Raw genomic sequence first — 69,111 nt, 5'->3', positions numbered from 1 at the left:
TTAGCTCCAGGGACAACATGCTCCCATATGGCGCTTCCTCCAGCCATCCCTGCTCAGGGAAACTTGCTTTGCACTCTCCCCTTGCTGTTTCTCATTATGGTGCTTAATGCTGCTGATTTGAGACACCACTGAGAAATGCCCAGGACACTGAACTGAGAGAGAGAGAGAGAGAGAGAGAGAGAGAGAGTGATTGATTGAAGTATTATGGGGGTGGCCACAGGCTCTTCTCAGAGATCAGGGTCCCACTGGGCTAGGTGCTGAGCAAACACTTCTTAAAAAGCTGGTTTCTCTGTGAGGTCTCTCCCTGGCGATGCTCACGTTTGCATCTTCTGAAATTGGCGCCACTCTCCCAATTTTTATGAGCACGCAAGGCAATTAAAGCCTTTGTTTTCCCCGCCTGCTGGTCTGTCAGGAGATACTGTTGTATTGACAGCAGTGTCATTGGACGCTGCGATAGCGGCATGCTGAGAAGATGCCAGTGGTGTGGCATTTGCTGCCACATCACAATGTGATCCTATTGTGTAACGGGGCCAGCTGCCACCCAAGTGCCCCTTCGGGCTAAGGGCACCTCTGTTGTGCCCTGCCCTGTTTTCCCCCTTCACCAGGGCTCCTTCAACAAACTCCACAGTCTCTTTCAGTCACAGCCCTTCCAAGGGTCTGGGTTTTTATTAAATTAACAGACTTGTCAAACACAATCGTCCACCCAGGCTTAAGCTGGGCTCAGCCCCTCCTTCCTGAGGACATGTCCTGTCCTGGGGGACCATTGCAGGAGACCACCTTTCCCTGCAGCTTCACTCTGCAGCTCTCCCCCTATAGGAGCCCCGACCTTCCTCCTTCTCCTCGATGCAAACTCACTTGCTTTGCTGCCGACTTCCCATGTGATCTTGGGCAAGTTGCTTAGTTTCTCTGTGCCTCAGTGTCCCATCTGTACGATGGGGATAACAGCACTTCCCTGCCTCCCAGGGTGGTTGAGGATAAATCCATAAAACACTGCGAGGCTCCAGGAACAGTGCCATAGAAGTACCTAAGATAGACAATCTTCCCTTGGGGAATAGAGAGCCTTCAGCATCTCTCTACTAAGCACAGCCCTGGTGCCCTTGCTGTTAATTTCAGTGGGGGTTTTGCCTGAGTCACGGTTTCAGGTTTAGGATGCTGGCATCCATTTCAAAATGACTCGGGTGTCCTGGCTCATATGTCCTCACCCACATGGCTACTATTCCACTGTCACATGGCTTGGACCCGCTGCTTCATCCCTCCATTCTCATTGGCTGAGACGTGTCTGGGATATAGTTAGAATTGTCCCTACCCATGGTTATGTAATAAACCTCTCCCTTCCCCCCCCCCCCCCCTCCACCAGCTTGGGAGAAACAATGGCTAAGAATTTGAGCAGTAGCAGAATGGCGGCCAGGCCCTGATCCTCTGTTTGTTTTGTTGCTTGTAGGGGGTACTCTGCCGTTTGTGTCTACACCATCGGTGACATTGACACTGTGTTCCGGACATCGAAACTCAAAGGCTACACTAAGGACATGCCCCACATCCGTCCTGGACAGGTGAGTGACAGCTGGCCTTCTGGGTGGGTGGTCTGATGCTTAAAGCACCGGGAGGCGGAAGATCTGATTTGTATTCCCAGCTCTTCCTCTAACCTCCTGAGTGACCTTAGGCAAGTCCCCTCATCTCTCTGTACTGCTTCTGCTTCTCCCCCTGTAAAATGGGGGATACTGATTAGTTCTAGTCGCATGGTGCCTGGGGGACCAGTGCGGGACCAGGAGCCCATCATGCTAGGTGCTGTACCAGGGGTGCTGGGAACAGGGAGGGCCAGGGGGCCATGCCCCGCCCCCCCCCCACTTTTAAAAGTAGGAGGGCTATGCACTCCCACTTCTGACGTAAGGGCGAGCAACAGGAGGAGGGGGCAGAGAGGAGTGAGCGGGAGTTGGGACCTCGTGGGGGGGATGGACAGTGAAGGGGCAGGGCCTCAGGGGGGCACTTGGGTACCTGTAGGGCCCCTCACACAGTTTTAGGGCGCTTCCGCCAAGATGATCCCTGCCCCAACGAGTTTACAATCTAAGTTCCTGGCCAGGTGACAGTGGCACATTTCAGTCCTTAGTGTATATAATGGGGCTCTGAGCTCCTCAGATGGGATGAGCTAGAGAAGGGGGAACTTATTGGGGGCTGATCCCTTGATGTCAATGCTGTTAGACAGTGGGGACCTTGAAGACACAAGGCAAGTGATTGATGAGAGGGAGAAGGGTTTCTGTGGCCCAGATCCTCAGAGGCACTTAAGGACCCAACTCCCATTTACCTTTGAGGATCTGGGCTTTAAACCTGTTTTCTGAGGGCAAAGCGTCACTCTGCCTCAGTGACTCAGATCAATTACCCATGTGGGGCCAAGGGCACAGGCTGGGTGATAACGGGGCCAACGGCTGAGAAGCACCAGTCTGCTGCCCAGCGCAAGGGGAAGCTGCACCTGTCACTGCTGCAGAGGTTCCTTGTGCGTTGGGGCCAGATCTATAACAGGGCTCGATAAGACTATGACCACTGCATGAGAAGATAGGGGTGATTGGCTCTCTTGTGCCTCAGGCTGTGAGCGTGTCCCCATGTGGGTCAGGGGGGACATTGGGGGTGTGTGACACACCTCTGGAGCATTTGGGATTGCAGCTGCTGCAGAAACCACATTCCCTCTCCCCAGCTAGCTAAGCCTCCCTGGTAGGAACCAGGGACGGCCTCTGAAATATGGGCTGCTTGTGCCTCTTGGAGACCAAGCTTCCAGCCCAGGGGGTGGCATGGTGGTTTAAGCCCCTTCTGCACCCTCCTGTGTCTGGGCTGTGCCAGGGGCCAAAATGGCACAATTTAGGTAGCCCACCCTGAGCGGGCTGCGGTGCTGCCTAGAATTGCCTTAGCGCTTTGTGCTATGGCCCCACTTCCTCTAGAGCCTGCCCCCCAGGCATGCCCCCAGCACCAGGCATCGAGGGTGGCCTGTGGCTGCTTTACACCACAGCTGTGCTGGGGGAATTCTCCCTGGGGCTTTTCTGCTGACACAGCAGAGCAAAGGTGCCTGAGCACACCCCTGGTAGCTAGCTTCCTTGTCCCAGGGTTCCCTTGGGGAATTAGCAGGGGAGATGGCTCACCCATGTCTTTGTCTCCCTGTGGATCTGGATGGCCCTGATAATGTGGTGGTGTTTTTTTTCTCTTGGCTCAGTGCCCTTGGGGCAGAAATCATACCCCTCCCGAGACTTTCAAAATAGCTGACCTCCACCCGGCAGTGGAGGAAAGGGTGCAGCCTGTTGCCCCAAGGAATAGTCCCCTATTCCACAACAAGAATCGCTACCAGAAAATCGCGGTGCATCGCGTCCAGGCGAGGGATGGACACACCTACAACGTCCTCTATTTGGTGACAGGTACGGACTGTTTTTCTCCACCTTTTACCCTCAGGACCCAGGCAGGGCAGCCCCTTCCGGAGCACTGGACTGGAACTAATCCATGGCCACCTAGGGACTCTGTGTTTGCCCCTATACTACACCCCATGGCCACTGGGAAATTTCCAGTGACTGCAGGGATAGAACGCATAGCAGTCTGCTCCTAAAGCATTAAGGGAGAATCTCTATGAGCTGTTAGCAGTGTAGGGCTTATGACACACAGGTAAACAGTTCCAATTCCATCCTGTAGATGGAAGTGGTATGGGAGTACACACACACACACATCCCTACCTCTAGCCAGTTCATTACTGCACACCCTGAGATAGAAGGCCCTGTGCTGGAAGCATCTGTATTTTATAGTCTGTCGTGACTAAGTGCAGTGCCTTGGGTTTTACTTGTTGAAATGGGGCCCTTTACTAAATAGCAATCACGTGCCACACGCTCAGCGTGTGTAAATGGATGTAGCGCCGTTTGACTCCTTCCATCATTTGGCTTCAGTGGAACTAGACTCACTTTATACGACCTGAAGCTCTGGCCCCAGTGGAGGCTCGCTTAGTGCAGGCTGGAAAAGTGGGGTGTGCATGAGAGTGAGTGACATTTGAGAGCTGTGCCATATATTTAATACCCACTGCTCTGCGGCTCTGGTAGCTGTGACATTGCTTTGTGGTAGATGCTGATTTGTCAAAGGGCAGCCAGGGCTGAGCCCCGGTGCCCCTCGACTTGGCAGTTCATAGCCCCGGCACCTCTTTCATTACAAATGAAGCACTGCAAATCCCCATGTTCGGTTCTGGGGAAGCTGGTATTGGCTAGCAGGCATATAACCTTCCTGCTTGTCTGGGGCTTTCAATACAGAGCTAGGGTTAGGCAGACAGGCTGAAGGTGACATAAGAACCTTTTCCCCAAGCAAAAGCCCAGATCCAAACACCCTCCCATCCCCCCCGCTTTGCACACTGGGGCTGTGCAAAACCAAACTCAGCACATGCCCTGAGCCTTTTCAATGGGTTTGGAAGCAGCGGGGCCAAAATCCTTTGTTGGAGGCTCGTACTCCTGTGCAGGAAGGACTGGAGACCTCTCAAGAGGTCTGCTGCAAATCCACCAGGTTCAGCCAACAATGCAAACTTTCTGCTGAGGTACAGCAGCTCAGAATACCCATTTTGTGTGTGTGTGTGTGTGTGTGTGTGTGTGTGTGTGTGTGTCCAAGTGCTGACCTGCCTTCCCCACACTGAGCCACTTCTGGGCTCCTGCCCTCTAGTTGCTGTCACAATCTGGTCTGCTTCCTCCCTGGGCAGGGCATGGCAGAGGGGAGAGGTGGGCCCTTCTCAGAAGCCAGCAGAGGTTCCCAGCATGGAGCAGGGAAGGTGCCCTGATCAGATCTACGTTGGCAGACGTGGTTGGATCTTTGCCCGCCACAGACCGGACTTTCTGACCTGGCCGACGCCCCGAGCTGAATGCAGAGAACAATGTCAGACTCCCAATTCCCTGTTAGAGGGGTTTCCTGCAAACTGTTGTACTTGATAGATCAGCGCCCAGCATGGGAGGAAGGATGGTGCCTAGCTACTTTGGAAATCTGGGCCTTAGTCTCTCTGTGCCTTGGTTCCACAACTGTACAATGAGGATAATAGCAGAGCCCTGCCTCGTGGGGTGCAGTGAGGATAAATACCTAAAGGATTGTGAGGCGCTCAGATACTTGTGCAGCCCCCAATATCACAGTACCTAAGCTAGGTGAATAGATAGAATGGCCGTGTGATTCTGCCTCATCGCGCGCTCAGGACTGAGCTATCCCCTCCCCATGCTTCTAGCATCACGGCCTCTCCTGAGCCCTCTGCAGCAACACCCGCTCTTTCTAGTCTCAATGCTCGAGGTTTTCTTTAAAGCCCCAGCTCCTGGAGTCAGGTGATCGTTCTTTTAAAAAGAAAAGCTGAAATTTGCATGTAAAGTTTCTAGCCCTCCTGGTTGCAGAGAAGAGCTCGAAAGTGGGACCCAGCAACAGGAGGCCCATTGAAGAACCCACAGTTTTGTCTGTTTATTTTCAGGGCTCCCCTGATGCCTAATTTTATTTTATTTTATTTTTTTAAATGGCGGTGTTGGCAATGGTCTTGTGCTCTCCTCCCCACCCCCAACCCCTCTGTCCCTGCCTAGGAGCATCCATGGGCTTGGGGATGAGGACAAGAGACAGAACCAGGGCCGGAAGATCATTAGCTTTGGAGGTGGTGCTCCCTTCCCAGCACACCCTCCCCCGCCCCCCCCCCCCCCCCCCCCCCCCCCAGTGGCACAGCGACCCCATAGATCCTGGGATTCCTCCCTCTGGCAACAGAGCCCTCCCAGGCGGGCTGGTTGCTGGAAACGTTTGGGAGCGCTGCCCGGCCCCACTGTGCCCTGGGATGGCCCAGTGCAGCACTGTCAGTTTCAGTGGGCTGTACTCTCCAGGGTCAACCAGGCGCTGTAGGGGCAGGATCAGAGGGCGTGCAACCCTCTGGCCACCTGTGACATAGGACAAGGAGGTCTGCATCCAAACAGAACAGGACAGGAGAATATGTACTCCTCCTTTTCCCCCAACCTGATGTGATTCATGAGCAGGAGGAAGAGAGGCCAGACTTGTGGTCTAGTCAAATGCCCCAAGATGGGGAAAGATCTTGAGTTTATTTTCCCTTCTGTGGTGTTAAAGGGACAGTCACACCTTCCTGCTCTTCGCAGCAGGGCCTCCTCTCCCAGTCTGTGAGAGGTGGCAATAGGGAACCAGCTCTTGGGGGCTGCAGGGTATGGAGCTGAGAGCACTCGGTGACAGGCCCAGCCTTTGTTGGCCGTTTCCCATGGTGCTTATTGCTCTGCCGAGCCCTTTCCAAAAAGGCCCCCATTGTTTTGCCATCCGTAGCAGCAGCGGTCAGGGCCCTGGAATCAGCCTCTTGCTGGAAGCTTCAATGGGCTGCTGGTTCCTGTGACTAATTCATGCCAAGTTTCGCAAAGAGGGCATTGTCTTCCCATGCAGCTTGAGATGCTGCAGAAAAGGCAGGTTCTGCTTTTAGACCCAGGGCCGTTGATCTTGACCCTGCTTTTTCTCTCCCCCGTTCTCTGCGTAGCCCTGGCACCATCCTCCTATGCTTCCAAGTCTCCCTGCTTTGTGGGCTGACCTTTGCTGTCCTGTCTCTTGCAGACAAAGGGTATATCCACAAAATAGTGGAGATGCCGCACGGCGTCCTGAACATCCTGGAGATCCAGCCCTTTCAACAGCCAGCTCCCATCCTGGCCATGACCCTGGATCACAGAAGGGTGAGTTCCTTCCTCCGTCGCTCTGCGTGGCCTCATCCCGGCCCCCCCGCAGCGGAGAGGAGATGTCTGGAAGGCTGCAGCCCACCTGCAGTGACACAAGCAGCAGAATCTGGGCACCAGACTTAGAAAGAGTCTGCTTTTCCTATCAGGGCTCAGGATGTCTGTATCTTGGAGCTGCCTCCAGCTTGCCATAGGATTGAAGGACATTTCTCTAAGTCAGGGGTTCTCAAACTTTTTTTTGCTGGAACACCCCCTCCCCCCCCCCCCCCAAAAAAAAAAAAAAAAAAAAGTGACGAGGCACTCCCAGACCATGCCACCTTTCCTTCTATGCTGCTGCTGGTGGCGGCGCTGCCTTCAGAGCTGGGTGCCTGGCCAGCAGCCACCGCTCTCTGGCCGCCCAGCTCCAAAGGCAGTGCAGAAGTAAGAGTGGCACTACTGTGACCCCCTTTTGGGTCGAGACCCCCGTCTGAGAAACGCTGCCCCAAGTCCTACCTAGAGTCCTGATGCCACCTGCTAATTGTGGGCAAATCACTCACACTACCAAGGGTCAGGTGCTAGCCGTAAAGGAAGGGAGAGAGACTCTTTAAAATACCTGATCTCCAGATGTAACGTTCGCTGGAATTGCTCCTCGTTGGGCAAAGACTGCCTCCCAGTGTCACGGAGTCCCCGGGCGATGCTCTGGAACTGCTCCCTACGAAGTCAGTCAGGACTCTGGGGAAGTCTCCTCTCTGTGAGCAGACTGTCTGCAGGGCAAAAAGCTCACACGGCTTCCCCCTTCCTGACCTCGGAGCATTCAGCATCCTGTGCCTCTCTGTGTGCTTCTCACAGCCAATCCGCCCAGGCGGGGTCTTGGGGAAGCTAGAGGGTCCTGCCCCCCAACTTCGCAGTCAGACGTGACTCTCAGCCAGCCAGTAAAACAGAAGGTTTATTAGATGACAGGAACATGGTCTAAAACAGGGCTTGTAGGTGCAGAGAACAGGACCCCTCAGCTGTGTCCATTTTGGGGGGGATAGTGAGCCAGACAACCATGTCTGCACTTCACTCCATGTCCCCAGCCAGCCCCAAACTGAAACTCTCTCCAGCCCCTCCTCTTCTGGGCTTTGTCCCTTTCCCGGGCCAGGAGGTCACCTGATTCCTTTGTTCTCCAACCCTTTAGCTCTCACCTTGCAGGGGGGAAAGGCCAGGCCATCAGTTGCCAGGAAACAGGGTGTCGGCCATTCTCTGTGTCCAGACCCCTGCACACACCTGCCCTCTAGGGCTCTGCAATGATCATACACCCTTATCCCACCACCTAGATACTTAAAAACTGCATAGGGGAAACTGAGGCACCCCCACAATATTCAGAGGAAACATTAAGAACAGTCCCGCTTCGTCACACCCAGACACCAGATCAAGCCCCTGAGCACTGGGGATCCCAAGCCACTTTCTGGAAGAACAGGGATGTTAATCCCAGGGCCCAGTTTCCAAATCCCAACCTGGGTAACTTCAATTTCAGCTTCCTCTTGCAGTTCTGGTGGGATGCTACGTTCTTCTTCACTTCCCTGCTTGTTGTATAGCATCGCCGTACTGTCTGCTGTTACACAGCTGCGGCGTTCCACCCCAGAGATGGCTGCATTGCAATGGTAGTGATCCTTGGTTGTGCGCGTATTAGCCCACCGAGAGGTTTGGGAGCCCTTGGAATGAAGAGCACTCCGTAAATAGAGGGGGTTCGGGAAGGCGCCTGGTGTGAGGAACTGCTGCCGGAGTGATAGCTCTGCTTTGTTTTCCCCATGCAGGCAAAGCTCTATGTGAGCTCACCAAGCGAGGTGGTCCAGTTGCCCATGGACATGTGCGAGGTATATCACAGGAGCTGCGAGAGCTGCGTCATGGCAAAGGATCCCTACTGCGGCTGGGCAGACGGGAAATGCGTCTCCGTTAAAGCTAACCTGTACGTCTCCCTTTGATGCTCCCTGTTTTATTGCTTGTTCCTGGTGTCAGTGCGGGTGACAATAAACACCCCCCGACCTTTAACACCCCCTTGCTTTCCCCATCGCAGGCGTAAAGCCTATCCAGACGGCAATTGCCTGGTGGAACTGCCGCTCAAGCTGCCGACCTCGAGTTACAATCTAGCTAGCTTGGGTCCCAGAACAGCAAAGCTGCAGCAGTGCAAGCTTGAGCACTGGCTTGCCCCACAAGGAGCTCCCCAGGGTACTGGGTGGGTTTGGCAGCCTGGGTGGGTTTGGACAGGGGAAGCTCGCCCTGCTGCAGCTTCACTGCTCCAGGATTAACGCTAGCTTGGGTGTGTCCACTTGACCTGCAATCACATCCTGTGACTGCAGCATGGAAGCTGACCTAACTATGCTAGCTTTCCTCTGGAAAGCTCTGTATCCATTGGCCACTATCCTGGCTCATCCTGAGCCTAGATGGAGCTTTCATGCCCTGCTTTAAATGCACCCACTTCTGGGGTGGAACGTGGCAGTGCCCAGCAACGAGAAGGGGATGATACCTACCCACCTCTGCGTCAGCCTGTGAGACCCTTATTCACATGTGGCCAGACCGTCCGCGGGCATGAAACAATATAGCGATATCCGAGTTAATGGAGCTGCACCAGTTGACCCCAGCTCATGCTCTGGCCCATTGCTCCACAAGCAGTTGAGGTCCTTGTGTACACGGAGAACACTTACCTGCCCAGGTGTAGTTTCTCCCATGGAAGACTGCGAGGGGAGGGGAGGGGAGAAGTATCATAGTCTGAGCTGTTGAGATCTACCCATGCAAACAGCACTAACTATTACTAATGGCTTTACCCAGGCTGGCACCTGGCTCTCCAACATGGTTATAACCTGCTTTACCTGTCCTCCCAGACAAGAAGGTGATTTGGTCACAGTCCTGGGTACACAGAGGGGTCAGCGTGGCCTAGCAGCCACAGCACTGGACTGGGACTCTGGAAACAAGGGTTCTAGTCCTGGCTATTCCTCTGGCCTGCGGGGTGACCTAGAGCAAGTCGCTTCCCCTCTCTACCTCAGTTTCCCCATCTGCAAAATGAGGATAATGGTCGTGATCTCTGCTGATAAAGCATTTTGAGTTCTACTGATCAAATGTGCTAGATAAGAGCAAGGGATTAGTGTTGTTTTTGTAATGTAGACAGGCCCTAAAAGACTAGTGTAGAGTGAATGTGTGTGGAGGAGATTATTGGGCATGGTACAACGTCTCTCTCTCCCTTCACCCAGTCATAGGAAGGAGGAGGGCCAACACTGATCCCTAGGAGATAAATCTTCAAAGGCCAGGAAAGAAATCCAATATAAACAACTAGGTGACTTTTGTTTCTCTGTTAATGGTTGTTCCCACTTCCCTTCTATTCAGGACAATGCTACAGAACTTGACCTTGGAGTCCTCACCGGAAATATGTCCCCATTCCAGCTTCAAAGAGCAGGAAGGTATTTATAATCAGCACTGCTCTTTGATTTCTAGAGCCACTTGTTCTTGGGAAAAGTTGGGCAGGTAGGGCATGGGTAGGGTAGGTAATTAATGTCTTAGGGAGAGGTTTTCTAATACACCCTTTTACCTTCCTTGGGAAGACTGTACCTTGTAGGATCTGCCTTCACTGCAGAGTTGACTCGGGCTCTTTCCTGGGTGTTGCCCCAACCCCCCTTCCATCCACATGCACCCTCTCTCCGGATTTAGCAGTGCTTTGCACCCGGGCTAGCCGGCTCAGCAGGGGGTGCAGGCTAGCGCTTGGGTGCTGCTTTCGCTGGCACTGGTAACCTGCCCACTTTGCAGCAAGGATGCACCTGCGAGATGGTTGTCCTTCACTGCCTTCCCCAAATCCACCTTGTGCCTAGCAGGACAGACTCCCACAACTCCCTGGGAAGAATCATAGAGTGGCTTAGCTCACTGCAATGCTAGGAGTCATGGAGTGGGCCCCCAGAAGTCCTAGCAACCCATGAGGGAGCACAGCACCAGTGAGGACACATTAACAGGGCAAGGCTTTGCAGTGGCTGCTCGCTCCTGGCATTAGGTTAACCCAGGAGTACTGATCTCCCGGCTAACACTGGAGTGAAGACAGACCCTTAGTGGCCAAGAGTAAGCACTGTTCTGCATAAACTGCTCTCCCCTCTGTGGGAAGGGGGACTGAAGCTACTAAGCAGCTAGTACCTGCAGTCAGGTGAGAAGGACTGAATCTCTCACCCCTGTTATGTGCAGGGTTGTGTTAATACCTGTTTGTAGTTAAATAAGGGGATGGATTCACAGCCCCTAGCATTTCATGGCACGTAGCACAGTGCCAACTGAGGCCACTCAACTTCCTCAGGACTAGAGCTCAGCTCCTCCTGTTCTGAAAGCATGGGCCCCTGCCACTTGAACTAGAGAATTGCTATTAGCAGTATAGAGTCTATGACACGCAGTTCTGATCCATTCCAGCCCAGGACAATGGGACATAGCCAAACTAACCACTGTAAAATACCTGAAGTCAAAGGAAGCAGGAGTCAGACCACGCTGTGTGCAGCCCCCACGATCCGTAGTAACCCTTCACCCTGCCGTTCTCAGCAACAGTTCCTCACAACTGCTGTAAACCCAGGTTCCGCATTCCCTTCCTGTATGCATGTCTCTTGCTCCACTGATAGCAATGGGAACTCTGCAGGCACCCAGCCGGCCCTGACTTATTTCAGGGAGCTGCTGGGGTTGAACAAAGATTTTCTCCTTTAAAATCTGCCCGGGTGTGGTCTGAGGCCTTTTAAAGAGGCAGGAGGGAACCTCCAAACACTGGCCTTGTAAAGCCCATTGAAGTCAATGGAATGTTCCCCTCCGATCAGGCTTGTGTATTCACGTTGGGTGGACATGCAGAATAGGTGGTTGAGACCTTCTCCTCCCCGCCTCCCGTGAGTAAGGGGGAAGCAGGTCCGTTTCATGCTGGACCATGTTTTGGGGACAACCATCTCGTTTCCTCTCTCTTGCCAGTGGATAGCCTGGAGAGCTACCGGAACGTCACTGTGGCACTCTTCTCCCGCTATTTCCTGTACTGCCCCACCGAATCCCATGCCGCCACCTACAAGTGGCACCACAATGGCAGCTGCATCCAGAACTGCTCCACCCACTGGCCCTGCTTCCACTTCATCGAGAACGTGACCCACGACCGCTACGGGCGCTACACCTGCATCTCAGAGGAGAACGGCTTCTCCCAAACCCTCGTGAGGGAATGGCTGCTGAAGCAACCTAAGCCCTCCCAGACTTTGAGGTGGAAGAGCCAGGCTGTGGCCACCTCCCCCTCCTTCTGGCTGGGCTTCCTGCAGGTGATGGCTCTTGCCCTGCTGTTCCAGTGAAGGGGTGGGGTGGTGTCCACGCCCATGGGCCAGGACTCACCATCTGGGCTACTGTTGATCCTCTTCACCTTCTTACCAGCACCTCAGAAAGGAAGGGATAGCCCCATCCCAGTGGCTGCTCTCTGGACATTCATCTTTGTGCATCTCGGCCCCCTCTTAGCTTCGTAAGTGGCATCCCTTCCACTCCAAGCAGATGGATTCCACCCCCCACATGTCCATACCTATCGATTCCATCATGGCAGCTTCATGCCGGAAGGTGTTTTAGGGACACTGAATGGAGGGGATGAAACCAGCCCAGATCCCTGTCCTGATTCCATGCAGCACAGGAGCTGAGGCCACCAAAGAGAGTGGGCAGGACTGGACTGAAGCTAATGCCACCAAAGAGAGTAACGCAGGGGGCTGATCTGACTGTGTCTAGCGCATAGGCGCCGACTCTGTGAGTGCTCCAGGGCTGGGGCACCCACGGGGAAAAATTAGTGGGTGCTCTGCACCCACCCACAGCCAAGCTCCCTCCGCCCCTCCTCCTCCTCCAGGGGAGAGGCAGGGCCGGGGCAGGGATTTGGGGAAGGAGTTGGAATATTGGCAGGGAGGGGGTGGAGTTGGGGTGGGGACTTTGGGGAAGGGGTGGGCAGGGGTGGGGCCTTATGGAAGGGGTGCAGTGGGGGTGAGGCCAGGGGCAGTGTTGGGGTTGAGCACCCACAGGGAAGAGAGGAAGTTGGTGCCTATGGTCTAGCGAGGGAGGGATGTGCACACAAGGGAACCTAGGCTCAGGGGAGAGGAAGGGGGCAAAACAAAGGAGAGTGGAGTCGTGGTTTGGGACAGAAGATGTGCAGGAGGTGACGTTGGCAGGGAATGGAGGGGGCTGTCAGGCAGGAGGGGTGGAAGAGATGGAAAGACCATTTTAATAAGTGTTCTGCACTAGAAGAGGAGGGGGCTGCAGATTGGTCAGCAGGGGGTCGGGGAAGGATCCTGCCTTGGTGTTTCTCCCCTGAAAGGGAAAGGCAGAGCAATTGCTGTAGACAGCAGCAGCCTGTGGGGCAGGGAGAGCCCAGCTAAGCAGGGAGAAGAGTCAGTCCGGCTGCGCCGGGGGAGATGAGTCAGGAGAGGCACGTGGATACAGAGGATGAGCTGCATTAATTCATGCAGTTGTCCTGGGTTCCTGCAGACTCTGAGCATGTGGTGAGGATTAAGGCTGGGGGGGGATCTGCTGGAATTGCCCATCTTGACGGCTTGTTGGTCTTGTCTAATGTTCTTGTTGATACGTTTTTGGAAACCATTATCTATTCCACTCCCAACCTGCCCAGTCAGAGTCCAGGCAAGTCTCCTGGCTTGTCTCCGAGAGATTCCTCTCTAAGCATATGGCTACAGACACCTGCCAGTAGATACCTGCCATTGACCCGTGCCAGCTGACTCGGGCTTGCAGGGCTCGGGCTAAGGGGCTGTTTAATTGTGTAGACCTTGAGATCTTGAGCCATTCCCCTTCACAGGATCCTAGAGCCCAGGCTCCAGCCCGAGCCCAAATATCTACACCACCATTACCCTAAAGCACTGTGCAACTCCAGGGCCCTGGAGTATTGCTCACCAGAAAAGGAGATGCTCTTGGGAGGGGTCAGAGAGGCCTGGGAGAAATGCATTTCAGTTTTGTGTGTGTGTGTAAATACCTTTTGAGTGTGAGAGCAGATCATTGTGTGTGTGTGTGTGTGTAAATCCAATAGCTGAGCACCTCTGTGTGGGTTTGTTAGTGGATCATCAGGGTATATAAGGAGCTGGTCACCTGGATATTACAATCATTTGTGATCGATCCGAGTGTGAATGGGTGTGCCTGCAATAGAACTGGAGCTAGGCCTGAGTCCTGTGAAGTTCTGGATCTGCACGTCTCTCAAGGTCAGGGGGCAGGTCGCTCTGGCGTCTCGTTGAGCCAGCACAGTGACAGGAGCTAGCCACGAAGTAGCAAGCTGTCTCTGAACAGCCCCAGAGTAGGAAATAGCCTCAGATTCGGGGGTTGTTTTGTACCCATCTCTATTCAGAGATTTGGGTCCAAAAATAATACTAAATTTTTTTATACCTTAAATTGACTTCTTCTTGCTTAACCTTTTTATATTGAGTATATACACTAGAGAAAAGCAATCCGGAATCGGCACTAGTGGCCCTGCCTGTAGACAGATTAGACAGCAATACCCACACGTAGCACTCATGAGCCTGAGCTGGCTTTAAGCAGGGCTGTGTGCAAAGGAGAAAGATGTGCAAGAGGAACTCGGATACCGTGGGGATGAGTGTGGTGATGGATGGATGAGGAGACTTTCCTGGAAATAATCCAGTTCTGGTGTCAAATTCTGGCTTTGTTGACCTGCACACATGTCCCTCTAAAGTTTCTGGGAGCTGCTGGCATGTATCGGAGGACAAAATGTAGACCTTGATACCCAAGTCTGAGTCTCATCAAAATTGTTCAAAAGAGTCTTGCCTTCTCAGTGATGCTAGAAGGAGTTGATTGTTTCTGATCATTTCAGCTCAACTAGTGAGATTAGGATAAACTGTGAAATAAGCAGAATTCTCCTTAGGCTGTGGGCATTGCGTGCTTTGTCAGTTTCCTGGGCATTGGCCACCCAGCCATGGAGCATATTTTGCTGCACTACGTTTTCTGATATTCGCAAACCCTTTCTTGTGTGTTATACACTGGTTCTGTTACAGCCTTTCTCAAAGCACTTTAGTATCATAATGATGTGACTATTAAAAGGCTTATTTATTATCTGTTTCCATGTTAATTTTGCATCGCACTGTTGTAGAGGGGGATTTTTTAAAGTTCCCCTCCCCCTCAAAAAACCTCTCAATAAAGCTGTGACTTTTCATTAACTAAAGCGTGAGTGTGGTCATGATTATGGCCCCATCTCTTAGCTGGAGGGGTCCTGCCATGTGGAAAGAGAGCTGCTCTGCAGGAAACAGGCCCCGATTCAGCAAAGCAATTAGCCATGTGCCTAGATGATTTGCTGACTGTGTGTATTCAGGTGTCCTTGGATTGTAATTCCACATGTGGGAAGTCTTAATCAACACTCAGACTGAGCAGAAACGGATCGGGAGGGGCATTGGGGAACGGGGTGGAGATGATGGGTATGCTGGGTAAATCCTAATTCTCAGCAATACACCATTTCTTCCTGTCTGTTGGTTAGTGTGGCTAAAATGACTTTGCTGGGAAGCCAAGGAAATGGAACGCCAGCCTCTCTTGTCGTTCAGAGCTGCCCTGCCTGAGTCAAAGCACAGCCACAAAGTCACAGGAACACTAAGGAAGTTGCTGCATCGCACCACGTTGCGAGGGGGGCAGCTAGGGACAAAGTGGGGTTGGGAGCTGGGGGAGATTTTAATCTCACTGCAGATCCACTGCTGGAATTCACGGGCAGTGATGGAAAAGGGGAAGCGTCCGTTCAAAAGTGAATTCCGAGCTGGGGCAAGGTGCTGGCCCCGCAGAGAGAAGTGTTCTGCTTATCCACACAGCACGTTTTCCCCATGGATTCCCCCCCCCCCCCCCCCCCCGCCACCAGATTGCTCCAGCTGTGCCCTTGGAGAGGTTGGGAACTCCTCTGATCTCACCCCATTGCTGGGACTGCCGACGAGGGGCAAGTTAGGACACCATTAATTCAGGTTGCAAGGTGGAGACCTGTCCATTAGGGGCAGTGCTGAGAACAGCCCTTTGTCATGGGGGCCACCAAACAGCCATGAGTAAAGAGTAGCCTTTGGGCCACTGACCTAGATCTGAAGAGGTGATGCAGAGGTGAAAGGCTCTGTAGCCCGGAGCCAATCCTGAGCCAGCCAGAACCTCACTGCCTAATATGATGGTGCTCATTTAGACACATGGAAGCACATGGTAACTGGTGGAGGTGAGTTATACATGCTCCTAGGAAGTGCTGAAGTGGATCTGAAGACACAAATCTAGCCTTGTAAATAATGAAGAGGCCAGGTTGCTGCTACAGAGCGAGCTGGCACACTTGGTAAGCTGGATGCATCTAGGAACAAAGAATGTCGGCTTTACGTACAGGGTGTGGTGGGAGGGGCTCTCTCCTGGGAAGCAGGGGCTCTGACAAAGATTTGGGGGCCATGGCAGGTAATCAACAACTAATGTGATCCTGGGATATCTGAAGAGGAGTTGGAGTAGAGAGCTTAGTTTCACCTCTGTAGTTGGCACTGGTGGGACTGCTCCTGGAATCCCACAATTTGGGAAGGATGTTAATAAATTGGAGAGGGGTCAGAGAAGAGCCGTGAGAATGATTAAAGGATTAGGAAACCTGCCTTCTAGTGATAGACTCAAGAAGCTCGGTCTATTTAGCTTAAAAAAGAGAAAGTTAAGGGGTGACTTGATACAGTCTATAAGTACCTATTTGAAGAACAAATATTTTATAATTGGCTCGTCTATCTAGTAGATAGGGTGACCATATTTCCCTATGCTGAATACAGGACACCCAGTAAAATTACTCCTATTCAAGCGCGTTCAACAGCAATCAAGCCGAACTATGCAGTGCAAACATTCAAATTAACATCAAATTGACTGAGCCCCTGTTAAAAAGAAATACTGCGTAGTTGGAGTCTTTTTATTTTTTGCCTTCTTATTTTTAAGGCTTTAGAATCCACAGGGGGAGAAGTGACACCTCACCCCTACCCCTCCACAGGGCAGAGGTGACACACACGCACTCCTGTACACCTCTCTCAGATGGGAGGGTGGTGTGACCAACTGTCCCTGCCTGGCACTCTCCATCCTCCATGCCTGGGATGGACCCACCTCTCCTGGTACCTGGTGCCGTGTCTTCCCGAGGCACCACAAGTCTGTTGGGGGGGGGGGGGGAAATGCAGGATCACAGGCTCCTTCTCCAGATTTCTGCGGGGGTTCATACCAGAATGTGGCCAGCAGCCACCTTTTTGCACTGGGGGGGATGGGAGGGGAGGGGAGGGGAGGGAACGGACGGGAGCTACTTCCAGCTGCATCGGGGGCGGGATGATCTGGCCCGGGGGTTTGCAGAGCTCATCTCTCTCCCCCCGTGACTGGAAGCAGCTTGTCCCTTCCTGCCCTCAGTGTCGAAAGGCAGCTAACACCTCCAGGCTGCTGCTGGCCACCAATATAACCCAGCTGCCACCTGTCCTCCAGCTCCAGCATGGGCAGGAAGGGGTTAAGCCCTAAGGATGCACTGTGCACCAGGGGCTTCAGCTAACCGGGTTCAGAGAGGTGGCTCAACAGGGGAGGTTGCCTAGACCAGTGCTTCTCAAGCTATCAGATGTGGGGGACCGGCATTTTTTTTTCCAGTGTGCGCGCAGACTGGCAGCCAATGGCTCACGGACCGGCACCAGCCCGCGGACCACCACTTTGAGTCACACTGGCTTAGAGGACGGAGCAGCTCTCTGCCCTAGGGGGTGGGTGAAGAGGGTGCTAAGCCCCTGCCTGGGGGCTGCTGTGGAGCCTGCAGGTTCGGGGCGCAAATAGGCTGGAAATCGCTTCCCCCCCCACACACACAAACCCCACTTCAGAGCTTAGCTGAGGGGCGGTGAGGCTTCCCCATGCCAGCGCTGTGCGGGGCTTTGGCACATGCAGGGCTTGGCATTTCTAGCCAGCACCCCGGGCTGGAGGATTTTGGGCTTTCCCAGGGCGCCGGCCCAGCCAGAGGCAGTGAGGGAAGGAAGGAGCCTGCTGGCCAGGCTGCCGGTGAGCTGAGCGCTCTGACCAGGGGCTGGTTCTCCGCACAGCGCTGGGAGCGGGACACGCCCCACTGGGGGGGACATGGAGGAGATATGAAGATATGCAGGGGGAGACGGGGCAAAGCAGGGAGAGGACAGCGAGGGGGACGCATGTAAAGGGCCGACTGGTGGCCAGCAGAGGTGACACCTAACTGGCTGTCGCCTAGCGCCCGCCCGCACTCACCAGCCATCGCAGCGTGCAGCCAGCGCATCTAGGAACAAAGAATGTCGGCTATAGGTACAGGGTATGTTGGGAGGGGCTCTCTCCTGGGAACGGGATGGGGGGTGGGCCCTGCTGGCCGAGAGCTGGCAAGCAGCGGGGGCTGTGCTGACAGACCAGCAGCGGGAGCGGCCAGCCCCACCTGCTGCAGCTTCACCCCACCACTACTCTTGCACTCCCACCCCCATCGTCGGCCACTGGACCCCCCCACTCACCGCGGGTGGCTGGTGAGCAGGGACCCAGCCAGCAGCAGGACCTGCCAGTACTGATAGTGGGGGGGAGACAGAAAATATGGGACAATTTGCCCATTTTTAAGAAGTCAGGACACCTGCAGGAGGGTTTAAATACGGGACTGTCCCTTTAAAAATGGGACGTCTGCTCACCCTATCTAGCCGAGAAAGGTCTAATGTGATATAATGGCTGGCAGTTGAAGCTAGACAAATACAGGCTAGATATAAGGTGTACATTTTTAACAGTGAGAGTCAATACCCATTGGGACAGCTTAATAAGAGTCACGGTGGATTCTCCATCACTTCAATTTTTAAAATCAAAATTGGATATTTTCCTAAAAGATACACTCTAGGCAGGGATTGTCGTAGGGAAGTTCTCTGGCCTGTTTTGTGCAGGAGATCAGACTAGTTCTCAAACTGGGGGTCAGGACCCCTCAGGGGGTCACGAGGTTATTACATAGGGGGTTGTGAGTTGTCAACCTCCACCCCAAACCCTGCTTTGCCTCCAGCGTTTATAATTGTGTTAAATGTATTAAAAAGTGTTTTTAATGTATAAGGGGGGTCGCACTCAGAGGCTTGCTATGTGAAAGGGGTCACCAGTACAAAAGTTTGAGAACCACTGGACTAGATTATCACAATGGTTCTTCTGGCCTTAGAATCTATGAAAACCTATGTGAAGCTCAAGGAGCTCAGCGTGGGAGTATGGGATGTGGGGCCTTGCATGGGCAGCGGGTATACGAAGGCCAGGGGAGGCTAAGTCACCTGTAACTGAGGTCAGGGCCCCCCCATGCTCCGCCCCAAGGCCCCGCCCTCACTCACCCTCTCCCCTGAAGTCAGTGGGGGCTCAGCTCCAGCCAGTGGCCTGGAACTTGGGGCTCAGGTTGGCGGTCAGAGTCTTAGGGGGCCAGGGGTGGCTAGTGCCGGTGCTCGGTCTGGGGCAGGCCAGCCGGGGCTCCTCCAGTGGCAGGAGGCAGGCCTTCGGGGCTCTGGCGGGCAGGGGGGAGGACCTCAGTTGGAAGGGGTGGAGCTGGGGGCTAACCTCCTCGAAGGCAGGGTTCGCCATACACCTATGGGGCCTTACATGGATTCGATTGCGGGCTGGGGGCTTCTGTGTATTGGCTGTAGCAGTAATTACGCTGATACTCCATGTGTATTCATTTCAGTAAAGAGCTGTAGTTTTTAAGCAAAACTAAACTCCTATATCCCGGCTGACCTGCAGTAATTGGGACAATGTCTTTTTAAATGAAACAAAAAACGTGTGCTAAATGTAAAATGGGGAAAAGAAGTTGTTGTTAGTCAAATGAAAACCAGCAGGGCGATGGGGCGAGCGGGGAGTGGAATGTGAGTCAAGCTTCCTCGGGAGTCAAACAATGGACCAAAACCCAAAAACAGCCAAATCGCAGCCTGAAATCTTGGCCCCATCTCTTTAAACAAAGGCAGGAATTGGAGGGGGCACAGCTGGCAAAACAAGTTTGTTGGCGGTCAACATTCTGCTCCTGGGCATGACCTCAGTGATCAACACGCACTGAGCCCTCCGCCGCTCTCAATGGGTCCACGTGGCTGAGGGTACAATCTGGCCTGTCAGTGCATTTACAGGTGGTTTGCCATCTAGCATTGTCAGAGATGTGTTCCCTGGGTTCCTTGATGTGCACGAGGGGCTTCTGAAACCAAACACAACACAAGGCTTAGTTATTATGGTAGCACGGAGAGGCCCCCAACTGAAATCAGGGCCCCACTGCGCCAGGTGCTGAACAAACAGACAGTGAGAGACATCGTGTAAGCCCCGAAGAGTTTACAATCTGGACAGACAAGACAGAAAAAGGGTTAGAGGGGAAAACGAGGCGCAGAGCGGCAACATGACTCACCCAAGAGCCGGTCCAGTGCACTATCCACTAAAGCGCTCTGCCTCTCCCAAGAGACCTCCCACAGCCTGGGATATGGTTCTTCGTCTTCTAGGTAGGTTATATGATCTCTCCCATAGGCTTCAGTTCTGGGCAATTCACTTCACCTCTAGATGCCTTGGGTTTCCCCAGCAATGAAAAGTGCCCATCTTTCCAAAGCACTGGGAGTGCAATGGCAGAAAAGCACTCACTCTGTGCTAAGTGCCAGCATCCTTTCACCCTGAGAATGTGTGTGAGGGCACGTCCTGGGAAAAGCCTGCGTGAGTGTTTGATCTGTGACTTGTGCAGGAGATCGATGCCAGGATTTAGCCCTGAGCCTTCTTCCCTCTGGCAAGAGGCTGAAACAGCCATGGCCCGGGGTTCTCAGGTGGGACTAGGAGAGGGGGTCGGGGGGGGGGCCCACATCATTGTTACCACACGGCCCCTGTGTGCCAGGCTGGGTCCCAGGGCAGCAATAAAGCATGGCACCCACAGCAACTTTGGGTGCAGGGGGTGGGGGCCAGAGCTGGTGGAGGGCACGGACCCTGCCCTGTGTGGCTGTGGCCCTTGCAGCTGGAGGCGTGAATCCCCGTTCAAGGAGCCATGCCTGTGCTAGCTTTGATTGAGCGAGTGCTGAGCACGCTATAAATAGCAGCATTGCTTTGGCGCTGCATGCAGTGGGTGGGACTAGCTACCCACGGATGCACCTGGTGTCTCAGAGGGGTACTCACGCTGAAACCCCTGGGCTGACTTTTGAGCCGGACGGATACTGTGTGTGCAGGAAAATGTCACCCTGCAGGAACCTGCACTGAGGGTGGTGCTGCAGAGAGTCACTCACGACGTACCAGGTGTGCCCAGCTGGCATGTCCTTCCTGTGGGCCTCCTGCCAGCATACCAGTGCGAGTCACCTCCGGGCTGCTCTCCTCTAGCCCCATGGAGAATCTAGCGTGCATAGAGACGTGCAGAGCTGCACCCCCAGCCACGGGGCTTCCTCCCTGCTTCAGCAAAGGTGTGAGCTCCCCTTCTTCTCACAGCATTCAGCCCTCCGCAAGGTGCAATTTCCAGCCTCCACTGAGCCTACCGGCAAGGTGTGAATCCTTCCCCACACCACGCAGTGCAGCTCCGGGAGGTGTGAACCGCAGAGCTTAGTTACAACTAGCCACATGCAAACATTTCTAAGAATGGACAGTCTGAAGGCCCCCTGGGCTCTAGCCAAATAAGGGCACTTCCTTGTCACCCAGTGTAAAGCCAGGTGTAAGTGGGACCGAACTGTGTTCTTGTGACTGTTAAAACACTGGCAAGCACAAAGATTTAGCCCATTACAGGAGCCTGTTTAGATCCCATCCAGCTAAAAGGCGCCATGGATCTGTAAGTGAAGCTCATTGTTATGAACATTTCAGACCAGACACCCAGCTGTGCTCTCAGCTCCCTGCAGAGCTGTGCCATTTTACCCCGGCAGAGGAGCCAGCCCAATGCCTTCGAATAGTTCTTAGGAACAGGCGTATTAAGCCATGGCTATACTCCAGCCGCTACAGCGTCACAGCCATTGCTGTAATGCAGACGCTTCCTACATTGCAGGAATTGGGATGGGTCTTTTCCGGCACAGTAGTTAATCCATCTCTCCGCGAGGCAGTAGCTAGGTTGACAGAAGAATTTGCCCATCGACCTAGCCATGTCTACACCCCTCCCCCCGTAGAGATCCCCATGTACTTGGGCTGTGAGCTGAGATCCAGGAACCCCTGTGTAGTCAGGCCCAGAAGTCTGCTAGTGTCCCCGTCTTACTGGCTGGACGTGGTGAACACCAAATAATTGGCTCTAAGGCCTGGTCTACACTTAAAAATTAGACCCACCTAGCTACATCATTCAGGGGTGTGAAAAATGTCGTGTCACATCACCTTAGGTAGGTCAGTCTAAACCCCAGTGTAGACACAGCTAGGTCGATCCTGTCACACCTTTGCTGAAGCAGGGAGGAAGCCCCCGCGGCTGGGGGTGCAGCTCTGCACGTCTCTATACACACTAGACTCTGCATTCGTAGCAGCACATGTTGGCGGCTACCAGGCAGTGCAAACCGGAGAGGTGCTGGCAGCCCTCAACATGCGATGACGTGCTGCCGCTCTCCGGATCAAACCTAGGTGCCATGTCGTGAGCTTAACCCCAGGGAACACGCTGGTGCAGCAGCGTGGACATTCTGCATCGTCATCATTGTCATTTACGTTACAAACGGGAGGGGTTTTAATAAAGTAAAAGGGAATGTAAATAATTCAATTGGTGCAGCAACCCCAGCGTTATCACCATTGCTATTAAAGGCAATGTATTTTACACTGTGTCCACATATGTTTTCGACTATGCCAGTGACTCACGGCATCTTAGAAGCTGTCAAGGGGAAGCAGGAGGTCTGGGCATCTGGTTGGGCGCTATTTGGGGGTTTGGTCACCTAGGGAGGTGTGGGAAGCAGTTTAGGGTTGTGGGGGTGAGTACGTTAGCTAAATGTGAGCACACCCTGGTAAAAATCATTAGCCACGAAATCACTACAATTATCATTTTATAGTTTAGCGGAAAGGGAGGTTGAGAGGTCTCAGAGTTAACAATGCATTGCTAGGAGCTGACAGGCACGCCGCTCGCAGCTGGTTTTTCAGGCTGCCTGCAGAAGATAATGTTGCGCCGGTTTACACTTGGTTCATCTGTTCAGGGTAAGAAACCCAGTCCATTTCTACAGTATGGGGTGGGGTTCTGCTGCCGATTACGTGTGGGGGCCCACATACTGTCCCAGGCGCCAGACTGGCTGGCTCCTATGCTCCCCTTTCTCTTTTAGCTAGAGATAATTTTCAGCAAGGCTGCGCTAATGGGACAGCAACCCACTGATTCACAGGCTGAGGCTATCTTTGCAATGGAGATGGACAGAAAATAGAGAGCCAACTTCTGCGTGGGCCAAAACAGCCCTTGATGGAAGTTAGAGCAGCCCTGGGACCACTCTAGGAAGCTTCCCTAGGGTTACCTAAGAGCCGTGCAGCAGGCCAGAATCTACTGCACCAGCTAGCATTACAGCTATTCCCCTTTTGCCCCCAACATGCTCCACCAGCCTGCCCTGGCACATCCCCTCAGCTAGGGGCTCAGCGTGGGGCTGCCTCCCGGCTCCTTGTGTCGCATTTAAGGCCCCATCTGCTGCCAGAATAGGAAGCAGTGCTGTCCTCTCCATTTAATAAGAGAAAGAAACCCTAGCTCGGGGGTTCACAAGTATGGTCACCAGGGTCCTCATGTGAGAAATTTTGTTACAACAAACCTTTTAAAAAAATTGATATAATTAGACATAACTGTGTAACATTTGTGGTATTATTAATAGTACATGTTATTCTTGACCTGGAAAAGCTTATTTTATTTACTTCCAAATAAGTATGTGTAAGTGTTGTTAGTACGTGGTTTTAACTGTAGGCACTGTGAATTTGTTTGAGAACCGCTGCCCTTCATGGCATGAAATAGGGGGTCTATGACTCAAGCTGCTACTTGGTTCCTAGCAGTATTTTCCATGGCACCACATGTATTTCCTATGCAGACAATACCCCAAAGAGCAATGGCATTGTTAAAAAAAGAACAAAGCCCATTCTCTGGGGCATGCCAGGGTTATTTTTGTCTCTGGAAGCGAAGAAAAAGGCAGATCATGGAAGAGGAAAAACCTGTACATCAACCCTTCATGAAGACAATGACTCAATTGTTCCGTGGCAGCTATTTTGAGGCTATTTTTACATGACAAATTTGTTCACAGTGCAAGGCCAGGTACAACAGTTCCTGTGTGAAAGTCAATACTCCCACCCTGTGGTCTCTGGCTTCCTCTTCCTTGCGGGGAGACAGTGGGGTCTTGGTCAGGTCAGGAAAGAGGCGATTTGTGCAGAGCCAGTCCCCCCCTCCCCTTCCTCCCCGGGGCTTTCTTTGTCACCTTGTTACATTGGAAACTGTGAGAGAGCAGAGGAACCCACTAATTAACCCTTGTGTCATAAGGCAGGTGGGCTTGTGGTTTAGCCTAGGGTTGGAATCAGGAGTTTTAGGGTCTATTCGCTGCTCTGCCACTGAACTGCTCTGTGACCTCGGTCATGTCACTTCCCTTCTCTGTGCCCCAGATCCCTGCTGGTCAAATGGGCGTGAACATGCTGTTCAAGCTCAGCCTGGGTGTGGCGATATTTGCCAAGTGCTTGGAGTTCCTTGCCTGGAGGGCACAGGAAATGTGTGGTGTAACTACAGCCACACAGGTTTTGTGAGGGCTAATGACCTGGCTACTTGTAGGGCTGAGCACAGCACCGAGACCTCGGGCTTAGCCTGCCTGCAAAGTCCTTCTGCCCCTGCCCCTGACCTGCAGCAGGGTCTTGCCTTTCCTTTCCCCTCCTGCACGGCCACAGCCAGTCCAAGGGTCCTGTGTCGCTCCCTCCACCTCCTGCCAAGGTTGCAATCAGCCCTCACAGCACCCAGGGAAACTCCTCAGCCCTGTGTGCCTCACTCCAGATGAGAGTGGAAGTTAGACCAGCTCCTGGCTGGTGCAAGGGGCTGAAAGTTCTTGTGGTGCCCAGTTCCTCATAGGCAGGGAAGCTCCTAATGTCCATTGAAATCAGTAGAAGTTGGGAGCCTCACTACTCTTAAGGCTCTGGGCCTAGGACTCCAGAGACCTGGGTTCAGTTCTCCTAAAAACTCCTGTGTGGCCGGGGACAAGTCACGTTGCCTCATCGTGCCTCAGTTTCCCCATCTGTAAATGGGGCTTATCCTTCCCTACCTCCCAGGCTGTTGTAAAGACAAATTCATTAATGAAGATGAGGTGCTCAGGCATAGGTGCTGAGTTTTTCTTTTCCCTGGGGGTGTTCCACACCTGCTCTGCCCCGAGGCCCTGCCCCCACTCCACCCCTCCCCTGAGGTCCAGCCCTTCCTCAGCCTCATCCCACCCTCGCTCCACCCCCTTCCCCAAGGCCACGCCCTCACTCCGCCCTCCTCCCCAGGCCCCACCCTAGCTCCGGTTCTTCCCACCCCGCTCTGCCCCCTCCCAAGGTTCGCGCCGGCTCATTGCTCTCTCCACCCTCCCTCAAGCTCCTCCCCCAGCCACCAAACAGCTGTTTGGCGGTGCCGCCCATCAGCTAATGGGGGGCGCTGCCAAACTGCTGTGGCTGGTGGGTTCTGAGCACCTACTATTTTTTTCCCATTGGTGCTCCAGACCCAGAGCCCCCAGGGAGTCGGTGCCTGTGTGCTCAGGTGATGGGGACCAGATAAGAAGATCCGCAGAGCCCTGACAAAGAGCCCAGCTTTGAACTCAGCTGTTGCTATGGTTACTACAAACCATGTAAGAAGGGGTAAGCTCCAGCCCCTGGGGACAGAGCAGCACATGGCATCGGAGGTAGGAGCTGGGAAATGCACGAGGTCTCGCTTATAACTTGTACAATGTTTCCTGTGACCTCCCTTTCCAGGTTCAGCATTGCTGACATCAGTGATGGGCAGGAGGGAGGCTGACAACACAGGTGATCCTGGGATACAGCTAAATATGGGGCTGACTAGAGCTGTGAGCCAGCATGACTCCATCCCCATCCTGCTCTTAGTAAGGCTCCCTGGAGTACCGCATCTATGACTAGTGACTGACTATTTCCTTGTGACTGCAGGTATCGAGTATGTAGGCTACTCTGATAAGATCTCTGTGGCTGATACTGTCAGTGGCACAGTCAGGAATGCTGGATGACGCAATCCGAGTCAAAGCCTCTCTCTGGGAATCAAGGCAAGGCGGGAGAGCGAAGGTTTCACTGCTTCCTGGATGTCACAGGGTGAATGAGGGCTAGAGGGTTTGGAACAGCAAACAGACTTCGCACATCCGGTTTGATTCCTATGTCATAGAGCAGGTGTGGTCGATGAGTCCAGATGTCTAACTGCAGCTCTGACACGAACTTCTTCTGTGGCCTTTGGGCAATTCAATGCACTGCTTTGTGCCTCAGTTTCCCCATTTGTAAATGAGAAAAACCAGGCTTCCTTATGACAAAGAGCCGTTGTAAACTTCAGTTAGGTATTGTCTGTAAAGGGCTTTGAACATGAGAAGTGCATCATTAGGCTTGTCCAATTGGGGAAGTTATTCTGCAATGAGGTGGGGTGAGGATTTAAAGCACAATAGCTATTGTGAAATAGCTCCTTGGGTGTACGCACTTATTCTGCAGCAGCTATTCTGATCAATTTCCCCATGTAGACAAACTCTCAGCGTTTGGTCATTGTCTTTGACTGGGAGGGGATCTGAGTAAGTTGCTTTGGAGATAGTTTCACACTTAGTATACAGTAGGGAAGTTTTGCTGGGATCGCTGTACAATCCAAGCCCTCCTAGGGCAGATGCAGTTATACCAGCATGGAAGTGCTATTGGCAGTTGTAAAAGGGCTGTCCACCCCTTTAGGAGCCATTGGGGCTGGGGAGCAGCCGGCCCTGGTCTGGTGAAGGGCCCAGCAGACAGGTGTTGGGAATTGTGTGACCCAGCTGGCCTGCATCAATGAGTGGGGCTGATGTGATGAGTCCCAGCTAGGGAATATGAATGAGGGCCCTGGTAGTAGACTAGGAGAGGGATGAGATTGGATTTGTCTGGGGCTGAAGCAGTGGCTGCCTGAAAGGCTAACTAAGGGTAGCAGCCCAGTCTGGGACCAGAACTAGTGTTTGTTGGTTGTTCCACGTTTCTTTCTCTGTGCTGTGCTGGGGTTGTGGCTGGAGACTGGGCCTGCTGGATTACAGTGATATAGCCTATGCTGCTTTGGGGAGTGACATAAAATAAATTGGTTAGTCTCTAAGGTGCCCCAAGTCCTCCTTTTCTTTTTGTGGATACAGTCCCACACGGCTGCAACTCTGAAACCTGATAATAAGCTATAGGGGTGATTTTCAAGAAGAGGTTTGTGGGCTACTACTAATTATTATTATTGTGCTTGTTGGTGTACAAACACCAGCAGAAAGATGGTGCCACCCCCCACCAAAAAAGCCTACCTCCTAATGGCTTGCAGGGGGGCATGAAGGAGGTGTAAATGACAATAGCTTAGATTCCCTTTGATACACCTCTGCCCTTAGCTCATGGTGGCCAGAATTCCCCACCCAGTACAAAGTGCTTGTTCCCATGTCCCCTTCTGAGTGTAGGAGTCAGAGGCCTGCTGGGTCAGAGAGGAGACAGATGCTTGTTCCTGGGAATGGGAGTCACTTGCTATAAATGGGATGAGCTCTGAGTTGGCTGGAAATCTCTTCCTAAATAGCGTATATAAATATTTTCTTTCAAGAAATCAGCTTCCTTCTTTCCCTTTACTATTGTTCTCTCGTCCCTGTTTGCGTGTCCCCTCTTTTCCCTTCTAGTTCTCCCTTTTTACTATCCAGGTTAGTCAGGCTGTTCGAAGTGGCATAACTTACTTTCCCCCTTTACTCCATTCATATTTTAACCATATAAGCCTTGAAGGCAGGTGTGATGAAATGTGGTCCTAGCTCTTTTTATTAATTGCATCTGTTGATCTGCATCCCAAAATGTGATGTGTGTGCTTGACTCCTAACAGGATCAGACACTATCAACAGGCTGTGGGGAGACACAGCTGTCAAGCCGGTGGTTATAACCCACTGCGACTGAATGGGTGTCTCAGAGGAGCATTCTCCTGGGTAGGCCCTCATGGCTGCTCCCGCTGAATACGGGTGGGATATATGGGGGGGTTGAATAGGGTGGGTCTAGGAGAACCAGAGTGAGACCCTCAGACAAGCAATGGGGGAAGAGTAGCAGGGAACGCTGGGAGTGGTGACGGGGGGAGGGGTCATGGGAGGCTCAGGCTTGCTAGGACATGAGATTTGTGAGCTGGTTCTGGTCCTGTAATGTAAGGGCAAAGCCTGTCTCGCTAGCTGTGAAGCATAAGATTAGATGAGGGTAAATGTACAAGCAGGCTGTTTATTTTTAAAATCCCTTTCCTCTGCTGCTTTGTTCCAACTGCTAAATAAGAGACTTTCTTTTCCCCCCAAGAAGGCCGTCCACTATGGCTCAGCTTCTCAGAGGTATTTAGGTTCTTAATGTCCCCTGAAATCAACGTAAGTTGGGAGACTGAATATCTTTGAGGATCATGGGCTAGATCACTGGTCACCGGGAGGAAACGCTCCTGCCTGAAACCCTGTCAAGCCTGCAGAGTGAAAAGAGACTGGTATGGGGGGGAGCGTACCTGGGCCCACTCTGGTCTAAGAGGGGAAGAATTGCCGGACAGGTAAGGGCCAGAGGCTGAGCACCTGAGCTGGGTGCTCTGAGACCAGAGGAGCAGGTAGTCCAGTAATCGACAGTGGGATTTCAGAAGAGTGTGCTTGTGTGCAGTTGGATGTGTGAAAATGTTTACAAGTCTAACCACACACTGATGTGTAGGGCCTGATGCTGCACCAGTGCAGTTAATAGTTTGCATGGCAAATCTCCTATCCCCACGACGGCTGTCATTCTCCCAGCTGGCCTGGGCCATGTCCGTGCAATCGTGCGTGCAGGTACCCGGGTTGCATGTGCAGCCATGATAATTACATGGATGAATTAGACACAATTGCACATCTGATAGAAATCATAGCAAAACTGATGGGGGGAGGGACACTGATGTGATGGGAAGTGATTCCTCTAGGGCAGATGTGGTCTGGAGTTGTCCCTAGGATCCCACCTTCTGCTGTGTGTTTCGCTAATTCCATGGTTAAAACCTTCCTCTACAGAGCAACTTCCCACTGAGTGTAGGAGCTCAAGTTACCCTGTGAATCATCCTTCCTTATTCACAGTATGGGAATGGCTCAGGCTGCAACACCAGCTCTGAACCTCTAGTTAAGATCTCTGCAGGGGAGATGGACATGGCCTGTCTCTGTTTACAATACAGCTGAGGTGGTGTGGGGTTTTGGAAAAGATGTGGAAAGGGATTAGCTAATGCAGAAGGCATTCACACCCTGTATGGACTAAGTGAACTCACTCTGCCCATCAGTCAGACACTGTCCCTGATCTCTTTTCATTCTCATAGGCATAATTATCTCAGTGCAGGAAGTTGCCTGGGGCCCATGGATGTTCCTAGACTCTTAGCATATTGCACGTTGATTATGATCATGTCCTCCATAATCAAGCACAGGCGGTGAAATTCACCCCTGTGCAGAGGGATTGGATGTGGCCCATGCGTCATTTAAACTCTGGTTTAAGTGAGATTTAATGGGGTGTCAAGGCCTCTTGTTGGCTCGCCACGCAAGGGTTTCCTGCCTACGTGATCCAAGGTGGTAAAATGGTGACTGTCAGGATGAAGGAGGTTTCCTAAAATCCTGACAGAGATTTTAAAGGTACATCTACACTGAGATGATAAACCCACGGCAGCCAGTCTCAGAGCCCGGCTCAGCTGACTTGAGCTCACAGGGTTTGGGCTGAGGGGCTACAAATTGCATTGTAGATGCTCAGGCTAGAGCAGGGGCTCTGAGACCAACCCCTGTCATGGGGTTTCAGAGACCAGGCTGAACGCCCTGCAGCCTGAGTCAGCTGAGCCGGGCCAGCCGCAGCCGGGCCATGGGTCTTTTGTCGCAGTGTAGACATACCCTAAATGTCTCACTGAAGCATCGTTGCAAAAATCCTTCCCTGCAATGGGGAGTGTCTTAAATATCCTTCAGTTACAGGAGGGAGTCTCCTCAGGAGTGTGTGAGCTTTGGCAGGCGTGCACAGCTGGCCAGCGTGTGAGCCCTATTTCACATCTGCTCATGACGTCCGAGCAAATTGCACTTTGTTCTCTCAGTGACCGTGAAGCTCAGTTTCCCGAGCTGGTGTGTAACAGGAGGCTCACCTGCCAGCTAGTCAGAGAACAAAACTGGCTGGCTTCTCAGTCCCCTTCCGTAGTCAAACCGTGTTGGCTGTTCTCAAAGCACTCCGCCCTGTCCCACAGAGGGTACGTCTACGGTAAGTGCTACAGGGACACAGCTGCGCCGCTGCACCCCCGTCGTGTAGACATTCACTACAGTGATGCCAGAGGTTTTTCCAATGCGGCAGTAACCCCTCCCCTTGAGGGATGGTAGTAGGGTGACAGAAGAATTCTTCCGTTAGCCTGCTGGTGTGCACGCTGGGGCTTAGGTTGGCTGGACTACCTCTCTCAAGGGTGTGAATTTTTCACTCCCTTGAGTGATGTACTAGGTTGACCTAAGTTTTTGGTGTAGACAAGGCCTAAGAGACCTGCCCTGTCAGGAAGATGGGTGATGTGCACAGGTGCATATTCTGCTTTAGGGCTCATCACTGGTAACGTGCGTTTGACTCTGTTGATCGCGCAGTCCATGCTCACAGCCGCTCCTCCTTGGTGCCTCCGATGGCTCCTGCTTGTGATGAGCAGGGAGAATTTGGAAGGATCAGATGGACGTAACTTCTTGGAGTCTTGCCGATGTAGGAAATCCTGATTTCTGCTGAGGTGTCAATACAGGTGGGGCCAGGCCCTTGTGCACCTGCTCCAAAGAGAGAGAGGGTCTGTCCTGCCAGGAATAGGACTGGGGCAGTGGGGGTCCCTGTGTTCAGGCAGTGCGAGGACTCTGCAGGACCAATGCTTCTGTCTTCATTAGCCATCCCAAAGGGGTTGGAAAGGTGGAGAAGGGCAGATCCATGATCCTGCTGCCAAGTCTCTGCCAGCCAGTAGCACTGGGCAGCCATAGAGGAGATTACGTGCTGCATACCTTCTTAAAGGGTCCACTACCCCCTGGCTGTACACTACCCCCACAATGCAGCTTCTTGAGGGAAGATGGGTTAGAACCGATTACAGCCTGTCTGACCTGCCTTGGCATAAACACAACCTACGGGTCAGACCCCCAAAGTTCAATTTCCTTCCCATTTCCCCAGAGTTGAGGGGTACTAAGAGTTGCCCGGGGGGGTGGGGAGGGCAGGAAGGGTTGGTTTCTAATTAAAATGCCTGCTGGCACTTGCAAGATTGCAGTTTTGTTCCTGTTCCCCTCCCAGTCCAGGCTGGAGCCTGCTGTGGTGTACAGGATCCAGCCATTGCTCAGGCAGATCCAAATGGAGATGGTCTGAAGAATTTTTTGTAATATGATTCCACTGCATTGAGGAAGGATACCCAGACAGGTGTGTGTGTGTACATGCCACATACAACAATCCTGCAGCTCTTAATCATGTGAGTTGTCCCCCTGGAGCCAATGGGGCTGCTTGCATAAGTAAGAACAGGACGTTGGCAAGCCATTACTCTGTCATTTTTGTTGTTCAGTTTGTACAGTCCCTAGCTCAATAGGGTCGGGGACCATGACTAGGGCTTGTGGCACTATGGTAATGTTATTGGTTATCTTTGCAAAATCTAGAGCTGGTTGAGTTTCCCCCTACTCTTTATTTTTGATTTATTTTATTTATTTATTTTTTCAAAATGTAGTGTTTCCATTTCAGCATTTTGGAAATGGAAATATCTTTCTTTTGTTTTTTACCAAATTTTTTTTGTTTTGTAACTTCTGAAAATTTTCCAAACTGCAAAGAGACCCCTCCCCACTGCCCCCAGGCATGAGACCTAGCAGCAGTAAGCCTCTCAAGTATTTTGTGTGTGTGCCCATGCAAACATGGAGTGTGGAAAACCCCACGCAATGACATGGCAAACCAAAAATGAGAAGAATTTAGAAAACCCCAGAAAGTTTTAGAAAAAAAAATAAAGCTACCCCAAAACCCCCAAATTCAACTAAACTTATCATGCAACCAAATCATCTTGTTGGAACCGAATAGTCAAAGTTTTCAGATTTGAATATATGCTGTTTTTTGATGGGGGCAGTGACGGCGGGGGAGGGAATCAACCAGTTCTCTATTTCTTTCCCCAGCCCTTTCCCCAGCTTGTCAGTTTACACTGTAAGCTCTTTGGGGCATGGACTATGCTACTTGGCGTTTATACGGCACCTAGCATAATTGAGCCTTCTTGGTTACCTCACTAATAAATAATAAAGGACTGTAGTATTGTAACAATCCAACTAGTAACTTTATGGGGAGGGAAAACATAAGGGAAGAGGTGGCTGGCTGGGGGAATGTGCTTTATATTTATTATTACCAGGTTCTCTTTCAGGATAATTTTCTTTTTATTCCTGCTCCCATAAGAACAGGATTTCTCCTGAAAGATTCATTTCCTGAATGGTTTGTAATCAACAGCTGCTGCCCTGATCTCAGTGTGAACCCTGCATGATCTCTCCTCCCTATGGGTTATTAGCTGTCGAAACAGCAGAATCATTTTGCTTGGGAGGTGACATGTGAAGGTGTGAATCCCCAGGCTGACTAAGGAGGGGAGCTGAGTGCATTTGGGGAGGAAGTGAAATCACCATATCCACCCTCGGAGACCAGAATAGCTCAGGAAATACCCCCGGCCCCCTTCTGAGGTGCCCACTTGGCTTGGAGCTAGGACTGGGAGCTGGACCTGTTCAGCTTGAATGGAGAAGTTGGTGGGTGTTTCTGCACCACTGGAATACATATGATTCAAAGTGGGAAAGGGGGTCTGAACTGCAGCCCCAGAAACATGACTGTTTTGGAGCATCGCTCCCCCTGTTTCACAGCCGGCTCCTGGCAGGGCTGTCTCCAGCAGATAATCTTTCCCTTAAAACCCTTGTGCTGGTTGTCCCATAGTAGCTGAGTGTGGCTCATTAATCCTTTCAGTGCCTTACACCTTTGGGGTCAGGCTGCGCTTTGCCTTGCAGTGGATGCAAGGTGGAGAAGCAGGCACAAGGATTTGTCCTCTACCCGCTATGCCCCTGCATGGGGGCTGGGTATAATAGCATGGAATAGCTTGTCCACAGTACCAGAGCTCTGCTTGACACACCAGAGGAGGCATAGGTGGATTTAAACTATTTTTATGCTCTCCCAATTTTCAGGGCAGCTAGAGGCTGATTCTACCCTGGGCATAACTTAGAGCAGCCTGAGGGCTGCTCTAAGGTCTGCTGGCTTTAGAGTGGCAGGGTAGGGTACTGCAGAGCTGGCCCTCTGCCAGCTGCAGATTGCCCGCTATGCTGAGGGAATTGCCAGTGGGTTGATTAGGGCAGGATTATGACCTTGCTGAGGTGAGCGAGTGGCACTAAGAGGCCATAGCATAGGTCAGAACCTGAGCCCTTGCATTCAGGCCCAAGATAGCAACATGAAATGACTTCTATAGTTGTCTCTGCTGTGCCTGAAAATAAATAGGCCAGGTTCACAGCATGGCTCCCTTGCATTGACTCCTCTGTGATGCAAAACAGCTGCAAAATCCATTTAACTGGCTGGGTAAGATGGATTTCCAGCTGCTTTCTGTCACTCAAGGCTTAAATTCTGCTGGAGCAGTCTGGAGCAGAGCTCCAGTAAATATTTTCAAACCTGTAGGAGCCCTGGTGCTCTCCCCTCCCCACTCAGGGCTGAAGCCTTGGGGCTCCAGGAAATACTCGGAGAGAATTTAAGACCTGCTGTTACTGGAGTGGTGCAAACAGCTCGAGCATGCTGGTGAATCTGGCCCAGTAGCTCCTTGGTTTGATCTGATCAGACTGTTCTATTTGAGGAAGCCGTGACCTTCATTCTCCCCTGCCTGGCTCATTGCAGAGCAATGCTGATACTGCTGCAGTTTTTTGAGAGCTTGCAGATGCAATTGATTGCTAACCACACAACTCCTTGTGCAACTTGCTCTGTGCTGGGATTGAGCTGCCAGGGCACGAGGGGCCTGGTTTCATTTAGCCTGAGTTCCTATCACAAGGGGATCCCAGCGCTGCTCTTGGTATGGGTGGTAATGAGGTCAAGCCCCAGAGCTTGCAGCTAAACACAAGCTGCTTGTTAAATTCCTGGTGTAAATTTCAAGACAATCCTCTGCAATGAGCTGGGATTCTGCCAATGTTTCTATCGTCTAGCCTGGAAAGATCCCTCTTCCCTGCTTAGCAGAGGGGAATTCATTCCCCATGTTTGTTTGGTTTTTCAGTGCTGCTCCACCAGTTGGCTACCAACCGCAGTCACCCACATTGGCTTTACAAGCATTCCCGTGCTCATTCTCCCATGCTCCATGCAGCTTAGAGTTGCTTCCAGCTGAGATGAGTTTGGCCCAAGCAGGAGGCGGCCTCGTTTTGGTTCACCCCGCAGAGCCCCGATTCCAGTTTCAGCTGCCGTAGGCCACGCACGTGGGTTTAGACTTGGACGAGGGGTTGCCTGCCCCAGTGTCTCGCTGCAAGCCAGCGAGAAGCAATTTCCCATCTTGCCTGGAGCTTGTCACCAAGTATCAATGTGGAAAGAGCATCAAGGCTTTGCCTAAAAATGGGACTGGATGTTTTCACTCATGCTGGCAGAAACGCAAGTGCAGCTCCTACAGACGTCAGCCGGGTGACGCAGGTGTAAGCGGTGTTAAGGGCTTTCCCTTCGCCCTTCCCTTGCTTCTTGTCACGCAGCCAGAAAGCAGAAGACCAGACGTCCGAAGTGCAGGCAATGTGATGTTTATTGGGATTAATCCCAGTGAGCATATCCACAGCTCTGTATGCTGCAGAGCCTTTTTCCCTTTCCTCTTCCTTAGCAGGCCCAAATATACCTGCAGTGCGTGCCCCTAGTGCCACCCCTTACTATTGATGGTCATATTCTGTTCTGGAGGGTCTTGAGTCTGGGGCCTTCGGTACCATCTCTTTTGTATCCCATGGGAGGGGTAGGGAGTGAGGGTATGTACCGGGCAGGGATACCTTTTCTCTGGCTTGTTGTTGTTTCTTATGCCTTCTCCCCCGCCCCCTCCTTGCCCCCTCTTGACTGGTTGCTTGACCTTGTCTTGAGATAGGAGTCGAGGTAGTCTTCAAGTGTACACTTATATATTACGCTCCCACTATACCATGTAACACACAAGCTCTCTCTCTTTTTTACCCCACCTTGTGGGCAGATGTAATACACAGTGTCGTTCACACATACGAGTAAGAATATACAAATATGTAAAGTCAAATGGGCAAACAAAACCCAAAATTCTATCTCAGGCCAATCTACAGGCCTGACTGCACATTATCATCACTAGCACGCCGAAGAAGCGGGAGCTGAATTTGGCTCATTGGCTGCAGGTTAATATATGTTGTTAGCGCAGCTGAGAAATGGGGCAAACCTGGGCTAAGCGCTAGCTGTGTCTGTGGAAGACGCTTGATTCTTCACGCCTTCTTGGGCTGTTATTTATACCTGTGGGGTGCTGAAATGCAGCTGTTCTGATCTGGGGAGCAGGGGCCTCAGGTGGTTACTGGATGTAGGTTGGGGCATCTGGACAGACAGATGGATAGCAAATCGTGAGCACCAACTTGACTGCAGGGAACTGGACTAACTGGCCTCTCAAGGACCCTTCCAGTCATCCGCTTCTATGATTGAGAAGGGCTGGGCCTGTGGCAGTAATTTGAGATCTGAATTTCAAGCCACTGCAAAGTTTGGTGGTATTTGGGTCAGGCCCACTCACTTCTCAAACCAAGTGGCTGGCTCAGAGCCAGCGCCAGAAAACCAACCAAGCCCCAGAGCACAGGGTGGCGAGACCATGAACCAGACAGAGCTAAAACAGCAGCGTGAAAGATGAAGTGGTTAGAAAAGCAGAAGGGTTTTGTTTTGTACAGGTGGGCAAAGCTTCTGAGCTTTGCAGCGGCCGTGCCAGCTGCTACGCTGAGCTACGTCTGCGCAGATCTGGAGCGACTCTGCTGATGTCATTGGCACCTGCCTCACGGGGGTATTAGGAGGAACTCTCTGGGAATAAGTGCTTTGAGGCATAGGGCCAAACCCTTGGCTGATGTAAATCAGCATTGCTCCATTTAAGGTATTGGAACTATGCCACTGTACGCCAGCGCAGGATCTGGCCCATTAAGTGCCATCTGTGTAGCTGAGTACTATTATTACACCAGTGTAACGGAGCGGGATTTGGCCTCTGAAGGCCCTTTCTCACCAGTACTGCCCAAGGTTCACCTCCACCAGTGATAGCAATTGCATGACCTCTGGTGCAGACTGCGGCACTAGGCACTGCATTGTGCAGACCTGCTCTGAGCTGAGCGAGACACCAGGTTGGCAAAGATGCCAGAGCCGTGTCTACACTAGTGTTTCCGTCAGAGTTACTACCACAGCTAGTCAGATGGAGCAAACAGATCTAATACATGCAAGTCCAACAGGCAGGTGTGGACGGGTGACTCTGCAAGGAGACAAAACCTCACCCCACGCCACTAAACTCACTTCAGCAAGGGACCCCGACACAAGTTCCTGCGAGCTGTGCATCCGAGCACAGTGCACAGTCGGTGTAACCACCAGCTTCCCCTCCGAGCTCCTTGCAGGGGCGATATTTGCAGAACAGAAAGCAGGGGCAGCTCAATTTCCTTTTTGTATTTCACCCCCCTCAGTCTGGATTGGAGCCAGCATTTGATTAGGGTTGTATGGGGCCCTAGAACCAGAGAGATTTAGGGACTCCCCAGTGAGGAGCAGTGCGTACACTGTCAGTGTGCAAAGATATTGTGATGGTCAAGGGACCGTTGGTGGAGCAGTGGGAGGAAGCCAAAGAGGCAACAAATATGGAGACGGTGGACCTGAGTCTCTGTTGATTTGCAGCTTGGGCCAGATCCTCCGAACTGACCCCCCTCTTAGTGGTGCAGCTTGCAAAGGGAGTGGAAGGGCCCTAAGATGGCTGATTCTCAGGCCTGGCTGAAATAGCCCCTATGAGACCACTTTAGGAGCCAGATGGCTGAAGCGCAAGGATACACTGGTCACAACCTCCTTTCCTGTGCCCCTTCTGCGGCGGGCTGGGAGGGAGTGATACAGAGTTCGCCATGCCTACCGGAGGATTCCACTCAAGTCTGTACTAAAACACAGCAATGTTGCGTGGCAGTTTAGGACAGGAAGGGGAGAAAACAATTGTCTCCAGCTGCCACTGCAGAGGGAAATTAGGGAGGCGGAACCTAGCTACCCAAGTTGGAGGTGGTTAGCTCTTTAGAGGCGGGAGCATCTTTGGTCTGTGTTTGTACAGCGCCTAGCACAATGGGGCCCTTTCAGAGCTAGGGCTCCCAGGCCCTCCAGCAATACAAGCAATAACATGAGACTGACAGCCTGGTGCTTTCAGACTGGGGGGATTGCTGACGGGCACAAGCAGACAGGACCTCGTTTTTTCATTTAATCTGACATACAGCGACTCCAGCAGCACAGCGCCTGCTAACTCAGCTGCGGGGCATTGGCTCCGAGGGAAAAGCACGCTCCACTGTGTCACGCAGGGGTTCTGTGGCCATCTCCCAGGCAGGAACTAACAAGCCCTTCCCCTGTTTCGTCCATGACGACAGCCCAGGGTGGCAGGTCTGGACTCTGCTGACGTGCATGTCGAGGCTGACTGTGAGTAGGACGTTTTCTGACAAGGCCCCGCAAGAGAATGATCATTAGATGGATGCTACAGAAAGGAACGTTACCCACAGATTGTGTCTCTTCCCCACGGGCCCCGCTTTTCTCAGCAATCGCTCTGTCTGCTGGTGTTGCAAACGAAACTCTTCCAGCTTCATGATGAAACAAAACAGAAAGCAATAACGTGGATCATGAGCCTTTCTCCTCTCTGAGCAAAATGCTTCCACTGGCCCTGAATCGCTATGGAGGCGCATTGAAAGGATGATGATGCTAACGTTGTCTCTAGAGGTGGGACGTGTCCTCAGTTATCAGCCCCATTCCTTGCGGTGGGAAGCTGGGAATGACGGTGCTCCCAGGGTGAGAGAGGAACAAGGGAGGGGTTTTTCCTGTCTGCGGCCTTCCTTCCCACGGCATCCCTCCCCCCCCCGTGCACTCCTCCTCTAGGACGTCCATCTGCCAGGTGTTTTTGCCAGGAGGAGTGCAAGTTGCAAAGAGGAGCTTCCTCTTCTGCTCTCTTTGGACTGTTTTTCATGGCGCATCCTCCCCCAGCTCAGAACCGGACGCTGGGCAGAGGTGCCAGGCAGTGAATCAGCAGCTGGTGGAGGGGGACGAGGGGGCCCTGCAGCTGTGCTCTCCCCCTCCCCCTTCTCCCCCATGTGTTGCTACCTGGGTTTTCTTCTCCCCAAGGAGAGGGGATAATGGAGGGCTAGGCATGGCACGGGCAGGTGCTGGGTGAACTTGCCTGGGGCTAATGCACTTTAACACTGAGCTGGAGTGCTTCCTGGTACTTAAGCCAGAAGGAATGCAGGCCTGATGCCCATCAGTCCTGACCTGCAGCCTCCTCCAACCCCATCCCATGATCCCAGCCCTGCCCAGGCACCTCGGTCCTGACCTGGCTTAGGAGTAGGGGGGGATGCAGGCGGGGAGCTCTGGGTTTTTCCTCCTGGAATCTGGGCACCGTGTGGCATCAGAGCCCTCAGCACAGGGAGGACTGTTGATAGTTCCTGGGGCCCCAGGGCAGGGTCGGTGCTCACCCGGGCAGGGGCTACATCCAGTGATGAGCGGCCAAAATCTTAACAACGGGTTCCCTCCTCACCCCACGAGGGGGTCGTTGCCCACCCCCTCCCCCCAGGACTCCTGCCCCATCCAACCCCCCCGCGTTCCTTGATGCCCCCCCCAGGACCCCTGCCCCATCCACCCCTGTCCCCTGACTGCCCCCAGAACCAGGCAGGAGGGTCTCGTGGGCCACCGTAGTGGGTGCCCACCCCACCCCTAAGAGCCAGAGGCACCTGCCAGGGGGCGAGGTGGGGAGTCCTGGCGGTGCTTACCTGGGGCAGCTCCCAGGAAGCATCCGGCAGGTCCCTCTGGCTCCTAGGGGCGGGGGAGCGTAGCTGGGGGGGAGCATGGGGAGCGGCTGCTCCCTCCACTGATCACATCAAAAGTTGCTCCTTAGGCGCCGACTCCCTGGGTGCTCCGGGGCTGGAGCACCCACTGGGAAAATTGGTGGGTGCAGAGGACCCACTGGCAGCTCCCCACCCCGCACCCGGCCCCAGCTCACCTCCACTCCGCCTCCGCCTCCTCCCCTGAATGCGCCGCCCCACTCTGCTTCTCCACGCCCCCCTTCCCGCGAATCAGCTGTTTGCACGGGAAGCCGGGGCAGGCTGAGAAGCAAGTGGCGGCTTCCCGCTCAGGCCAAGGATGGCAGAGGTGAGCTGGGGCAGGGAGTGGTTCCCCTGCGCCCCCCCTCCCCCCGGGGTTATCTGCTGCAGCGCGGGCGGCCCTCCTTGCGCCCCCCCCCGCCCAAGCTCACCTCCGCCTCCCTGGGCCTGAGCGGGAAGCCGCCACTTGCTTCTCAGCCTGCCCCGGCTTCCCGTGCAAACAGCTGATTCGCGGGAAGGGGGGGGGTGGAGAAGCAGAGCGGGGCGGCGCATTCAGGGGAGGAGGCGGAGCGGAGGTGAGCTGGGGCCAGGGGTGGGGGTGGCAGGGAGCTGCCGGTGGGTGCTCTGCACCCACCAAATTTTCTCCTTGGGTGCTCCAGGGCCAAAGGCGCCACTTTTGGCAGGTTAAATTTAGAAGCCCTTTTAGAACCGGTCGTCCCTCGCGGAACAACCGGTTCTAAAATGGCTTCTAAATTTTACAACCGGTTCTAGCGAACCGGTGCAAACCGGCTCCAGCTCACCACTGAGTACATCGGAAAATCTGCCCAGCATAGGAGGCAGCAACTGGATCAGGTTTCAGAGTAGCAGCCGTGTTAGTCTGTATCCGCAAAAAGAAAAGGAGAACTTGTGGCACCTTAGAGACTAACAAATTTATTTGAGCATAAGCTTTCGTGAGCTACAGCTCACTTCATTGGATGTATTCAGATGAAGTGAGCTGTAGCTCACGAAAGCTTATGCTCAAATAAATTTGTTAGTCTCTAAGGTGCCACAAGTTCTCCTTTTCTTTTTGCGGATCACATTGTCTCCCGAAGCTGAGCCCTCACTGACCCGGAGAGGAGTCTGGCTTTAGCTCGCTGGCAGGCGAGGGGAGGCGTTTCTCTTTTCTGCCTGGATGGTGGTGTTCTCGTTTCCCTTTGGGATGTTGTTGTTCTGGTGCAAGTTTCCAGGCTGCAGCTGTTGCTCTCCCTTCCGCCCATTGTTCCTGGCCAGGCAGGTGGATGGGGGAAGAGAGGTGAAGTATCTCAAAGCCGCTCGGGGCTACTTCAGTCACAGGAGCAGCTCTCGAAAGGGTCACGGCAGCAATGAAGCGTTGCAAAGGGAGCTCTCTCCACAACAGGCCGTGTGGGGGAGGGAAGCACAGTACTGCAGGCATCTAGGGCAGAATGGTGCCCTCACCGCCCCAGCAATGGGCAGGGCCATCGGGGAAGCGGCGGGGTTCTGCTGCATGAAGGGAGGGAAGGCCGAGTTCTGCAGGAGGCCTGAGCGCCCTGGCACCGCACAGAGCTCAGTTGTGGATCAGCTCCGGGCGTGCCGGGGCACAAAGTGGGTGAGGACGGGGTAGGAGACGAGATGGGTGGAGTTGGAGGACCCATTTCTTGCTGCGTGGCACCCTCTGTTCTTCCCCTCCCCCGCCCCCCCCATCCCCTGTGGGGGATGGAGAGGGGATTTGTCCCCCTGCCCAGCTTCCCACTGCCTGGGCCAGCTACTCAGGCTGGGCCCTGGGCTGAGGATTTGTCCATTAATGCACCATATTGACCAAGAACCTACATGGAGGGAGGGCCTTGTTGCTACTGAGGAACTGTGCTGGGCTAAGCAAGAATTGCTGAGGAGGGCCTTAGCATGACTATGCTGTAAGGGTGGCCAGGTGTCTGGCACTTTACATGTCATGAACTCGACCACTTTCATGCCTGTGCATCCCTATAGCCCCACTGGAGCCCCACACAATCAGAATGGGGGGTGAGTGGGGTCTGTGATGGGGGGGGGGTGAGTGCAGGTCTGCCCTCTTCTAGCCGTGTGGCTTGGCCCATCCCTGGCGTTGTCCCCAGCTGGAGGTGCCCGCCTTGCCCACCAGAAGGAGCAGAGGGATCCGGTGATTTGGTGCCTCAGGGGCCCAGATAGGAGCTGCTTCTGGCTTTAGCCCTTGATTGCTGGAACTTCGGGGGCTGGGCACGGCGGGGTGGGCTGGGGTGGGGTGAGAATGGGGCAGTCTCTGTAGCAGGGATGGGGGGTGGGGGCTGGGTGGGGGCTGGTGAACCCATCAGCAGGGAGTGGGGGCCCCATGATGTGTGTGTCAGTGGGCATGGGGGGCCCTGGCTGGGACATGCCAGAACTGAGCTCTGGGTTTTCCCTCCTAGTGCCTGTGCCCAGGCCCCATTAGCACGCGCCATGGGGAGCTCTCAGCAGAGATTGGTCTGGGGGCCCATCCCCCAGGTGTCAGGGCTGGGTCTGGTCTCTCCAGCCAGGGGCCAGGTCTGAGAACTCTTCAGCCAACATTGGAAGCTGTTTCCGGGGCCCCAAAGTCTCATGTAGGAGCCTGGCTTGACCGCCGCTGTGTCTCTGGGGCTGCGCGGGCAATGGATGGTTTGCGGGTGTAGACTTGGAAGGGGGGTGTTTCCCATCCACTGTCTTGGAAGCCCAGAAAATATTCTGGTTTAGGGTTGAACCCTGGGGAAAGTTTGGGCAGGTTCCAAGGGGAGGGACAAATATTCCACCTGGTCCTCAGGGGATGGGAGATGTGGTGTGTCCCTTCTTTCCCCCACCCCTTTGGGGCCTCCTCTCTCCCGAGGCGCCTGGTGCTTCAGTTCAGCATGAGCAGGCTGGATCTGATGCCCCCCAAAAGGCTGTAGATGGGGGAGCATCTTCCCTCTCCTTGGAACCAGGGCGCCCCCTCACCTGCAATCCCACCCCGCTGCCCAGGCTGTCTGGGGGAGGGAGGTTTTGCACCACAATGGCTTGGCTTGGCCTAGCCCAGCCGCCCCCAGGCGCCCCTTATGTCTTGTTCCCTGCAGAAGCTCCAGGGGAGCGGCCAAACCCCCAGCTCTCAGGCCAGCAGCAGAGGTAGGAGCCACTCACTCCTCAGCTATCGTGCTCTGCTTTTCCAGCGACTGGGGGCAGGAATGGCGGAGGTCCCATAGCATTGAGGAGGAGGGGGTCACACTGGCCAAGTGCGGTGGCGGGGGTGGGTTGGCTCTGACCCCGGAAAAACACAAATGAAAGGAATTCGGGGTTGGGGATTTGCAGATTCCACAGCCTGCTGCTTCATACAACCAAGGGGCCTCATCCCAGTCACCCCAGTATCTCCCCATGGTCACTCTATTCGGGCTGGTTCTGCGCTCCACTCACCTAGGGTCACTCACTGACTTCAGTGGGGTCTCTCCTAATTGACACTGGGGGCAGAATCTGACCCAACTGTTAGTGAACGCTGGGCAGTCTCCCCCCATCCACCTCTCCCCAAATGAGAAGGAATCCTGCCCCAGCGGGGGAAGGGAGGCTGTTGGAGTGGTGTCACCAAGGGGAGGGGCAGAACTTTCCAAGGGGCCCCACTTCAGCTGCTTGGGGTCTGATGCCCAGAGAGGCTAAGCTCCTACTGCTCCCCCAACTTCACTGGGCAAGGGGGGAGCTCAGAATGGAGATGGATCTTTCCTGCCCTGCTCCTCCGTTGCCTGGCCCTTGGTTTGTGTCCTGTTATGTGTTGCCTGTAACTAGGGACGGGGAAGGGGCTAACTAACCCCCAACCCCTTGGGTCATTTGTTATGTGTTATTTACAAGGTTAAAGCAGGTAAACACACACATACACAAATGAGTTACAGTCAGGTCACACAAGGTAGTGGCAACTTCTATAATAATCAGACTCTGTATGGCCTTTAGGGTAACCCAGGCAAAACACCTGGGGACTCCTTGCTTATGCTTAGGAATCCCCGCCCCTCAGAGATCAATCAGTAAAGGAACAATAAGTTCTCCTTAACAGGCATTTTTATTTCTTTCACCCAACATTCAAGCTGTGATGGGACGAAGGCTCGTGCACTGCACCCTCTTCATGGCTCGGGGGGAGCAAGTCTTTATTTTGCTGGGGAGGAGGTAACGCCTCTTATGGTGAACAGGTATTTCACACGTGGTTGTGCTTCTTTCCTAGCTGTGGGGGATTTACAATCTTAGCAAACATTTTTATAGTTACAATGTAAGCATTGAACACTACCTTATAACATGGGGTACAGATATTGTAGGTAAGATTAATACAGGCAGCATCCTACGAGCATTTCATAAAATCTAAACACACTTTTATAACTCTAGTATCTGTTTTAACTATCGTAACCCACAGGGGAGCCAGACTGGTTTCCAGCTCTGCATTTGTCAGTGTGCAGTGAAGCTTGCGCCTTGGCATGAGTTGGCCCCTGGTCTGCCAGAGTCACACTGGAATTGTGAATGGGGCCTGATCCGGTAAGCAGCCTCTAAGCACACCTATTGGATGGGGCCCTACATGCAACTTAGGCAGAGGAACACCTAACTTCCCCCAGTTCACGATTCACTCTGGGGCTTAGCGGGGAGATAGTGCCTTCCTCCAGGTGTCTGTGCACATGCCCAGAGGCTGAAACACGGGCACTTAGGGAGCTTTATACTGTAAAAACGTAGGTACTAAGTGAATTTAGGCGCCTACAGAGTTTGCTGTATAGTTTGTGGATCACAGTGGAGCCAAACCCAGGATTTACAGGCCTAAATCTGGGATTGGGAGGCCTGGATCCCTTTGTGGTGGAGCCCACCCTTACAGTGTTTTCCCCAGGAACTGAAATTAGGGGGGGTGTTCGAATTTACGGGGGGTGGAGGTCAAGGCCGATGAAGGGTAAGACCTTGAGGGTGAAGGTGGGCAGTATGGCACCATAGTAAAAACTGAAAAAAATTTTCATGACCATTTTATTAGATTTAACTCATGTTTTAAAATCATCACACAAATTAAAGTTGGCTACTCAAGCCTTCTATGAAGCACTGCATCTACATCCTTCTTTGTTTCTTGTTATAATTTTGCACAACTCTGTTAATGAACTTCTTGAATGCAATGTGTTCATCTTTGGTGGCTTCTCATGTGTCCAGTACTTCCATTCCTTCAATTGATATGCTCATTAGTTCATTTACATGATCAGGCAGAAGGCAACTTCTTTCAAACACAAAATTCTATTCAATGATGAAAGAGAACGCTCAACTGTAGCTGTTGTGACTGGGAGTAGCAAGAGATGAATTCCTACTTCTTTTAGCCCAGGAAACATAGCATAAAGATCAGGTCGAGCCACTAGTGATGATAAAAAAGAAGTTGAAGTCAAATCTTCATTCATTTGTCGTATGATATTCCATTCTGTGTTCAAATTCTCTATTCTGTCCTGAGCACATGGCAGCCCCATTGCTGGTAGTGCCTCACTCCACTCAACTGTCGGTGTTTTATGTGACAGGGATCTGTAAAAGTTACGTAGAGGTTGAGTAGAATCTAGAAGTCGCTGTTGTAAATTTTTAAGAATCAAGTCTGTGTACTTTTTCAGTTGTCTTAACAAACACTTCTTGTCCTCTTCACTTAAGGGTTCAATATAAATGCCTTCATTAGTCAACTTCTGGACTGAAGTCTTTGCTTCTTCCAGTACTTTTTCAATGGATAGCTCTCTGATTGATCCAAATGTAGCTTCTGGACAAAGATCTACTACTGCTGTAGCAGATGCCTGGATGGCATTGTTTAATGATCCGAGTGGTTTCAACAGTAGATTTACAAGAAAGAGAATGGCAATAGTCTTCTCTGAATGTAGTAGCAAAAGTAATCTACCAGCCTCACTACTTAGATCTATTCCATCTTGGTAGATATTTTTCAAAGCCAGTAATAACGGCTGGAATTAAGACAAGAGCCAAGGATCGCTCATGAGAAAGCCAGAGGGTTTTCCCAGGTTGGACTAATTTAACTTCAGTCCCAGTGTATCTTCTATATTTTCCAAGATATTCAGTCTTTTTGGACTCTTGCTGAAAAAAGAATATAATGAAGACATTAAATGTATAGCTTTTTAAAATGTCTTTTGAAGAGTCTGCAGCTTGTACTAGCGCTAGTTGGAGTAGATGGCCTCTGCAGTGTGTATAGGAGAGATTAGGGTTACACTTTTGTCTGAGCAAAGCTTGTACTCCACCATGTCTTCCAAAGAAGTTTGCAGCTCCATCAAATGCACAAGCAGCCATCATGTTCAGTGAATGTTCTGTTGTTGAATTGTTCTTCTGCTCCGATTGTACTTTGACTAGCAAAGTGATGGCGTGGAAAGCTAAAAACAGAATCCTCTACAACTGAGCTTTCAGCAAAGGGATATAAAGAAATCTAACCACACTTGAAACGCCAACCATTTGCAGAAGGATATGAATCCATCTTGGGCTGTACTGGTTGTTCCTCTTTGTGCAGTGATATATCTATGGCTGTGGAGATGTTGTTTTTCCTGACATGAACAGGTAAAACTCTGTTTAACACAACCTTCTACCCTTGCTGGTGAGGTCAGCGCACTCAGGACATTCTTAGAGGTGTAGTTGGTGGCCACTGATGTACTGGCATAAGGATCATTATCATGAGTGGTGCATGAACCCCACATTCAGGGAGGCTAGCTCCCTACCCCGCCTCTTCTGCCCGAGGCTCTGTCCCCCAGCTCTTCCCTGCTGGGACTGGAGGAGCCCCGTGCCCCCCACTGTGGCTGGAAGAGCCCCAGCCTGTCTCGAGCCTTGGCCGCCTGGAGGAGCTCTGAGCCCTGCCTCCCCAAGCCTCCATTACGCACCACCCATGATCATTATCCAGTCTGTTTTGTTGTGTTGACTGCAGGGACAATGTTACTTGAGGAAGCATTTACACAGTTCATTTTCAAGGATGGTTCTTCACTTTCACAATTTTCATTGTCAGGGGCCATTCTTTTTAAAAAGTATTCCTCTGCTGCAGTGGTACAGGTGCCATTGTACACGGGGAAAAAAATCAAAAAGCTTTTAAGCATAAAAACAAAATAATATAACAATAGTGTAGATTTGATTTGATTACTATATTTGTATTAAATATTTTTCAAAGACAGCACTGAAGTGCCTTTCAATGATGCAGTGAATGCGTGTGCAATTAATGAAACAAAAAAACATACGAAACACTGTGAAGCAAAAATAAGTGGTTTTTTCAACACTTCCCCGCTCCCCTTTTTTATGTAGTTCAAATAAACAAGGTATTACGGTACAAAATGAAGCAGACTTTGCCTGAAGCCTGTCTGTGGGCTTCAGCCAATATTGAAGCGATGGAATAAAAAACCAGTGGAATATGACATAAGCAACTTAAATGGGTGATTTTTTTTAAACCGAAGTAAAATAAAAGGCCAAATAAAGACACAGATACAGTTTTAAAAAAATACTTACCAGAGAGGATGGAAAACCACATCTGAAAAGTGGAATTCTTCCAACCTCCAGCAGGGTGTGTGTACATACATTTGTGGGGGAAGTCTAGGACTGGGAGTGTGTTGGGGTCCCCCTGCAGTAGAACCAGGCTGGTGAGAGCCAAGGTGTGACTGGCAGGTTGCAGTTACACAAAAACATCTGGTGGTGACCTGCATGCTAGTGGCTGGTTACAGGGCAAGGGGTGACACAGCTTCCCACTGCTGTGGATAGCACCCCGGTATGTTACAAGCAGCCAACAGGTTATACTGGGCAGGGAGGTGGAGGGGTTACTGTCTGATATTCCTTCACAATGTGCACAGAGGAAACTGGTGAGTAGAGTTGTGTAAAATGGCACTATTGTGGCGCTAGTCTTCCTATGGATGTTCTAGCAGACTGAACTCTGACATCCCCTGCTTCTAGTGTCCAGTCCTTCAAAGGCAGTTCCCAGTTGACCGGGCACTTGTTGGAAAACTTTAGATTAGGGGTCTCAAAGTCCCGGCCCGCTGGCCATCTGCGGCCCGAGAACCTTCCCACTGCGGCCTGCGGAGGAGAGACGTGTGCAGACACGCTGCCCGATGTCTGCTGCGGGCACTGTGCCCCGCAGCTCCAATTGGCTGGGGGAGAGGGACAGAGATACCATCATTAGTTGCGGGGCAGAGTCAGCCATGGAGGCAGCATCATTAGTTGCCCGGCAGAGTCAGCCATGGGGGCAGCATCCCTTTTTTCCACAATGAATATAAACAAGTCAAACATAACGACCGAACACAACTCTCTGACGCACACCTTGCTGCAATCCTGAAGGTTTCAACTGCTCAGTCTCTGAGGCCAAACATCAACAAACTGACAGAACTGAAACATTGCCAGATGTCTGGCAAACACTAAACACTCTCTGGCAGGTGAAGAATTGTAGAACGTTGTATGACAGTTTTATTATTTCTAAGAAATTCGAAATAAAAAATACAAATATAAACATTTTCTTTTCTGAACACCATCTTCAGTGACATTATTGGCCCGCGGGGAGGATTTGAGGACTGGCACTGGCCGTAAGGTAAATTGAGTTTGAGACCCCTTCTTTAGATCTTGTTTCTATCTGGCTGAGGCTCATTCTCAGGCTTATCTCAATGGCTTTTCAAATGACCTGTATGCTAGTGTTAACGCTTCCATGTCTGGTTCTTCCCAGATGACCCCAGACTCCCTGGTTTACAGAACAAGCCTGAAGTATAACCCCACCCCTGCCAGCAACCCAGTGATCCTGAGAACCAATCCGGCTGTGATTCCCATTGAGTGTCACTATTCCCATTGAATGTCTGAGATGCTCAGATCCCTCCCTCCCATTCAGTCCCTGTTGTGGGATCTAGCTCAGTGACAGGTTTGCTCCTCTCCCAGGAAGGACAATGTGAGCAGTAAAGCCATCAAGCTGATGTGGGTTCCCTTCAGTTCCACCCTGTCTGCTGAGGAGAGGCTGGATTTCTCCCTGCACCTGATGAATGGTAGGTGGGAGGAGCCTTCAGGAGAGCCCAGCACTGCCTGCCTGTCTGTTCTGCTCACTGTGAACTTGCCTTGCAGATGACTGGAGTGCTGAGAGACCCTCCAATGGATTCCAGCTGGGGGAGGTCATGCATATCCAAGCTGATGTCAGCACTGGGAACCATGTGGCTCTTTGGCTCTTTGTGGACAGCTGTGTGGCCACCCTGAGCCCAGACAGGGACTCCTCTCCCCGCTACGCTGTCATTGACTTCAATGGGTAAGAGCTGGGAGCCCTTTCTAGTCTAAAACAAGACTGATCAGGGACTCTTACTGACCCTTGGTTCTTGTGTGTAGGTGCCTGGTGGATGGGAGATCAGATGACACCACCTCGGCCTTCATATCCCCCAGGCAGGACACATTGCAGTTCATGATGGATGTGTTCAGGTTTGCAGGAGATGGTGAGCTCCCAGATTTCTGCTCCAGTCAGATCTCCAGGCTAAGCAGGTGTTAGTGTCCCCTGGGATGGTCCTAACCCCTCTTCCCACTTCCCCTCAGATCTAGATCATCTGCTATCTGAAAGTCACTGCAGCTGAGCAAGCCCCAGATTCCTTGAACAAGGCTTATCCCTTCAACAAAGCAGGTGACGTGAGTAGCTGGAGTAGGACCCTATGGAGGTGATGGTTTGTGGGCAGGTGGGGTTTGTGGGATGGGCAGCCCGGAGAGGACAAGTCTTACTGTAAGTGACTCTGCCACTTCTCCTGGTCTAGCTGGTCTCCAGTGGAAGGCACCAGAGACATCTACAGCGTGGTGAGACTGGGAACTGTGGGTTGCTTGGAGCAGTGGTTCTCAGCCAGAGGTTTGGGACCCCCTGGGGGGCTGCAAGCAGGTTTCAGGGGTCCACCAAGCAGGGCTGGCATTAGATATGCTGGGGCCCAGGGCAGAAAGCCAAAGCCTGGTCACATGGGGCTGAAGCCCGGGGCCCTGAGCCCTGCCACCTGTGGCTGAAGCCTGAGCAACTTAGCTTCACGGGGTCCCCTGTGGTGTGGGGTCCCAGGCCATTGCCTGCTTGCTACCCCCTAATGCTGGCCCTGGCTTTTATATGCAGAAAACAGTTGTTGTGGCACAGGTAGGCCGTGGAGTTTTTATAGCATGCGGGGGACGGGACTCAGAAAGGAAAAGGTTGAGAAGCCCTGGCTTGGAGGACAGTCCAGGAGAGGCAGCCGTCTGGACAAAGGACCAGGGAGATGCTTCCAGAGAGATGTGGCCCCTGGGCATGGTAGGTTCTGTGATTCCCCACCCAACCTGTGTAGGGGGGCAAGGTATACACCTTTGACCTGAAGAACAGAGGCTGGCTTGGTCAAACTGACCCCCTATTTTAAGGGGTCCTCATCCCAACATGGGTGGGGGAGGGTGTATCTAATGAAATATTAATGTGCTCTTGGTAACACTCTTGTATCCCCACACAGGTGAGTCCTCAGTGAGGGTAGCAGAGGCTCATGTTGTGGTAGGACCCCTATTAATCCTAGATGCCTAGCAAGGGTCCAAGGATCTCCTAGAAGACCAACATGAAGCAATGCAGGCAGCATCACATGGTACCTAGTGACTGACCTGCATGCACCTTGGAGAGATTTCTGCATTGTGTTATGAATCTATTTCTCTGTTGGTGGAGGACTGGGAGCTTCCACCCACCTGGGAAAAATCCTGAAGTCTCATCCTGGGGCAGGGTGGGGGTAATTATTCATAACAGTGAGGGTTGAAGAGTGAAGTAGCAAAAATCTACACCCTATCCTGAAGGATGATCCCTCACTCTCACAGATCTTGGGAGACAGGCCAGTCCTTGCTTGGTCTGTAGGAAGGACTGTAAACCCCCCTGCCTGAAGCAAATACTCACCAGCAACCACACACCACACAAAAAAACACTAACCCAGGAACCTATCCTTGCAACAAAGCCCATTGCCAACTCTGTCCACATATCTATTCAAGGGACACCATCATAGGACCTAATCACATTAGCCACACCATCAGAGGCTCGTTCACCTGCACATCTACCAATGTGATATATGCCATCATGTGCCAGCAATGCCCCTCTGCCATGTACACTGGCCAAACTGGACAGTCTCTACGCAAAAGAATAAATGGACACAAATCAGACGTCAAGAATGATAACATTCAAAAACCAGTCGGAGAACACTTCAACCTCCCTGGGCACTCAATTACAGACCTAAAAGTCGCAATACTCCAACAAAAAAACTTCAGAAACAGGCTCCATTGAGAAGAGAATTGGAATTTATTTGCAAACTGGACACCATTAAATTAGGCTTGAATAAAGACTGGGAGTGGATGGGTCATTACACAAAGTAAAAACTATTTCCCCATGCTAATTTTTCCCCTACTGTTACTCACACCTTCTTGTCAACTGTTGGAAATGGGCCATCCTGATTATCACTACAAAAGTTTTTTTTCCTCCTGCTGATAATAGCCCACCTTAATTGATTAGTCTCGTTATAGTTGGTATGGCAACACCCATTTTTTCCATGTTCTCTGGGTATATATATCTTCCTACTGTATTTTCCACTGCATGCATCTGATGAAGTGGGTTTTAGCCCACGAAAACTTATGCCCAAATAAATTTGTTAGTCTCTAAGGTGCCACAAGTACTCCTCGTTCTTTTTGCTGAAACAGATTAACACGGCTACCACTCTGAAATGGGGGGTGGGTTCTCCACTGAATACCTGCCCCAGTCCATCACAACTAGGCTGTGAAGAGCCTTGGTGGCTAGGCTGATGCACCAAGCTGTGGTCTATGATCAACAGTTCTGTAGGCTGAATTATAAAGCAATTGCTGCCCATCATACTAGGCAGCACCACCCCAGGGCCCTCCAAAAGCCATGCTGCACAAACACAACTCCCACTGCTCCAGCTGCAGTGTCTGCTAACACATGAAGCAGAGTGAGCTCCCAGTTGTGGGATGTGCAAGTGACAGGGATGCGGCGGAAGTTCTCGGTTCCAGTTCTAACCCTGGCTTTCCTCTTCCAGCAGCCGTAGATCCTGCGCTGCTGGTGGGGTTGAGTGCGGCAGCTGCTACCCCAGCTTTGGCCTGTCTTACTCTGGGACCTTTTCTTGTAGGCACAAACTCCAGCCAGTCCCTGCCCGAGCTGTCAAGTGACACTGCCATCAGTGCAGAGTAAATGAAGAGCACTGAGCAGACTGAGGCAACTGCTGCCTGCCTGAGGGGGATGTTCCCGCTAGTGAATGGGCGAGGAAGGAGGTGACCCCTTTTGCTGTATCCCAGACTCTCCCACGAGAAGCTCCTCCCTGGGGTGGGCTGGAGCGGGGGTGACCCCTGTATTGCCTGGAATGCTGCTGTGAATGCTGTTAATGAGCAAGGGGGCCAGGAGGTCAGACCCCTGGGCACTTTGGAAAACACCTTTATTCCCCTTCAGGAGCCTCCCTGGGAGAGGCAGGGTATGCGGCAGGGAGCTGCATTTCAGAGTGGGGCTTTGTTTCCCAGGAGCCCCATGTTGCTACTCTTGGGGGGTGTATGTGTGGAAATCCTTGTGTGGTGCTGCCAGGGAACTAGCTGCCGCAGGATGAAGGTGAGGTCAACAGCACCCCATGTGTTCCTGTTCCGCCCTGGAGCTGTGGACTGAGCCCTCCTGCTGTCTGTTCCTTGTCGCAGGGGGGAAGGTAGGAGTCCCCCAAACCCGCTGGCCTTCATGGATTTGCGATCTGAAGGGGTCAGCTTAAACCTACCTCTAGCTCTCCATTGAAATTACCCTGAGAGCCTCCTGCTAGGAGACACTCCAGCGCCTCTCCCCACCTAGTGTGCTCACGAATACCATGGAGACCACAGACCCCGCTCAGCTGGGATAACTGTCCAGCTCTGTTCCTGCCCTATTGCCCATCACAGCCCCACCACTCAGGGGGTTGGAGGCTCAGGGGGTGGGAGCAGGGACTCCACAGGTCCCGGGCTCAGTCCCCTCCCCAAGCTCCTGGTCCTGGCTGAATGGATTTGGAAGAGGAGTTAGTGGGGAGGGTCCTTCCTTTCCCACCCTGATTCCAGTAACCGACATCCCATGGTAAGCCATTTCTAGGAGCCAGGCACGAGTTAATGCTCTCAGGCTAGCATGGCAAGGTCTTGTGCATGGCTCTGCTGCTTGGGGGGCATGGCTGAGCCCAGCTGCTCAGAACAGCTGGTGCGTGGATGGTGTCATCTCTGCTCAAAAGGCCAACTCCAGCCTCCCCCGGTGAAAGTTTGGGCTGGATTTTGGTGCAGCTGGGTGTCCTTTGTCCTACAAAAGGAAACCTGGTGGGTCTGTGCCCAGCAGCCTTTGGCTAATTACAATAGTGAACAGGTGCTGCCAAACTTTCAAGAGCTCAGAACCCAGGGGGTGCCAGGGCTGTAAGAATGGCCTGGGGGGCATGGCACAGAGTGGGGACTCGGGCACCAGGACTGTAAGAATGGCCCTGGGGGGCAGGACACGGGGTGGGGACTCGGGTGCCAGGGCTGTAAGAATGGCCCTGGGGGTGGGGCACGGGGTGGGGACTCGGGCGGCTGGGTTCAACTCCCCTCTTGGCCCCAGGTTTCCTGTGGGACCTCGGGCAATTCATTTCCCTGAGCCTGGGCCTCCATTCCCCACCCCCCATGATGGGGATAGCATGTGGAAGGGTGTGGGGAGGGTAGTACCCATTAGTGACTGTGAGGCACTGGGTTCCTGTGGTGACAAAGGTCAGATAAGCAAGGCTGGACTTTCAGTACAGCTCAGCATCCACCTGCTCTGCTCCTAACCCAGTGAGCTGAGCTCTTCTCAGCCACGCCCGGAGTGGAGCTGGGGAGTTCTCCGGGGAAGGGTGGTCCATGGAATGGTTTTTCTGCTGCCTCTTGTTCCCTGCCCAGCTCACTCCCTCGGGACAGCCCTGTCAGACACTGGTTCCAGAGCAGAGGTGCCCTTCCTCCAAGGGGCTCTGCTGTCGGGAGTGGGGGGTCCCGTCCAGTCCCTGACCTTCACAAATCACTTAGGCCCAGATCCTCAAAGATATTTAGACTCCCAACTTCCATTGAATTTAAATCAAGGGAAGGCAGTAGCTTTCAGGATCTGGGCTTTAGTCTCTCTGCCTCGGTTCCTCTTCTGTGCTATGTACTTCCCTCCCTCTGAGCGGGGGCGCTGGAAGAGTTTGTCTAGTGGGGGTGCTGAGAGTTATTGAACTAAACTGTAAACCCTGTATATGATGGGAACCACTTCAAGCCAGCGTGGGGCCGACCCCCAGCACCAGCATCTACAGCTCTGAGGAATGTTGTGAGGACAAATACATTAAGAGCATGAGATGCTCACATCCTGTGCAGCCGGGGGCCGCACTGTAGCTAGCAGGGTTAACAGGCCAGTGGACATCCAGTTGCTCATTCAGTCTGTTTCCCTTTCAGAGTAGCCGAAGGGGCAGGGGCAACCCACGGTGTTTGCTCCGCAGCTGGGACTAGAACGCCTCAGACCCAGATCTGAAGGCCTCTGCCGCCCCCTGCTGGCAGCAGAGAAGAGCTGCCAGGGGCTGAGGCTCAGTCTGTGCAATAAGTCAGCAGGCTCCACGGCTGAAGTGTCACTCAATCTGCGGTCAGCTGACTCGGCTCAGCGAGCTGCTGACAGGCTGCGGCGCGGGGAAGTCTGTGGTCAGCTGACTGCGCTCCGAGATCAGCTGATGGCCTCCAGCCCTGGCGTGGGTGAGGGGTCCCGTGCCCGGCGTTGCAGAAACAGCAGGAAACCATGGTGAGCGCAGGCGCTGTGCATGGCTGGCTGGGGGGTGTTAGGCCTTTGCTGGGATTTGGGGGCCGGGGGCGATGCAGAGCTGAGTTCCTGGGGCAGCAGGGACTCTGGGTACTACAACGGGAGCCACGCCTGAGGGCTCCCCGTTACTAGCCCAGTGTCACGAGCTTCCTAACATGTGCATCAGGGAAGGGGGAGAGGGGATTTGGGGTTAAACATTGTGAAGGGTCTGGCTTAAAAACTGCTCCCTCCCTCCAGTGACCTGAGATCATTGGGGTCCCAGGAAGGAGTTGGAGCAAATAGAAAGAGCTGCCCCTTTGCACAGTGGGTAATTGGCCTGGGGAACCCACAGTGGCAGCCGGTGAATGGAATGACACCCCTTTGAGTTCGAATACCTCTCCTAGTTAAATGTGCTCGGGATAAATGAATCTCCTGCTTCAGGGTGCAGGCCAGTAGCCTGCAGGGGTAAGGAAGGAAACGCTGCCTTCCCTGTCTCACTCCCACCGCCCAGAGAACTGCCCTGCAGGATGGGGCAAGTGACAACTCCTTGTAATGCATCTTTCCTCTGAAGCAGCCAGCACTGGCCAGGGCTGGGGGCAGGATGCCGGGTCTGATGGGCTGTTGCTGGAGCAGCACCTGTGTTTCTAAAGCAGGGAGTACTAAAGGCTTCAGCACTGGATGCGCAGGGGAATGAGTGGGAGGGGAAAGGATCATTTCAGAGCCACGTTAATGTTAAACGCTGGGGGGATCAGCCATCCTGCTCCCCTCGACCTAGCCGTTTGCTCCCTGCTCTGAGAGACTTATGCCTGGTTCTGTAGCCTGTGGACCTGTATACGTGAGCTGCCAGGGACTTGTCCCCTTGCACTCACTGCCTAACTGCAGCGGGTATAAAGCAGCTGCTCCAGGATGTGGGCTCATGGTCTGTACCAGTGTTTGCTGGGTTAAACTGCTGAAGCTGCGGCCTAACTGGCAGCTGTTAGGAACGGAAGAGGTTTAGGAACAGGAAGGGGCCATCTGCCCTGTCCCACCTTCACCCCACCCCTTCATCAGACTGATCCCTCTGGGCATACCACAGCCCCCTCCAACTTTTTCCTTCTCTGGGGATGAGTCTGTCTCCTTCAAACTCTGGGCCCAGTTCAGCCCTGGGCCCTTTGAATTCAGGGCAGTTGCATCCCCTTGTGCCAGGGCTGAGCTTGGCCAGCTGAGTCTGGTTGTTCTCCCCAGGAGCTTGCTCCAAAGGCTGACGGCCTCCGTGCACGGAGCCGCTGCGCCTGAGTTCACGGGGCCTTATACAGTGGGGACCCAGGGCCTGAGGAGGAGAGTTATTTGTACAGCTCCGGATCGACCCAGCTGTTGTCCGACTCTGCAGCAGGCTCAGCCAGAGCAGAGACCGGAGATGAGGGCAGCCAAGTACCCAGAGAGGAGAGAAATCTGGGGGGGTGGCTCTTCTGGTGCAATGGAGACAGGGCAGCAATAACCGTGGGAAATGAGGGTTCCCCTGCTCTGGCAAGAAGAGCAGGGCTGCCCTGCAAAGGACTCTCTGCCGCTTACATCCCCTGGCCCAAAGGCCGCCTGGGTCCTAACTGCCCCCGATCTTCTCCTTCCAGAGGTTCCGGTTCTGTGGAGACTTGGACTGTCCCGACTGGGTCCTGGCCGAAATCAGCACCTTGGCCAAAATAGTTAAGTGGAAGCTTTCTCTTTCTCTGTTTTCTTCTGGATCTTACCCAGTGCCCAGCAGCCTGGGATCTGAGCACTTTTTGCTCTTAAACCCCCGCAGAGACAGTATCGGGTGCTGTGAAACCAGACAGTCAGCATGGAGCCTTGACTGTCAAGAGGGGTATCTACGGCCTGGGGGAGCAATGGGAATATCTGAGTGATGCATCCCGATCTGAGCTCTGGGGCTCGGGGTGTCTGATGAAGGGGGAGAGCTCAGGTCCCTGAGCGACCGGCGTGAACTCTGCACCTGTCCCTGGTTGAGAGGGCATCTCTAAGAGAGCGGGGAGAGGCTCGGGAAGTACGTAGATCAGGCTTTGATCGAGGGCTCGAGCAATACACTCAGTGCAGCACAAGAGCTGGCTGGGGCTTTAGCTTGACCGTTGCATCCAACTCTCAGGGAGTCTCTTTGTGGAATCCAAACCATGGTGTGCCCCAAAGTGGCAAGAAGCAAGTGGTTTAAAAACAACCCAAACCAGTGGCTGTTTGGCTGGGGCAGGGCAAGGCTGAAATGGGTCCCGCTGATGTAGCGGAAAGCGTGTATTTTGAGGGGAGCTCAGACTCCTGCCAGACAATGCCCGCCGGGCCCAGCATTGTGGTGGGGTTTTATTTTCTTGCTCTCTCCTTTCCAGTCCTCGGTGAAGCTGAAGCTCATCTGTGGCCAGGTGCTCAAGGACCTGCAGGGCGAGGGGATTGATGTAAGTGAAGGGCGTTCTTCTCCCATGTTCAGCCCAGCTGAGCTGGGATCTTGCGATTGCAGAGACTCAAGTCTCCCCTCCCACTGGCTGGGTGGCTTGGGCCATGTCAAGCTGGCCAGCCTCAGGGCAGGCAGTGCGGTGGAGTGGGTGGGGTATCAGAGTGGGAGTCAGGACACCTGGGTTCTATTTCCAGCTCTGCCACTGATCTTGGGCAGGGTACCTAAAGCCTGTGTCCCTATCTGTAAAAGAAGGCCAGTGATAGTCCCTCATCGGGGAGATCTGCTGGTGGAAAGGGCCGTATGGCTGCTAAATACTTACTAGTAAATAATAGTGTCTGTTGCTCTAAGGGTCCTGTGTGGTCTGTTTCACCTCATCCACCCATTGGCCCTGCCATTGCTAGGAGAATGGCCGGTGGTTGACAAAATGGATTCCCTTGCAGTCTCCCAGCAAGGGGGTTTGGCCGCTTGGGGACATGGGCCTGAGCCATTTGTAACGCCCATCGCATACAGCAGCTGACCCACTGTTTGGATTGTGGAGGTTCCCTGCAGGACATGCCTGGAGCACTAGCAGCCAGTGGGAATGGCCCATCCTATACCCGTTCATTGTGAAAGCAGCTTGGTCTAGTGGGAGCCAGGAACCCAGGAGTCCTAGTCCCAGATCAGCCATGTGCCATGTGGCCTTGGGCAAGTTACTTAGGCTAAATCCAACAGCTTCTAGTAATTTGGGTCCCTCCTTGAGACACCTTGGCCCCATTACTCAGAAGTGCTGAGCCCCCACTGCTCCTATTGACTCCAAGTGCACCCAAAACCAGAGGCCCCTTGTGTTGGCCTTAGCCTGGCTCTGCTTGCCCCATGGAGGATCTGCTCAGCGAGGGCTCAGTGATCATTCTGCACTGTGCTGTGTGCGCCAGGAGCAGGGTCCCCTGGGGCTGATGGACCTGGGTGTTGCTTTTCTCTTGCAGTATGAAAAGATCCTGAAGCTAACATCGGATGCCAAATTTGGTGAGTGTCGTTCCTTTTCAGAGCAGTTGGGTGCCCGTAGCCTGGGCTCCTCTAGTGCTGTCCATGAGGCCGTCACGGTGGATTTGGCTCTTTGCCTCACCCGCCTTCCAGGGAGCTTTGCTGGCTTCATTACTAGAACTGACATTCCTCTGTCAGTGCTTATGGCAGGAAGGCTGCGGAAAACCGGTGGCTTTGGGATGCTAGGCCAGGCTTTGGCTGACTCTTACCTCCCCCCAGGCCCATTCCACACCCCAGTGCCCTGGCCTGAGAACATTTTACCTGCAGTGTTTATGGGCGCCAGGCTCGGCTTTGTTAGCCACATTGTCTGAAAAGCGTCGCTGGCTGGGGTCTCGAGTGGAGAGGCACGTCCTGAAGCAGTGAAGCCTGAAGAGTTAATGCTCAGCCATTGGAAACCAACTGCACCCTCTGCTTGTGAGCAAGCACAGGAGCCCTGCTAATCTCCCAGGGTCCTTGCCCCTGTTGTGTTTGGGGGAGATGCTGCTAATCGGCAGCCTGACGAGTTTCCCCTTCTCACTCCAAACGCTGCCCTGGCTTTATATTTTTGGGTGGTTCTGGGCCCTTGCGTTGGGGGATAACACCATTTCCTGAGTGTGTGGAAGAGCCCTGGGCCTGATGGTTGTGGTGATCACAGTAGCAATCAAAACTTCCCAGGCACTGCCCGAACAGCCCCCGTCCCTGCCCTGCAGAACTTGCTGTCTTAGTGTGGCAATGCAGAGGGGAGGGGATGGGTCCCAGGAACTCAGCCTGGTCGGCGCAACAAAGAGAAGGTTAAGGGGTGACGTGATGGGAACCTGTAAGTACCTACATGGGGAACAAACAGCTGATAATTGGCTCTTCAGTCCAGCAGACAAACGTCTAACATGAGCCAATGGCTGGAAGTTGAAGCTAGACCAATTCAGACCGGAAATAAGGTGTTTTTAACAGGGTCCTTAATCGTTGGAACAACTGCCCAAGTGCTCTCCATCACTGGCGATTTCTAAATCCAGATCTGCTCTGGTTCAAACAGGCATTAATTCAGGGACGCCCAATGGGCTGTGTTACACAGGTCAGACTGGACGATCGAGGCCAGATGGGACCATGATGTAAGCTGTGAAATGTCTGGTTTGGTTTTTATGAATGAGCTGACCCCAGCTGAGTTGCCGTGCTGTGGCTTGGCCCTGTCTGACTGCCACTGGCCCGATTATGGTGCAGTGTTAACCTTAGGCTTTGGCTGTACGAATGGTTAGTGTCAGCAAACCAGGGTGTAAATCGGCCACGTGCTAGGTGACCGGGTGGACCCTGCTCCACACTCCGAGTTCCGCAGTGCGCCTGGGATCCGCCCTTCTTGGAAACAGGAGTAGGTGAAAGTGCCCTAGGGAGCTGTTAGTCTGCAGCAGCCTGGTCCACGGACAGTGCGCAGCTGGCTAGGGCAGGGGAGCTTTACACCCCTGCTTGCCATGAGCTAAATGTTCGCTTAGACAGGCCCTTACTCCTCTGGCCCTTGGCCATTATTAGTATTTGGATCCCTAGCATCAGTTGATTCTAGTTAGACTTAACCTCTGCCTGTCCCAGGCTTGTTTAAATCCTAACCTGTTTTGAGCCCTGCTGGTTGCATTGCCTCCCCCCTCCCTCCCACACATATATCAGTCCCCTGCCCATCATGGCTTCTCACCCAGGTTGGTGACAATGAGCCCAGCTCTTTATGCCTGTTTCCCTGCTGCCCCTCGTGGCCCAGTGCGAGGCGGCGTCTGTCCGTGCACCCTCTCTAGTCTCTTGCAGACGATGAACTGCAAAGGGCAGGCCACGTCAAGGGCTGTCGGATCCTACGTCAATGGACACGGACCCTTGCAAGGGTCTATCAAAGCTGCCTCCCTGCGGGGAAGAGCCCTGCTGCCATGCAGAGGCCCAAAGATTTCTCCTCCTCTCTCCAGAGTCTGGGGATGTGAAGGCCACTATTGCCGTGCTCAGCTTCATCCTCTCCAGCGCGGCCAAACACAGCGTAGACAGCGAATCTCTGTCCAGCGAGCTGCAACAGCTGGGGCTGCCCAAAGGTAGGGGAAGTGCCAGGGGATGGGTCCCTCAGAGTGGGCTGCAGTGCACTGAGGAGCCCTGGGGTCAGTAGCAGCAGCCTGTCTGGTGTGATGTCAGCCAGAGGAGGAGCCCGGTCTGTGCACCCCATGCACCAGGCTGTAACTCTGGATAATTGTGTCCTTCCACCCTTGCTCCAGCACTCTCCCATCAGCGAGAAGTTAGAACTCGCTGTGTCAACCAGCAGGAAGGACTTTGGAGCAGTACCTGGGCCATCTTCTGACTGAAATGCCCTAGGGTACCACTGTCCCCCCGGTATCCCATGTACACCCCAGCATCAGCATCCTGCTAGAGTCCCCCTGCTAAACAGGCCAACTCAGCTGTTTGCAGCCAGGGTCCCTTCTGAGCCCGTTGGAACCGGAGTCGTGTTGTGCAGGGACCGATCTGATGCTCTTTGGTGGGTGATTTCTTGGTCTCCGTGTTTTGTAGAACATGCCACGGGATTGTGCCGGTCCTATGAGGAGAAACAGAGCCCCCTACAGGACAGCCTGAGGGCACGCAGCCTGAGATGTAAGTGTTCCCCCTCTGGCCGTGCAAACCTGACACTGCTCCAGGCCGCGGATGGGAGATGGTCCTTCAGCAGGGGTACAGGCCCTGCTGGTACCCACTGCCCCCACTCCTCCAGCTGTTCTCCTGTGTCCATGGATGGAAGTTCAATAGGACTTTCCCCAGCCATTCTCCTCTGGGACTTCCTGGGGAGAACCTGCTCCTGAGGGCTGCGGGACAGGGTCAGTTTGCTGAGGGTGCCTGGCTTTTCAGCAGCAACCGAGGGGGTGACCAGGAGCTGGGACCAGAACACTGTTGTCCGACCCTGTTGAGCTGGGACCTTGTCAGCCCAGTAGATTAGGATCTGCCCAGGTTAGTTCACCTCCTGGATAATCCAAGTGCAGCAGGGAGTGGTGCAGGTGATGCACTAGGCGGTGCTCTGCCCTCTATGTTATCTTTCTCTGCCACAAAGAGAGACAGAGCTGAGGCAGTGCTAACCACTTGGACTCATGGGAATCTTTGCAATGAGGGTTGTGGCTGGGATAACACAGCTATCTCGGAGCGCTCAACTCCACTGACCGAAACTCCCTTGTTATTTCAACTGGAGAAATTTCCTTCCTGTAATGTCTTACATTGTCGCTGTGGGCTGGTAAGACAGTTGCTGTGTTGCGCACGCACCAGAGGTGGCTGCATTTCAGGGGTGGGAGAAGCCGCTTAATGCTCTTGAAAAATGCTTCCTAAATCCATATCGCCGGCTCGTGCATAGAGAGAGTGTTTTACACTGACAGTGCAAACCTGAGACTGGCTCTGCCTCTGTCCTCAGTGAACCGTCTGGACTCTGTGTCCTGGAGGGTGGATCACACACTCAGCTCCAGCGAGCTCCAGCAGGTCAACGAGCCCCTTGTGCACCTGAAGTTCACCGTGCGAGACTGGGACCGAGGCGGGACGGAGGCCTTTGCCATGACCATGTCGGCAGAGAAGTTCCGTGTCTTACTGGCAGGTGAGTAGACAGCAGACGGGCAGCTTGGAATCGCTCGCCTCGTCCCTGCCCTGCCAGCTGGTGCTTCCTTTCCTGTGTCCCCTCTGCTCCCCCTACTGGCTGGAGCAGAGATCGGCTGTCTCCTGTCGTGTCATTTCTCTGTTCCTGCTCACAGCGGAGAGGTTATTCTCTGCCCTGCTGTGACCAGTGAATTGGGAACTGGCTGCAGCGCCCCCTGTTGAGATCCAGGTCACTCTGCCCCCATTGGCTGTTTGCATCTCCTCTTCCACTTTCAGAGCTGAGACAGGCCCACGCCATGATGAAAACTCTCAGCTGAGGAGGGCAGCGAGCGTGGAAGGAGCCAGCTGATTGTGCAGCGGCCCGTCGGAGAGTCTGGTGGGTGCGGTTCCTCCGCTGGGGAAGCCCCTCGCTGCACACAGCCGCAGACACTGCCTGGGCAGAGGTTGGACTGGGCTCTCTCCTCCCTTCTCAGACCACTGCAGCTGAAACTGACGACTGCTCTTCCCACTATTCCTGGCTGCTATCTCCCCCGCCCACCTCTCTTGCTCTGGAGTCTCCTGCCTGCCCCTCCTCCATCCTGCCCATAAACCCGTGTGCTTCCAGAACCCCCACCCTAGGATCCATCCCCAGAGCAATGGTGGATGGAGGGGTTGGTGGCTTCTGCATCTGCTAACGAGATCTCCAGCTCGAGACCATCTTCAGCTCGGAGTTCCCATAACAAAGGTGTCCAAACCCTTGGGCCATGCCACTGTGTTACACACACACTTCTGGAGAATACCCAGGCCTGCCGGCCGGAGGCTAGTTTAACACTGAAAGACCCTGAAATCCTCTGCCCAGCCCTTTGTTGGTGGCTCTGTTCCTGAACAGCTGCAGGGAGCTGATCCTCCCTTTTGCTTCTGCCTGAATTGTCTCCTGTGGCTACTCCAGGGCAGGTGAGCGGGCTCCCATGTCTCCTCTGGAGACGTAGCGCGCTGCAGCCCACCAAACGCTGCAGCTCGGCCAGCTCCACATCACCTGTTGACTGAACTCCTGCAGCAATCCAGGATGCCTGTGGCTGGGGCAACTCTCCCAGTCGTACATAAGAGGTTGGGAAGTTTCACCAGCTGAAGCAGATGGAGCGTTCTCTAGTCCCTTCTTGCTCCCCTGCATCCCTCCCCTCAAAAGCACTTTGCCGCTGTTCTTTCCACTTCCTCTAAAGGAGCCTCTTGCCTGTTGGGGGATAAATGCAGCTTTTCTATCTTTCCTTCCACCCCGCACACCTACCACCTTTTCCAGGGCAGCTCAGTGCATGGAATAAAGGATCAGCAGGAACGTGCATCTGCGAATCTCTCCATGTGTTTACGGTTGGCCTTGGCACGTGAAGCCAGTTATTTGTAATGTTTCCTGTTTTGCCAGCGGGATCCAGTAAAGCCACGTGGTTAACAAAGGCAGCGCCCCACAGGAGCGTTTTTGATTTGCACTGCTGCCTCCCTCGTTACCCCTGTGCCCTCATTTCTGAAACCCTCATGAGATGGGGAACAGAGACTTGTCTTTAAATAACTGGAGTAAATCTTTCGTATTTGAATGGGAGGGACTGATGCCACAGGCAAAATTAATCACACCGGCAGGTGCCCACCCCCTGCAGCTCTGTCAATGTCTCTCCATCCCACATATACCCTCCCCACTCCTTCAGTCCTGACCTTTGTAGAAACCAGAGCCAGCGTAGGCAAAGTCCATAAACTATTCGCTCACCCCAGCCTTGTCTTGTAGCAACCCTGGCTAGTCCAGCCGTTGCCCCAGGCACAGCTCTGGTAACACAGCCATCAAGGGACCAGTTGGGTTTTGGTAACTTCATTTAAATTGTGTTCCGTTTACATTGGCCCCTGCCACTGGTGCCCTATTGTGCTAACCCCCTTTCCTGGCTACAGCTCAGGGCTCTGATTTACAGGAACGTCACAGCTTGGGGATGATGCAGTTGCTGCTTTAGTGCAAAGCCCGTGTAGCCCTGAGGCGGTGAAGTGGGTAACCATTTTAACTGCAGCCTTTGAACTACATTTGGTAAATTGCTGCTGAACAGCAACGGACCAGGGCAGCCCTGTATTGTTAAGAATAAGGCCGTGTTCCATTAATTGAAAGGCAGTACAGTTAAAATGGTACCCGAAATTGTTTCGTTTCTAAGGCCAAATGTGGTATCCCTTTATAACATTTTCTTCTTGGAGGGAGGGGAGAAAGCCATTTTGGTATTTTTAATCCCCATTTTCTTGTCTTGACTTACACTTCTGCCTCTTCCATCGTCTCTTGGTGGTTGGTTTGTCCATCACAGGCAGCATGGTCTGGGGAGGTAAACCAGAGTGGCAGGAGTTTTGGATTCTATTCCTGGCTCTGACACTGATTCTGTATTCTCAAGCAAATAGCTCTGCCTGTCTGTGCATCAGTTTCCCCATCTGCAATTGTGGGAAACCAGCACTGCCAACCCCAAGTGTTCACATATCATGAATCAGTCCCCCAAAACCATGAGATTGGCTCAAAAATAATACATCTTGGGGTTTTATTTTTTTCTGCTTTTTGAGCCTTAAGGGTTCCTGTTTTCGCTTATTGTTTCAGCAACCATGAGGGTTAGAAATGTACTTTGTCAGGTGTTTTGTTTTGTTTTATTTAAATGAAAGCTGTGAATCACATGATTCCAGGAGCTGGGGCTTTAAGAGTGTATCATGAGAGCCGGCAACACTGAGTGTGAGGTGGTATGGCCTCCCTCCGACCCAGAAGGGGAGGAACCACCCTCTGTGTCCAGAGCCAGACCCATCTCATCCCTCTCATCGGAAGTGGATAGGCAGGACAGGAAGTATATAAGGTGAAGCATCCAGCTCAGTTGGGGCTGAGACAGCAAGGGAGACAGATGCATACTGCTCTCTCCAGTCTGCTGGCTTCGCTGCCAAGCCAAGAAACACCCTGTTCCTGGAGGAACCTGTGTCAGCAAAGGAGCTATCGGGACTGATGCTGGCCACCTGCCTCAGGGGAGACGGAGGACAGCCACTGATCCAGGTACACCCCGATGGGAAGGTAGGAAGTGGCCTAGGGGCAGCCAACTCCAGTCTGGCTGTAGTGCTGCCCGAAACACGGTTAGCGGGTTGCAGTGGGATTCCCCGCTGCCCCAGGGACTGAACACTCCGCCACTGTTAGGGCCCTGGGCTGGGACCCGGTGGAGTCAGATGGACCCAGGTCCCCCTACCCACTGCCACCCCACCTCTGGGGTGTCAACCTCCTCACTGGTGGCCAGGTGGCCATTGTTAGCCTACCCTCCGCCAAAGCTAGGACACTTGACTATTCACTGCCCTGCCTTAGGGCTGGAGTTTTGGACCGTTTGGTGCCATGCCCTGTTTGAGGCCTGGACCCCTAAACCTTTGTTGCTATTCCCGGGCCGGAGCTCATAGACTCCCTGTTTGCTCTGCCCGGGCCTGAGGGCCGGTGCCTATAGACTGGCTGGGGTTTTGCCCATTAAGGTGGTTGGGACACTAACGCCTGCGCTCCTAATTCCCCTGAGACTAGGCAGTGATCCCAGTGACGTAGTAAGGGGGGGTGGCCTGCCTCCGATCCAGAAGGGGAGGGATGACCGCAACCCCACTACAGAGACTAATGCTTACTCCCCTTGGAAAAGTGCTTTGAGCTGTTTGGCTGAAAGATGCTACAGAAATGGAATATAAACTAACCCATCTCGGCCTGCCTGTTCATCTCAGTAGGATTAGCCCAGTGTGTCGAACAGCAGGCCGGGTCCCTGTTTTAGCAAAGGAGAGGGGTTGCTGTCAGACAAACTCAGTGATGCTGTCAGACAAACTCAGTGATGAGGGATAGTTTAAAACCAGCCCAGTTTCTGAACATCCAACATCCGCATTATTTTACACTACGTAAAAGAGGGAGGGCATGGGTGTGGCAAGGTCTTTTCTGTTTTGGTTGTATGGGGGACTCTAACTATGGTACACCTCCTTGGCTTCACCACCTCCTGGGACGGACCTCGGAACCTTCAGCACCCCTGTTTCACGCCATGAGCTGCCCACAGCGAATCCACCCGAATACGACACCTGGGGAAGCCTTACACAGACCCCGAAGGCGAGCCAGGTACCCCCGACTTCCTCAGTCAGCAGTGAGTCTCAGCCAGTGTTGTAAAACAGAAGGGTTTATTAGGTGTCTGGACCACAGCGTAGTAAAGTTCTTTGTTAGTACAGGAAGTTACAGCCAAGTCTGGGTGAATCCGGACTCCAGAGGCCCTCTCCCCTCTGACTTACCCTGACCCAGTCCTGAAAACATGTGTCCAGCAGCCCACGCCCCACACGTCCACTCCCCCTCAGTCTCTTGTTCCCACTTTGTCATATTCATTACATGATCCAAACATGAGAAAGTTTGATCGTCTGGTTGTGTATTAGTTGCAGTGACTGGCTGTGGTTGGTTTGGAAGCCTTGAGTCATCTTTGTGTTCTGCATCTGCCAGCTGTAGAGTTTGCTGTGTTGATTGATTGTTTTCAAAACAAACTCTACAGCTGGCAGATGCAGAACACAAAGATGACTCAAGGCTTCCAAACCAACCACAGCCAGTCGTTGCAATGAGTGTGAGAAAGTGGGATTTTTTTTTTTTTTTTTTTTTTACAATAGCTGGAGTTGTCCGTCTTGTTCTGACACAAACATGGTCACCAGGTTCTATATCTGGCAGTTCTCTAAATGGTTATGTCTGTTGTAAAAGTGCAAGGTCTTTTAGCCGTTTTATCTGTTTTGGTTACTTTCTCCATGTCTGGCCACTTTGGAGACTAGAAAATAACGTAAGTCAGCTCATTAGTTCTGAGTTGTCTTCCCATCAGAAATTGTACTGGACTAGACCCATTAGGTGTTGATCAGGAGCTCAGAAGAGCAAGGAATGGATCTTCCTGCTGTAGGATTTTCTCAGCTGTCTGTACAGCTCTCTCAGCCTCTCCATTCGCTTGTGGGTAATGTGGGTTGCTAGTAATACGGTCAAAATCATATTTCATTTGGAATGACTTAAATTCTGCTGCAGGGAATTGTGGTCTGTTGTCTGTCATTAGTTGTTCTGGAAGTGAGCAAAAGTGCATTTCAGTTTCTCGATTACACTGCAACATGGTATGTCCTTCATGGGTGAGGTTTAGGATTTCTCCTCTCATTTCATTTGGAATTACAACACAATCGCCTTGAGTCATGTGTCCATTTGACTCGCTTAATTGTCCATGTACTGCAAAGCAGTCTCTTCTCACTTCCGTAGTGTTCTTTAGATATTTGGGCCAGCTGGCCCTTATGTAACTTAGAACTTCTTGAAGTTGCATGTCTGTCAGGGTTGCCTGTTGTAGCTGGTGTTGTCTCTTTTCTGACACTGGTCTGTATGCATTTACATCAGTGGTTCTCAGCCAGGGGTATGCATACCCCTAAGGGTGCGCAGAGGTCTTCCGGGGGTCCATCAACTCATCTAGATAATTGCCTAGTTTTACAACAGGATACAGAAAAAGCACCAGCGAAGTCAGTACAAACTAAAAATTCATCCAGACAATGACTTTTTTATACTGCTCTATCTACTGTACACTGAAATGTAAGGACAATATTTATATTAGAATTATATGGTAAAAATGAGAAAGGAAGCAATTTGTCAGCAGTAGTGTGCTGTGTCACTTTTTTTTGTATTTTTATGTCTGATTTTGTAACCAAGTAGTTTTTAAATGACGTGAAACTTGGGGTGCACAAGACAAATCAGACTCCTGAAAGGGGAACAGTAGTCTGGAGAGGTTGAGAGCCATTGATCTACAGTATCCATATATATCTTTACATCATCTTTAAGCTCATGTGCAGCTGAGTGTGATTGGGCTCTATGGCAGAGTGCCTGCTACCACCAGATTTCCCCCCCAGAAACATATTTAGTAGTGGGGTTAAATTACATTAACTTTCTCAATAGACCAGGGGCTGCACTGTGGGGGGGGGGGGAGCTTGCGGGGCTATAGTCACCCCAACATTTGCCTTAGGCCCCCCTCCCCCATAGTCACCTCTCTCAGTTGCTGGCGGTGGCACTGCCTTCGGAGCGGAGCACCCAGCCAGCAGCCGCCGCTCTCCAGCCACCCAGCTCTGAAGGCAGCGCAGAGCGAGCTGTGGCTGCCGGCCAGGTTCCCCTCAGCAGACACACTCGCATCTCCCTCCCCAGATTCGCTCGCTCTCATTTTCCACCAGCCACTCGCGGCTGTCTGCAAACAGGCATCATCAGTGCCAGAGCTCTCCTGCCACCATAATTAAACCACCCCTAACGAGCAGTGGTAGCATCTCCCACTGACATAGTGCTGTCCACACCAGTGCTTTTATCCGTTAGGGATGTGGGGTTTTTTCCACACCCCTGGCTGACAAAAGTTTTACCAACAAAAGTGCCAGTATAAACATAGCCTTATTCATGATTTCAGCTTATGTTTATAACTTCACCTGTAACGCTGCTACGCGCATTTTGTTATATTATTGATCAGCAAATTATGAGTTTTTTTTCCAATGATGCCTCACAAGGCGTACCTTCTACAGACATTATTACAGTAGTGTGTAGGCTGTGAACACATGGGTATATTCTGTCCCAATTACCCTCCTTTAATCTACAGGAGCTAAAATTCAGAGGGATCTTGATAAATTGGAGAATTGGACAACAAAGAGAGCCAATATCTCACTCCTGAGGATAAGCAAGGAAACTCAGGAATTAGCTGGATGGCCCCGCAACAGTGCATCTTGTGAAGGAATGATGCCATGAGCACCATCTGGTTCCCGAGCTGGGAGGCAATAGCCGTTTGCTTCCCAAGAGTGGGGAAACCATGAGCTGCTTCCTTGTTTTGGACCCAAGGGAGAGAAGCCCAGAGCTCATAGATTTAAGGCCAGAAGGGACCATTTTGATCATCTAGTCTGACCTCCTGTATAGCACGGGCCAGAGAAATTCCTGAAATAATTCCTAGATCAATCTTTTTGAAAAACATCCCATCTTGAGTTAAAAATTGTCAGTGATGGAGAATCCACCATGACCCTTGGTAAGTTGTTCCAATGGTTAATGACTCTCACTGTTAAAATGTACACTGTATTTCCGTCTGAATTTGTCTAGCTTCAGCTTCCAGCCATTGGCTCATGTTTGACCTTTGTCTGCTGAATTGAAGAGCTGATTATTAAATATTTGTTCCCCATGTAGGTACTTATGGACTTTGATCAACTCACCCCTTAACCGTCTCTTTGTTAAGCTAAATAGATAGACTCAAAGAGGTCAATCACTAGAAGGCAGGTTTTCCAATCATTTAATCATTCTTGTGGCTCATCTCTGAACCCCTCTCCATTTTATCCACCTCCTCCTGGAATTGTGGGCACCAGACCTGGACACAGGATCCCAGCACAAGTAGCACCAGTACCAAAGACAGAGGCAAAATAATCTACTACTTGACATTCCCCTGTTTATGCACGCTAAGATCCCATTGGCTCTTTTGGCAATATCATCACACTAAGAGCTCATGTTCAGCTGATTATCCACCATGACCCCAAATCTTTTTCAGGGTCTCTGCTTCCCAGGATAAAGTCCCCATCCTGTACGTATGGCCTGTATTCTTTGTCCCTAGGTGTGTCCATTTATATTTATCCATCAGGTTCCTGAGCTGGGAAAGTGTGACCCTATGCACCCCTTTATTCACACCCTACACACTAGTGTAATGATAACTGTATAAAATACGCCTTTTGAGCTATCATTTGAAAACTATTAATGTACTGGTGAATAATATCATTGTAAAATATATGTAACAACATTTAGACACAACAGATCTTGCATCTTGGAGGGGATTAGACTACATGACCCTTGTAGTCCCTTCTAACCCTATGGTTCTATATGTGAAGTTATAAATTCTCTCAGTGTGATGTAACTGGAACATATCTAAAGCCAGATAGCCTAGCCTAGGTAAAGGGAATAAACAGGTTTATCCTAGACAAAAGAATGTGGGTTTACCCTAATGTATATTTTAGCAGTAAACAAAGACATCAAGCTAAACCAGTGGGGCTATTCTGAGTCTGAAGCCAAGAGCCAGAGAATTAATATGGCTCCTGCACCCCAGAGAGACACAGGAGACTGAATCCCCAGGAGACCTTCCTGCCTTTTAGGACAAAGACAATTCCTTTGGGGATATAAGGGACAGAGAGAGATCTGTCTTTAGCCTCCTCCTGAGGAGACAAAGGAACCAGGCACTTTGTGCTCCGTGTATGGGGTCCTGGCCAGAGGGTCTGATCAGCCATGCTAGACAAAGACCGATGGTGAGAAAATTACCTAGAGCAAAATCTGTCGCTTGTTAAGTTAGGTCTTAGTCATCAGAAAGTGTATTTTTACTTGTCTTTGATTGTAACCCGTTCTACCTTCAGTCCCTCCTGCATGGTATCATTTAACCTATGTCCTTTTGTTAATAAACATGCTCTATTTTGACTGTAATCCAACTCCGTGCTGTGTTTGAATTGAAATGATTGTTCACTCCAGTTAAAGGAGACCAGGGAGGGGCTGTTGTGTTCTAGGCAGGCTGCTGGGTCAGAGCACTGAACAAGGGAGGCACAGCACATGGACAGTCAGGGAACTACATGCTTGTCTGCTGGCTGTTGGTGTCCGGGCTGTGAGCCACAGTGGCAGAGCATTTACGGCACTCGGGGTTACAGAGGAGGGGGTGACACAAGCTCACACTGGTCTGGGTTGAATCCCAGTGTGTTACAGAGGGGAAGCTGGGATCTCTTTCCTGGTTCTGTATCAGGCTCCAGGAG

General features: G+C 52.5%; 3 protein-coding genes across 7 annotated transcripts in view; all 3 read left to right on the top strand.

The window, feature by feature from the left end:
• SEMA7A (semaphorin 7A (John Milton Hagen blood group)) overlaps positions 1–14,824 on the top strand; it is a 75,090-nt gene extending 60,266 nt beyond the window's left edge. For both annotated transcript variants that reach the window (XM_037911406.2, XM_037911407.2), the window contains 6 exons: positions 1,442–1,550; positions 3,197–3,395; positions 6,565–6,680; positions 8,456–8,607; positions 10,020–10,093; positions 11,613–14,824. In XM_037911406.2, coding sequence (XP_037767334.1) covers positions 1,442–1,550; positions 3,197–3,395; positions 6,565–6,680; positions 8,456–8,607; positions 10,020–10,093; positions 11,613–11,974 — 1,012 coding nt within the window. In that variant the 3' untranslated portion in view covers positions 11,975–14,824. The remainder of the gene's footprint in view (positions 1–1,441; positions 1,551–3,196; positions 3,396–6,564; positions 6,681–8,455; positions 8,608–10,019; positions 10,094–11,612) is intronic.
• Positions 14,825–47,139: 32,315 nt separating this feature from the next.
• LOC114020842 (zona pellucida sperm-binding protein 3-like) lies at positions 47,140–48,430 on the top strand. Its single transcript, XM_043524227.1, has 5 exons — positions 47,140–47,431; positions 47,519–47,628; positions 47,705–47,882; positions 47,960–48,063; positions 48,161–48,430. The coding sequence occupies exons 1-5, from the start codon at positions 47,301–47,303 to the stop codon at positions 48,196–48,198; spliced, it is 561 nt and encodes a 186-aa protein (XP_043380162.1). The 5' UTR covers positions 47,140–47,300; the 3' UTR covers positions 48,199–48,430.
• Positions 48,431–53,136: 4,706 nt separating this feature from the next.
• On the top strand, positions 53,137–68,791 carry LOC102935399 (COMM domain-containing protein 4). 4 transcript variants are annotated; one of them, XM_037910676.2, is made up of 8 exons: positions 53,137–53,363; positions 54,968–55,039; positions 55,706–55,771; positions 56,733–56,772; positions 58,704–58,823; positions 59,290–59,370; positions 60,170–60,346; positions 60,622–68,791. In XM_037910676.2, exons 1-8 carry the CDS (start codon positions 53,361–53,363, stop codon positions 60,660–60,662), a joined length of 600 nt encoding a protein of 199 aa, XP_037766604.1. In that variant the 5' UTR covers positions 53,137–53,360; the 3' UTR covers positions 60,663–68,791. The 4 variants fall into 4 exon arrangements, with proteins under 4 accessions (XP_037766604.1, XP_037766608.1, XP_037766606.1 ...); XM_037910678.2 differs by lacking the exon at positions 53,137–53,363 and adding an exon at positions 57,839–58,014 and having other exon boundaries at positions 55,004–55,039; XM_037910679.2 differs by lacking the exon at positions 53,137–53,363 and adding an exon at positions 57,800–58,014 and having other exon boundaries at positions 55,004–55,039.
• The last annotated feature ends 320 nt before the right edge of the window (positions 68,792–69,111 follow it).

The sequence above is a fragment of the Chelonia mydas genome, chromosome 10, assembly GCF_015237465.2.
Source record: "Chelonia mydas isolate rCheMyd1 chromosome 10, rCheMyd1.pri.v2, whole genome shotgun sequence".
In the NCBI taxonomy this organism is placed as follows: Eukaryota; Metazoa; Chordata; order Testudines; family Cheloniidae; genus Chelonia; species Chelonia mydas.
This window is presented reverse-complemented; position numbering and strand designations above follow the sequence as displayed.

Bases quoted from the DNA above. Each gene is read 5' to 3' on its own strand.
- LOC114020842 (XM_043524227.1), top strand. From the start codon at position 47,301: ATGTCTGGTTCTTCCCAGATGACCCCAGACTCCCTGGTTTACAGAACA. The intron at 47,432-47,518 runs TTCCCATTGAAT...GGTTTGCTCCTC, and splicing joins ATTCCCATTGAGTGTCACTA to TCCCAGGAAGGACAATGTGA. The intron at 47,629-47,704 runs GTAGGTGGGAGG...CTTGCCTTGCAG, and splicing joins CTCCCTGCACCTGATGAATG to ATGACTGGAGTGCTGAGAGA.
- LOC102935399 (XM_037910676.2), top strand. The intron at 55,772-56,732 runs GTAAGTGAAGGG...TTTCTCTTGCAG, and splicing joins TGCAGGGCGAGGGGATTGAT to TATGAAAAGATCCTGAAGCT. The intron at 59,371-60,169 runs GTAAGTGTTCCC...CTCTGTCCTCAG, and splicing joins GAGGGCACGCAGCCTGAGAT to TGAACCGTCTGGACTCTGTG.